A 60,948-nucleotide genomic window follows, 5' to 3' on the forward strand; every position below is an offset into this window, starting at 1 on the left:
CAGGTCTCACCTCTTCCTCTGAGGCCACACAGCCTCTAAGGCGAGATGTCCCTCTGTCCAGATTCTTCCTCCTCCTCTTTCTCCCGGCTCCTTGGCTTCCTTTGCTCTGTTGGGTCTGCCCCGCGATGGCTGGGACCAGAGTGAGAGGTACAATGTATGGCCACACAAGTCCCAGAAGGAGAAGACAAAATAGGGCAAAGGCTACATCTGAAGGGAAAATGGCTGAGGATTTTTCTGAGCTGATGACAGACATCACTCCACAGGTTCAGGCATCCGAAAGAATCCAGTGTAGGGTGAATGAAAAGAAATCCATACTTGGAGATATCATAGTGAAACTACACAATCCCAAAGAGGAAGATATTTTAAAATGGGATTTTGTTTTAATCAGGTGTGTTAAAATGACTGCCACAGAGGAGCTTCTTTGAAAGAAGAATTTATACTTAAGTTCCCAAAGAGGAATGGATGGGGTTAGTGCACACTGTACCACTCAGGGATACGTGGGGAAGCACCAGGGCAGGGCAGGAGACAGAAGGAACAAGAGCGAGGGGAAAGCATGAGTGAGAGACTGTAGTACTGGAGGGACAGGAAGTTGCTAAGTGCAAATGTCCCCTATTGGTCAGGAAGTGAAACAAACACAGACGTCGGGGATTTTAGAGGATTGGCAATGTGATTTTCACACATTGGGAAAACACACGGAGGATATGGATACGAGTAACTTTGGCCATTAGTTTGACCCATGATTTCAAGACGCCAAATCATCAATTATGGAACATCAAGAATGATTATTACAGAAGAGACTATCTCAGAAGCAGCCAGAAAGTCAAGGTGGAACAGGAGAGACTGACAGTGAGACCTACAGCCGTCTTCTCAACAGCAAAGAGGAAGCAGACTCCGGTGGAATCACGTTCTCAGGGAGTCAGAATAAAATGACTCTCTAGACTTGTAAAGTGAACTGAAAATGTTTAAGTCAAAACTTCTGCAGAGTTTTCTTTGGGGGATATATCTATGAATACATGTGGGAACGCCTATCTTTCACTGCACGAGAAATATGCTTATTTTCCAAACTGGTGGCCCCAAGTTACACTATCAAGAGCAGTCAGTGTGTGGTGTTCCCGGCCCTTCTCATCCTCACCAACACTGGCTTTTTAAAGTTTTGCCAATCCGGTGAGTGAGAGAGGGTGTCTCATTGCAGTTTTCATTTGCATTTTTGTGTTTATTTGTCATATGCTTATTGGCATTTGGGTTTCCTCTCTTGTGAAGTTACAGTGGAGTTTTGTATAAAGTGTGAGGTAGGGGTCACCAGTTCTCCACCAAATACTTAGGGCTCTAAATATTTCAGGCATGTGGTAGAGTTGCCATCTACCAAGATCCAATCAGTTTGTTATCTGTACCTCACAACCTCCCTGAAGGGGTCGGTCTCCAAACTCCCTGGACTCGCTGCTGAGGTCCCATTGGACTTTGCCAAGTCCAGTCCATCATCCTCATTATTTGTGCATTCTACATGTGTAGATTTGCCTGCTCGCTGAAGTTTATTTGTGTCTCCCAAAATCAATATTCACGGCACCGTCCTGGTGACTCATAGACATGCGCAGAGCATGTGGTCGTTGGAGTCCAGGTTCCCGGCTGGGACGGAACTGGGTGACATGCTTCCTGTTTCAGCTTACACTGCAAACAAGGGTCCTTTCCGTGCTGTAGTTAGTGCCTGTTTTTGCATTTTTGTGCTTTTAGTTGGTGATTTTGCTGTTTAAAATGGTCCTAGGCCCAGAGCTGAGGGGCTGGCTGTCTTGTGTCTCACGGGGAAAATATGTGTTAGATGCAGCTCAGTCAGGCCTGAGGGATAGCACCGTTGGCCGTGGGTTCTAGGGGAATGAATCAAAATGTATATTCAGTCGGGTGTCTTTAAACAGAAACACACATAAAACAAAGTTGTGTATCGATCAGTCAATGAAAACGTGACCTGAGGTTCACAGGAACCCAAGCCTCGCAGGAACCCAAGCCAACATTTCCCCCGTGGGCAATGATTGTGTCTTTAGCAATCTCAGAGAACAAAATTACCACTCAGCGATGCTTGCTGAAGGAATGAGGAAAAGGGCACCTGAGCCCACACTCAGGTCCCTGAGGTCCCAGAGCCCCGGACACAGGATCTGTTGCCATGCTTTGTTTCAGGCCTGAGCACCTAATGTGCTGGGTTTGAGAACTAGTCATCCTCTTATTGAGCGTACTGCAAGGGGCTCCGTCTCTGGGCCTCAGAAGCCTAGAAAAGGGTGAGAGTGGTTTTCAGCTTTAATTGAGGATCCACTATATGCGAAACACTGTATGTATCAATGAGAGGGTATCTGACACTCTTTACAGAGGCTTAACACGTGGGCGTTAATTTTCTCTACATCGATGGGGCAGCATGCCATCGATGTCCCAATGCTTCTGACCTCGCTGTCCTGACCACGGAGCTTCAGCCTCAGGACCCAAAATGGCTGCTGCACCTCCAGCCTATAACCTAAACTCCAGGAAAAAGAAAAGAGCCCAGGAGGCAGTAAAGCTTATATCAGAAGAGCAAAAGCTTACCAGGTAATTCCCAGCAGACTTCAGTTTATATCCCTTTGGCAAGAAAGGTGACAGGTGGCCCTGGATTCTAAGGCAGCAGGGAGCTCAAGAATCCTCACTGGGCACCATTTCTATCTGTTACCTCTGGAGTTTTCTGAGGAAGAGACAAGGGAAGCCAGTAGAGGGGCGGCACCTGGCAGCACAGCCTCACCACGTTTGGAATTTTGCAGGTGGTTTCTCATTTATTCCAGTGAGACAGCTATTTTGAACAAACTCCAACACCAAAAAGTTAAGTAACTGGAATCAAGTTCCCCAGAGCTGGGATCTGAACCCACATCAGGGGTCTCCAAGCTCTTTCTCCAAACCATGGGCTCCTGCTCTGCTAACCTCTCCAAACAGGGGTTTTAATGCTGCTTTTAAATTTTCTCCTAAATTACTCTTCAAAAATGCCCATCTTCAGGGCGGCCGGATGGCTCAGGTGGTTAGAGCGTGAGCTCTGAACAACAGGGGTGCCAGTTGGATTCCCACAAGGGCCAGTGAGCTGTGCCCTCCACAACTAGACTGAAGACAATGAGCTGCTGCTGAGCTGTCAGTGGGCGGCCGGATGGCTCAGTGGTTAGAGCACAAGCTCTAAACAGCAAGGTTGCGGGTTCAATTCCCGCATGGGATGGTGGGCTGCACCCCCTGCAACTAAGATTGAAAACGGCGACTGGACTTGGAGCTGAGCTGCACCCTCCACAACTAGACTGAAGGACAACGACTTGGAGCTGATGGGCCCTGGAGGAACACACTGTTCCCCAGTATTCCCCAATTAATTTTTTTTTTAAAGATTAAAAAATAAATGCCCGTCCTGCCCCTGCATGACCTGGAGGGAGTCTGACCCACCTTCCTGACACCACTGACCTGAGAGCAGACACTTCAACTGGGTTAACTCGCTGGCCCTGGGAGAAGCTGCTTTCCTTTTCCAGCCTTGGGGTCCAGGCCTGGACCCCAGCTATGCAGGGTCCTGCGTGCCGGCGAGACACCCCAGACCTCCAGGGCTCTTCAGGACGCCCCACGCTGACTCCTTTCCCAGAAGGCACCTGTGGGGTGACTACAGGCTGATGCCGTGGGAAGACAGCTGAAATGAATAAAGCTGCAGGTACGTGCAAACCCTTTGTGAAATGATAGTCACCGTCATAGTTTGGAAACCCGGCCATCACCAGGGAGGACGCCTGCCAAGAGGAATACTGCTTTCCCGCCCCCCTCCGGCGAGCCCCCACCTCGTTTCCGACGTTGCTCACCCAGGTAATCTGAAATCACACAGCAGTCAGGCTAAGCCTGGGGGACGCCTCTAATGTTTCTGAGTAAATCGTGCACTAATGTGCTTTCCTGTGGCTACAATGGGGGCACCCCAGCCAAACCACGTTGCATAAGGCCCAAAGGATGGTTTTCCATCTATCAGGAAACGAACCCCTTTGCTCACAATGGAAAGTCTATGCGGCCCGGGGTGCTTCCGGCTCCTAAAATCTCTTTCAGTTCCTTTTTATATGTGTATACATACTGAGATTTGTTTCAGGAGCAGGAGGGGGCCAGGAGGAGGAACAAAGGATACCAGGGATTAAGATAACCCATCTCTCCCACAAGATTTCCTGTTGAGCAAACGCCTAGGTTCTGACACGGCCCTGGGCAGCTCTTCCTGAAAGTGGGCCAGCCCCAAACCCACCAAGCTCATGGCCGCCTGGGGCTGGGACTGAGGTAGAGTGGTCGGGAGGTCACAGAAGCTGCGGGAATCTGAGTGCCACTGCACCCCCAAAGCCAGTGGGGAGACCGGGAGGCATCCACAGCAGGCAGGAGCGCGTAGGGCAGAACAGTGGCCCTGTTTCCCAGCCACCTCATTGCAGGACGTGCTGGATGGGGACAAAAGCCTGGGCCTGCAGGTCCCAGCAGAGAGGTGGCAGGACCCGTTGGAGCATTTCCTGCCCCACTGAGACCCAGTCCGTTTGGCACCTCCCACACTGAGGGCCACGACTTAGGCGCAGCGTCAGTCCCTTGTCCTTCAGGCAGCTTCTTGAGAGACGCCACGCCATGAAGCCACACAGGCGGGGAGTTACTCTTACTGCCGCTGCTTTCTGCATGATGACCCAGCACGTCTGTTTCTTCTTCCTTCATCCGATCGTTGCAATCCAGGCTCCTGGTGGGTGGGTCTTTCCCCTCCGATCTTCTCTGCATGGCCTTGCCACATCCACATTAATCTTCCCAAAACACCACGCACATGAACCACCACACACACACACACACACACACACTCCAAACCTTTCAAGAATAATTCCGAGAACTTCCATTCTGTCAGGTCCTGTGACAAGCCCCTTACTTGCATGGTCACTCAGTCTCCCTGACAGTCTTGTATAGCACTGCCACCTCCATTTTTCAGATGAGAAAACAGGCTCATGAGAGAGATTAAGGAACTCCCCAAAGACCCCACTTCCCTTATCAGTGAAGCCAGGAAGAGAACGCAGGTCTGTCGGACAGCGCATAGCCACTCTGTTCCCCGGACCATAGGAGCAAACACAAACCTCTTCACCTGGCCTTTGAGGACCCCCACCATTTTATACATCATCCCTTTTTATGCAACTACATTTACGCAAACCAGGCTGCCCTCCCTCCTTTGCTCACACAGTTCCCCCACCTGGAATGCCTGTCCTGTCTTGTAGCCAATTTCCAAGATAGCCACCAACACTGCTCCCCTCCTGGTGTTCACACCCTGTGTCGTCCCCTTCCATCTGACATAGGACTGACCTGTGAACCAGTAGGATGTTGCAAAAACAATGGTGTGTGATTTCTGAGGCTCGGTCACAAAAGATATTGTGGTTTCCTCTGGGATCACTCGGGATGGGGGAAGCTGGCTGCCACGTTGTGGGGACACTTATGCAGCCCTGTGGAGAGGTCTACATGGCAAGGGACTGAGGCCTCCCAGCAACAGCCAGCTCCAGTTGGCCAAACATATGAGGACCTGCCTTGGAAGTGAATCAATTCAGCCTCAGCCGAGCCTTAAGAGGATCCAGCCCCCGCTGACAACTTGACGGCAACCTCATGAGAGCCTCTGAACCAGAACCACCCGCGAAGCCGCTCTCTAATTCCTGATCCACAGAAACTGTGAGGTAATAAATGTCTGTTGTGTTAAGCTGTGAGTTTTAGTAAGAGATAACTGATTCACTCCTCATCACCAAAGAAGAAAACCGGTTGGCGGAGAAGCAAGCAGATGGCCAATGAAAAGATACTCAGCATCGTTAAACAACACTAGACCCTTACTAAAATGGCTACATTTTTAAACTGACAATGCCAAGTGTAGACAGAGACGTGGAGCAACCGGAATGCCCATGCATTGCTGGTGGAAACGCAAAACGGTGTTGCCATGTTGGAAAAGAGTTTGGCAGTTTCTTATAAAGTTAAGTATGCACTTAACATACAGTCCAGCAATCCTACATTTAGTGTGTGCCCAAGAGAAAACATGTCCGTGTGAAGACCTGCGTCCAAGTGTTCATAGAAGCTTTATTCACATTCACCACAAATGAAAATGACTCAAACGTCCACTACCTGGAGGCTGGAAGAGAAACTGTGGTCTTTATGCAACTCCGCATTCGTGCCCTGTTTGTGTAATATTCAGCAATAAGAAGGAAGTAACTACAGACACACACACCAACACGGATGAATCTCAAATGCATTATGTTAAGTGATGGAGTGAGACACAAAAGGCTGCGTACTGCGTGATTCCACTCACGTGACAGTTTGGAAAAGGCAAAACCATAGGGACAAAAAACAGATTTGCGGTTTCCAGGAGCTGTGGTAGGGGGAGGTGTTGACTGCAAAGGGCCAGCAGAAAGGACCTTTGGGGGTGGTGGGACACCTTGATTTTGGTGGTGGTCACATGACCGTATATTTTTAGCAAAAGGCATTAAACTGTAAAAAGGGCGATTTTTCCTGCATGAAAATTATAACTCAGTAATCTCTCCCCAAAAAATCGTCGTCCTTGCCACTGAAAGCAATAAAGTTGGAGGAAGAGGACGAGACCCCGTCCTATACAGCAGATACAGTGCCAGATGATTGATGGGCAGTGTCCCCTGTGGTCAGGTGTCCAGTGGGTCCTGTGTTCTCTCCATTGTACAGATAAGCAGACTGAGGCCTGGAGGATATGATCACCAGCAAGGATATGATGGAGTCTGGACTTTTATGCAGGCCTGACTCTAGCATCCATACCCCAGACCACTAAGGTGTCCTGGGGGAGACCTCAGGGATTGCCACGCTTTCCAGAGGGAGGACGAGACCTCGGGGGAACTGACCTGCCCAAGCTCACAAGTTGAGGAACAAAAATGGGAGAAAATCAGGTTTCGTTGGTCAACACTCATCCCTCCAACAACAACCTTGATCACAGAAAAGGCCCCAAGATGTGAGCAGAAATGACTGGGGGTGGGGCAGCACAGATACCCTGAGGCAAGCCCTGCCCTCAGGAAGCTCATCTGGCCCAAGGTCACCTTCCAGACAGGGCATGTGGCTGCCCAGGCACACTTACAGGGTTCCTCCTGAGAGCTATCTTCTGGGATCTGGGATCAGTGGCGATGAAGGCCAGAGTACCCTCACCCCGGCTGGGGGGTGGGGTGGGGGAGGATGGTTCGAGGAGGGAGGGAGGGACAGAGGGGAATCATGACCTTGTCTCAGGCCTGTCCAGGAGGGATTGTATCCCCAGGAGAGGTCCGAGGAGCGGGACACTGCGTTTCCAAGCTGAAGAATCTGAGCGTCCATCCACACTGCATTTCACAGCACGGTGATGGGTCCGCAGGAAGGGGCTAAAGTTGGGGGGTGGGCTTGCTGAGGGACACTTGCACCCCTCCCCAGTTCTGATTGAAAGTCCTAGGAGTCAGGAAACTGTAGTGCTTTGCACTTCAGCCCGAGTGTCCAGCTCCGAGTTCAAAGCCTCAGGACCAGCACGTGCAGAACGCCCCACCTAGTGGCAGGAATGTCGTCCTAAGTCCCTGGGGCCACCACTGCCTAAATAACTGGGGGAGGAGAGTGGCCTGTGTCTCTCAGAATGGCCTCCTGCACAGAGTTCTCGTCCTGGCTGTGCCACCTACAGGCAAGTCTGCAGCCACTCTGTGCCTTGGTTTCCCCCTCTGTAAAGTTAGGATTGAAATCCTGTCTACACCCGTCTCTCCAAGCTGCTTAACGGTGATAATGTACACGAAGTGGGCCTGGCACTCGGCCAGCACCTGTGCCCAGGGCCCACAGCCTGGAAGTATGGCGCCTCTGGGACCTCTCCTTTGGAATGCCAAGAGGCCAACAGGTCTCAGTCTGGGGACCTTTATAAGCCACCCCTTGTGGCAGGAACACTGCTGGGGGCCTCGGCCTGCTCATGTGCGGCCTGGCCGACCTGGCCAACCCTTTGCCCGAGAGTTGCCCGAGCCCTCACACTAGGCCTGGCCTAGACACACGCCACTCTGAAGGGAAGGGGCTTCTGGGTGGGAGAAGCAGGGGCCTGGCCTCCTGGCCTCCATTTAGGCCCAGTGTGGTCCTGAACTGACCGTTAGGACGAGAACTTCCAAGCCCCGGGACTCCGAGCTGCACAGAAAGTGGAGAAGGACATCCGTTCAGACCTGCACTGATGGAAGGAGGACCGGCCCTTTTCAAACTTGGATGGAAAACTCCCCCGACAGGAATGTCCTTGTTTAAGATGCCTCCCGTTCGCCTCTGGCAGGTCTGAGTGCTAAGTGAAGGACGCATGGGTGACGAGGCAAAGCCCTTGCCACCCCTGAGCTCTGAAACCGTGTTTCCCGAAGGACACAATAATTGACCTTCGTCAATGACTCCTCAGAAGTGCTCTTGAAAGTAGGTGGCTACCAGTTAGGGAAACTGAGGCTTAGCGAGATCGTGTCTCTTCTCAAGGTCACAGAGCCAGGAGCCAAGATTCTCACTCCAGGGCCCCACTTTTCCCCTCAACCTGCCCCCTATTCTAATATCAGAGTCCATTACTCAGAAAGCCCCCAGCGCCGCCCAGCACGGCCCCCAGGCCAGGCGGTGTGTTCCTGGAAGAAGGGCAAGCTTTGTCAACTTGAATTAAGACTTTGCTGAGCTTTAGGGACTTTCGCTTTCAAGGATCCCTTCTTTCATAAAATAATAATGATTTATATTTATAACTGCATTCAAATAAAAACAAATGAACATTATATATGGTGTTACTCTCCTGGGGCTGCCTTAAGGAGTCTCACAAATCAGAAATTTATTCTCTCACAGTCTGGAGGCCGGAAGTCCAAATTCAAGGTGTCACAGGGCTACGCTGCCCCTGGAGGCTCCAGGGGAGGCTCCTTCCTGCCTCTTCCAGCTTCTGGGAGCGCCAGGCGCTCTCTAGCTTATGGTCTCATCCCTCCAACCTCTGACTCTGTCTCCATATGAACTTCTTAGAAGTACACCAGTCATTGGATTAGAACCCATCCGACTCTAGTGTAACTTGATCTTAACTGACTCCATCTACAAAGACCCTATTTCCAAAGAAGGTCCCATTCTGACATTCCAAGGAGACACGAATTTTGCAGGGACACTATTTAACCCAGCACATATATTAAAACATTTTCTTCAACATGAAAGTTTGTTTTTATTCTGATTTTTCAAGAAATTAAAACGTTTCCTGAGCCCAGACCCGGCGCGCCCGATGGAGACGGCACCCTCATCTCTGCCCGCCCCTGGGCCTGGCACGTTCACCGTGTGGATGGTAGGTGCTGGGTCAGCCCTCCAAACTGGGCCGCCTGGTCTCAGCAGCTGGTGAGGGTTCGGCCCGGCCCAAGCTTTCTGTCCTGGCTGGCTGTTTGCCTCTCCCTCCTCCCCAGCGCTGGGCGGGTGATATTCTCTGCTGTAATCTGTTCTGTCCCGGGGCACCCTCCCACTGGCCGCCCTGCACAAACAGCTTCGCTCAGGCCGCCGCCCGCCCGCTCCAGGCTTCTGATATGAATGCAAAGGTTAGATTTTCTTGACACCACTTTAATTTTTCAAATAGCAATCGAGTTACCAAGCACATTGGCACCTGGGCCCGGTTCCACCACGACTTGGCAGGACCTGTAAAAGCGGCTGGCAGTGATGGATGTGGGGCCCCTCGGCACACCCCCACCCCACGCGCCCTCCCCGATCTGCCCGGCCACCCGTGCCAGCCCGGTGACCGCACGAGCCCAGCCCCTGGCAGCTGCAAGGCCTGAGTGCCAAGACACAGAGTGAGCTTCTCCCAGTATTGGGAGCCAGCAGGGCAGCTCCCCAGCGTGGCCATTGGAGGCCATGTGCAGGGCCCATCCACCCACGGGGGCTGGGCCGTGTGATGTGGCTTCCCACCCACCGGGCCTCACCCTCCCCCAGGCCCATCACCAAAACAAAATCGCTTAGGAAATGAAATGCAAGAAGTGATGACTCTGAGAGCTGGAAGGAATGTAGCCAGCAGAAGGTCCCACCCACTCATGCAACAGTTGGGGAAACTGAGGCCAGAAGCAGGAGGCTGCAGAACGAGGATGGAACTGGGATTTTGGCGGTCAAAGGAGACAGACTCAGTGGTTCCCAGGAGGGTGGGAGCCAGCCAGGCTGGGGTCAAATCTCACCTCTTCCACGTGCTAACTCTGTAACTCGGGGCAAGTTGCTGGACCTCTCTGTGCCTTGGTCTCCCCACCCACAAAGGGGTGTGATGTAGTGCTTACTACCTGCTTCCTCGAGGCACCATCAGGATATGAGAATCAGTCCGGGAGGAGGGAGAGCAGGCCCCGTGACTGGTCAATGTCACGTGTGGGATGCAGCCCCTGGAAAGGCGGCAGGGGTCCCTGAGGAAGAGCAGACCCTGTGGCAGGGAAACAAGAAAAGCAATGCCGGGCAGCTCTACCTGGTGAGACCAGCGTCGCATTGTTCACACGCCAAACCACTACAGTAATAAGTGCTGTCTGCATGCGAGCCACAGTCTCCCAGCTGCTGAGCCTCCCAGGAAGGACCCCCGTTCCTAGTATGTAGCCATTGGCACTGGTACAGATGGAGAGAGCTTGAGGGGACTTAGAGTCCTCTGGACAGACCCAAAGAGAGGGTGCAAACAGCTCAGAGACCCAGACCCTGCCCCAGGCACGTGCGTTAACACACCTCAGGGGTCCGGTCGGGCTCCACAGAGCCAATTCCCTTCCCTGCCTGGCTCCCAGGAAGCCTGGACACCCCACTGTATCACCCCTCGAATGTCCCCAAAACTGAGCCAAGGGCCACCCGGGCCGGAGGGCAGGGCACCTGGGCAGGTAAGGGGAGAAGGACACAGAGCTGTCTAGACCACCGCCGTCAACGCGTCAGCCCCTGGCAACATGTGGCCGTTGAACCCTTGGCATATGGCTGCGGAGACCAATGAAATGCGCTTTTCAATTTTATTTCACTTCGATTAATTTAAATTTAAAATCTGAAGCAACGTAAAATGCTTTTCTGTTAAACACATTATTGCTTTGGCAAGATGTTGAAGACCTAGCATCTGACTTGAGATGTGCTGTCTGTGTAAAAATAACACCGGATTTTGGAGAATTAAGTATGTACAAAGGAATGTAAAATATAATAATTTTGCTATCGATTATATGCTGAAATAATATTTTAGATAGATTGGGTTAAATAAATTGTTATTAAAATGCATTTCACCAGTTTCTTCCTGCTCTTTTAATGAGGCTACTAAAAATTTTTAAGTTACTTACATGCGTGGTTTGTATCATATTTCTATTGAGCAGGACTGGTCTAGAGAGAAGAAAAGGGACTCGTCAGCTCCAGGGGAGACGCACATCTCCCTGCGGGGCTCAGCAACCTTGCCAGGATGTGTTCCTGTTGGGGATACCCGTGAAGTACTCATTTCGAACAATAGCAGAACCCACATCCCACGCCAGGCTCAGGGCAAGCGCTGCCGGCTCTCCCAAACACCACCAACATCCTGATGTGTCACACTGCTCCCTTCTCAGGGCCCAGAGAGATGAAGTAACTGGCCCTGGGTCACACAGCAAGCAGTAGGGACTTGTAATTCCACCTCACATGTCAGGTAGAATGCTTGCATCAGCTGGGATCCTAAAGCCAGGGTTCAAATCTCCACTGGAGCCCAACCTTGACCTTGGGCTAAATTGGGGTGCAAAAGGTCAACATGGGGAACAGCTTTGAAGATTGCGGGCAACTCTAGGGGTTTCCCACTGGCGGTAATTCAGGGGCTCCAGCTCACTCTCTCTGTGCCCCACAAATTCAACCAGAGTATCCCTTCTATGCGTGTCTAGATGGGGTGGCGCAGAGGAGTTCCTTAGCAGGCAGAGCCCTGCGGCCACCATTTCTGTAAACTACTGATGTCTCTCAAAAAAGTGACTTGATTTGCCTGGGTCACTGAACCAGCAGGAGCAGCTCGGGGTGGAATCCAGGTGTGTCGGCCCCCATGCCCTGCCCCAGCACCATGTGGATAAGATTGAAGGAGAACTTCCAGCGACGTCCAGAACACACCCAGCAGTGCTCCTGAGCTCACAGATGCGGGGAGAATGCTGTCACCATGGAGTGATGGCTGCTTCTCGGGGACCCAAACGCTTCCTGTTCAGGTACAGAACGCTGCTGCCATGTCACCCACCAACTCGGAGAGCCCCGCTGCAGCGTGAGGGTTCCGGAATGTCAGCAGGACTCATAGCAGAGCAGTGAGTCAGCTGAAGCAGCGAGCAGGCGTGGGTGGGGAGCGGGCATGAGGTCAAACCCTCCATGCAGAACGGGGCAACGGTGGCTTGAACCGGCCCTTGGGCGTCGTCCTCCAAGGTCCGGCCGTGAGCAGGGTACAGAGGAAGCATATACGCCAGGAAGGGAAGGCACTTGCCCAAGGTCACTCAGGGACTCCCCACACGGTGCCGTCTGCGGGCAACCAAGTGGCGCCCAGCATGGCTGTCTTTGCAGGTAAACTGAACTTCGTCGCTGAACAGTATTTACCTGCCCGGGAGGGCTGGCTGCTCAGAGACAATGTCACGCCGTGGATGGTGCATGTCAGACTGGGGTCAGATAAACCTGGTTCCAGACCTGGCCTGGCTCTGCCTCAACACAGCTGTGTGACCTGGGCAGCCACTTACATGTCTGAGCCTCAGTTTCCCCACCTGGAAAGAGGGACAATAATTCTACCTCTTGGAGCACATGTTCAAATCAAATGAGACAAGAATTAAAGCACCTATTGTGTGCCACCATGTAGGGCCTTCACGTGAGTTATCTGACTTGAGGTCCATGTTATGAGTGCGGAAACTGGCCCACAGAGATGCCAGCTCCCCTGAGTCACACGCTGAGGAAGTGACACAGACAGAGGCAGCAGGCTGGGCCCGTCCTGCATGCGGACCAACCTGCCCACCTGCGAGCCCTTCAGGGCCAGAGGAGGACATGGGAGGGTGGTTCTGCAGGGGACAGGTCGCACCAAGGGCTCTGTGGAGAAGGAGAGGACAGTGGAACCAGGGACCCACCTCCCGGATGGGAGGCAGACACCGAGGTGGAGCACCTGCAAAGTCTGGAGTCACAGAGACAGGAGTTCGAGTCCCAGCTAGGGCCCTCACTGGACAAGACCCTTCACCTGTCCAAACCTGTTTCCTCACCAGTAAAGTGGGGGATGGTGTCCACATCATAGGGTTGTGGTAAGACACACCTGGCCCACAGGAGTGACCACTATTGTCATTATGGCAATAATAAGTGTGACATACACCAAGGGTGGTTACAACTGAAAGGACTTTCTTAGGTGGGCAACACACACACACTTGCCACATGCACACACACACACACACACTTGCCACATGCACACACACACACACACACTTGCCACATGCACACACACGAATAGACTCAACACATGCACCTCATACCTGTACGAACTCGCACGCTAACTGACATGTGTGTGCCAGGATATGTGTGCACCACATGCCCCTTAACACTCACTCCAACACACACACACACACCCTCCCACGTAACACACACCCCTGTGTGTCAGGGACTCAGTAAGAGCTGGTGAGCCACTGAGGGAAGGGACAACAAAAGGGCCGACGCAGTTTGAGCATCGTCCTCTATTATGACCGTTAGTCCCTCTCGCGATCCTCAGCCCGTGGAGGTGGTGGGGTCCTAACCCCTGGACCCTGTGCATGTGACCTCATCTGGAAAACAGCTCTTGGCAGATACAATGAAGTTCCGGGTCCTGAGACTAGATCATCCTGGAAGGCCCTAAATCCCACGGCCAAGTGTCCCCATAAGGGACAGAAGAGAAGAGGCATGAAAAAGAGAAGGTGCGTGAAGATGGAGGCAGCGAGTGCGGTGATACGGCACAACCAGGAGCAGCTGAACCCCCGGAAGCCGGGAGAGGCAGGAAGGACTCTCTCTGGGAGCCTGCAGAGGGCACGGCCCTGCGACACCTCCATTTCCGACTTCTGGCCTGAGAACTGGGAGAGAAATTATTTCTGTTGTTTTAAGCCCCCCAGTTTGTGGCCATTTGTTCCGGCGGCCCCAGGACACTCGTATGTCTAGATCTAGATCTGGCTGGCTCATCTCGTCTACTGTTACTAAAGGAACCACAGTGTGCACACGGGCAGCCCCCTGCGCAGCATGCCCAGACTCCAGACGGCAGCTGGGGTAGAGCCCAGCGAGTCACCTGTGTGGTGGCAGGGAGCTCGCATGGTCCCTGAAGCCCCCGGCGGCTCCTGGCAGTGTGCGAGGGGAGCAGGTCTCCTCCTCCACCGCGCAGCTTCCAGGCCGCTACATATGGCCTGGCTTTGAAAACTGTAAAATGCTTTTCGGGGTTCACTGGTGGGAGTTATAAAAAGGCGCTTGGGTTCCTACCTCCCGAAAGTGATGGAGCAGCTGCGTCCCTTACTCATGCCACCTCCCCAGGTCCCTCGGCCAGAAATGACAAGTGTGCGGGCACAGAGGCAGGACCCAGGAGGTTTGGCGGGCGCCCTCGGACTGCACTGGCCTGCCCCAAGAGGAGCGGCTGTCACATGGCTGAGGTGCCAAGCTGGTGAAAGACCACCCTTCCAGCCCTGGCACTGCTGCCCACTGCAAACACCCGGCCTGAGTTGGTGCCAGCTGCTTTCGGGGCTGTCATGTGCCCAGGCTGCTGGCGGCCAGCCGGTCAGGGGGCCCTGCCCTCCCTCTCCCCTTGGCACACCTCTGATTCAGAGGAATGCATGTGTGTGTGCTTTTTATTCCTTCAAGGGGAAAAAACTCTCTCTCGGCAGAATTCTTCCCCAGACCCTGCTGCTGGCTGCTGGATGGGATCCTGGGAGGTGGGGCCTCGGCAGGGACCCCCACCCTGCAGTCTTCCCACGGCGCTCCTTGAAACCACAGGTGCCCTTTGAGGCGTCCCCTTGCTTGGGAAGGATGTGAGGGCCGAGGTTACCGGGCCAGCTGGGGAGTCACCCCCCCACCCGACTTCAGGTCCCACCTCCCAGAGCTTAAACCCTGGGAGTCAACAGGGGAGCTTACAAGTCCCGCCACCTCTGACCTTCAGGCTGTTGACCCACAAGGTGGGGTGACCTCACAGGGCTGTGCAGAGGCCCGCAGCCCAGGACCCACATTTCTGATCATCTGTACGGGGGAGGCGCTTTCAAGTTCTCAGTATCAACAATGACGTCAGGGTGACAGGCGTCCACTGGGACTTTGGGGCAGCCTAGGATGTTTGTCAGGCTCTAATTAAATAAGATAATGTACTTGGCGCGGCCGTCTAGCCCTTGATAAGCATAAACGACGACACTCCTGTTTTCTCCGATTTGCGGCTACGTGCCCAGCCGCTCCGCTGGCTGTCAAACGGGGGCCGGTCACGGCTCCTCCACTGTCACGTGGAGGTGAGCCCTGGTATGGATGGCCAGGCTTTGCACAAAGTAAGAGTCCAGTGAAGGCAGGGTTGCTTCATCCCTTCACCCTGGGGAAATCTGTTCGGGGCCCGTGTGATGTAAGACTTTGGTTTCTGGCATTTTGTCTCCTATGGAAAGTTTGGGGCCGACAAAAGGAAACCACGTTTTGGGTTCATGTCGGCCCCAGGGCTTCTTGGTGGAGACGATATTTCCAGGTGGAGTCTTCTGTAAGAGGCCGGAAGAGCTGGAGGTCATGAGTGAAACCCGCAGACCTTGCTGTGGTCACCAAGTGGCCACAGAGCAGTGGCTGGAGGACTGCCTGGCCTGGGGCCCCGGAGGCCGCACTGCATCACCAAGGGCAGCTCCTAGGGAGCCCCCCGAGTGCATGGAGGCAGCTCCCACAGGAAAAGTGGAGACAGGCCCCAGCAGGGCCAGTCCTGGGCCCCTGTCACCCAGCAGACCCGAACGGGAAGCCAGCCCCTGGCACAGGTCCCTTCCTGTCCTGGGTGAGAGTGAGGGGAGTAAGACAACCCTCTTCCCCAAATGCCCCCTCCTGGGTGCCAGGTTGGTCTTTTTACACCAAATCACCACCACCATCCAGGTCACTTGTCACCAATTCAAAACCCATACCCTGGGCAGGGTCTCCAGAAGTGCTACTGCATCTCCTGTTTCCACGATGATGAAAAAGCCGGGCACAGAGAGGTTAAGTAACCTGCTCAAAGTCACACAGCTGGTGGCATGGGCCTGAGTCCAGGTCTGGCTGCGCCCGTGCCCTTGCTCTTGGCCACCCAGCTGCCCCTGCCTGTGCAGCCTGGGCTCCCAGTGCCACTCAATGTCTTTGGAGCCATCTCCCCACGGGAAGCGGTGTGTGCGCCACCTGCACCGGGAGCCTGAGGACAGGTGTTGGCATGCCCCCCACCCAGCCCATGCCTGCGATCAGCAACAGTGCTCAGAGGCGACTCTGGCCCAAACGCACAGAAGTGGAAGGACACCCGGGAGCCCCTATGCCACAAGACGACGAGATCCACAGAAAGAGAATAAAGCGTGGTGTGCAGTGCTGCAGGGTGAGGGGCCGATCCTCGGAGCAGGCTTCCCCAAGGGGCGGTGGGGGAATGGAGATGCCCTTGCAGCCACTCTGGAGACAGGGACAGGGAAAGGAGGGGGCAGGCTGCCCAGGACCTTTTCGGCTCACACCCGGAGTTGGGACTTCTCTCTGAGACTTGTATCCTGAGGAGCCATAGAAAGTTCTAAGTTCAAGGTGAGTGATGAAATTCGCCCTGTGAAAGTGTCTCGGGGAGGCCACAGTGCCTCAGAAGAAGAAGCCAGGAGGGGAGGCCGATGGGCGGCCGAGTGGGAGGGCCGTGGGATGGAGCGCTTGTCTTCGGGAGGTAGGGTTGGTGGATCAAGCTGGAGGTGGCTCAGGGAGCTCACACGCTGGAGGTACTTTTTTAATGGCTCACGATTTGCCTTTGGATTCTGCCAGAAAAGCATGTTTCAGAAATCTTGGTCGAAAACTCACTCAGTGAACGCCAAAAACGAGCATCTATTTATGAGCGTGGCCCCCTCCACTCCCACCCCAGCTGAGCTGCCCGACTCTGATATTCACAAAGCCCCTTGGGGGTGGCTTTCAACCCGACCTAAAGCTGCTCTTTGTCAGGAATCTTTCTTAGAAAGAGAATGTCGAAAACACCGGCTTATGAGGAAGCCGGAGCAGTATCTGGGGCCAGGCCTGGAGGCTGCACCAGGGAGAAGGGGGTCCCCTGCCCCCTGGGTCCAGGTCCCAATGTGCACACGGGAGGAGGACCAGAGTCAGCTCCCCTGTGGCTTCTCTGTGGGCTTCTCAGGCCCACGGCCTTGGGAAGACCGTGCTGGGGAGGATGGTCCATGGGACAGAGCAGCCCGAGGGAGCTGGGAAGGCCACGAGGGCCCGAGCGCCTGGCATCAGGGGAATTTGCCCGGCCCGCTGCAGGAAGGCAGGCAGCCCAGCCATGGCCCAATGGGTAGGCGGAATCAGCACGCTGGACTGAGCTATTTGGGCCGGGATTTGGAATGCCACACGTAGCAAACAGTTAATGATCAACCGATCAGCCCTATCCAACAGACCGAGAGCTAATAGGGCAATAAAATGTGCAAAATATCTACCCCCGACCGGACTAGACATGACAACTAGGGAGTCAACATCTCTTAGTTTCCCCTTTTGATAACCTTGCTCTAGAAGGCAGGCCTGTGACAGCCATCTCCGTGGGAAAACTCTCCCTCAGCGAGCCATTATCCAGAACAGATTCCCACGAGCTTGGCTCCCACCGACCCCCCAGCCCTCCACCCCCCCTCCCACACACACACACACGGGCCAAGACCCCTCATGGCCACTGCTGAGGGGACACATTTTCTTTCCCAAGTTGCATATTTGTGAAGAAAGCCTGGAGTATTTTAAACGGAGCATGTCTTTGCCCCTTGAAGGAAAGCGGAAGGGGCCGGAGACTGGATGCCGGATTCATCCTCAAGGGCCTCCAGCCGTCCTGCCAACACCTGGAAAAAGTGCTTTCTGCAAGAGCTGCTGACTTTTGCCAATTTATATGCTAATTCCAGAAATGATTCTTCCTACATTAAATAAAAGCCGAGGAATGTTCCAAAGGTCTGAACAGATTGTACCATGAACAGACAGGGGAAAGCTGTGCGAATTCTGCCCACAGGAGTTTTGAGCGTGTGAACTCGTTCTCAGCACACACGCTCGTCTAATTTTAGGCCCACGTGCTCCTTCAGCTGACTTGGCCAAAAGAAAACTGCACTGGCATCTAAAGCCTCCAAGTGCCCATCTTGACCTTGAGGTCCCCTTTCAAGTAACCTTTTGAGAAAGCAAAGATGGCAAAAAAAGAAAAGAAAAAATTCGAGGGGTCTGCATTGAGCCTGTGACCCCAAAGTGATCAACTGACTCCGAGTATGTCCGTGTCGTCAGATTGGTCCCCTGATTCTCGGCCAAGGACCCCAGCCTCCTCGACAGCTTCCTCACAAACCCCCACCCAGACACACATGCATTTTCTTTCGCTTCCCACCTCACCAAGAACTTTCTGCTTCAGGGGCTTTGCACGCTCTGCACCCCCTGCCACGATCACTCTTCTCCACTCTCTTGACCAGGTGACCTCAGCTCATCTCAGCTTAGAGAAGCCCACCCTGACCATCAGACGAGGCGAGACCCCAGTTCCCCACCCAGTGGGCACGACATCTGCCCTCCAGGGGCTCCTCACAATTCTAGTGGTATTATTATTTATGTAATAATTTCTTCAGTGTCTGTGGCGACCACACAACGGTGAGAGCAGGGACCAGGTCTGCCCTATATGCCCAGGGTCTGGAAGAACGCTTGCCATAAAATGCAGCGAGGGAGGCAGAGAAGGAGGAAGGGAAGGAAGAGACGTTTGGATGCAGGGAAGGAAGGAAGGAAGGAAGGAAGGAAGGAAGGAAGGAAGGAAGGAAGGAAGGAAGGAAGGAAGGAAGGAAGGAAGGAAGGAAGGAAGGGAGGGAGGAAAGGAGGGAGCGGAGGAGGGAGGACATTTGGATGGATGGATGGATGGATGGATGTTTGAATGAACAGAGAGAAGAAGGAAGGGAAAAAGGGAAGGATGGGAGTCCAGATGGACAGATAGAAAACTGGTCATCTTCCAAAAAGACAATTGTCTTGGTAGAATCATTTGCATTTCCTGCCTTTTTCTGCCTGGAGCTGAGCAAGGCTCTCAGTGAGTGGACCCCCATTGGCCGTGTCTCCCACCCCTAGCCCTGGAGGCAGAGTCCCCACCAGGCCACCCTCTTGTCCGTATTTTTCATTGCCAGGCATTTCTCACATATTTCCCTGCTAGGGTGCCTGCACCCCCATTTCCCACAGTCAAATCCCACCTCCAGCTCAAAGCCCTCTTGCCCAGAGATACTAACCTCTTCTCCCATCTAGGGTGATCACATCTTGCAATCCCTTAACTGGATTCCATCTGCAAAGACCCTTTTCTCCAAACAAGGTCACAGTCACAGGTTCCAGGAGTTGGGATGTGGACATGTCATTTTGGGGCCACTACGAATGTCCTGGGCAAAGCCCTGATGTGGAAGCTGACCAGTATGAGGCTTCCACAGTGCTGGAACGTGGGGGCCGTGGGAACCCGGCGTCACAGGTGCTAGCCAAAGGGGGAGGATGCTGAGTTGTCCAAAGCAGCATTCAGACAGGGTCTGCACCAGCCACCGTCACCACAGCATCCCTGGCTCGGTGCAGTGCTCAGCAAACCCCGGTCTCAGCAAACCCTGGTGCTCAGCAAACACAGGCAGCATAAGTGTCTGGACATCAGGGCCTTCCTTGGTGTTCCCAGCATGGGGACCCTTCCCAAATGAACTCTTAGTGTGGGAGCCAAGGGTCTTCTCCCACTGGTGCAGCCTGGGCTGCTCCCTGCCTCCTGGGGTCTTGGTTCACCCAGCTTGAGGGGCTCCGACATGAAGGTCTCTGCAGGCCCTTCCTGCTTTAAAGTTTTCGAGTTCCAAGGATGTGAGGGACTCACCCATCCAGAAACACTCACTTACCCATGTGGTCATTAGCTCACTGAGCGGGCAGCGTGTTCCCTGGGCAGCTCCACCACTGCCCCCCACCCAGCCACTGGCGCACACACACACACTCCAGACCCCCTTCTTCCTCTCCCTCAGACACACCCTTTGTACCTTCTACACTCAGGATCCTCTTTCTCCCACCCAGAGGCTGTGGTCCCTGAAATCCCCAACGCTGCCACTTGCTATCCCCACCTGCCTTTTCTGTGGCTGAGAGCTCACGGAGCCACACGGAGCCTGACCACTCAGCGGGCAAGGGTGGCCAGGAGCTGTGGCCTCTGTGTGGCCCCAAGAGGGAAGACAGTGAGAGGAAACCGGGCCCCACTGGGGGCAGGAGGCTTGACAGGCTCAGAGAATCGCCCAGAGGCACCTTCCCACAGAGGCCTCCCTAAGCGGCCAGACCTGGGAAGCAGGGCCAGCAAGCCTCGGGGACTGGCCAGTGTGGTTTTGCTTTGTGTATCTGGATGAACTGGAAATGCAAAGGTCTACACTGGGTGTACCGAGCCAAGCAAACTGGAAGTGCTTCAAAAAGCTGGAGCAGGTCCCCATGGCCGAGCCCAGCACCGTCACTCATGCCAGGCACCCTGCTGCCGGCCACCAGGCCCCCAGACCCGGCACACAGAGCAGGACCTGCGACCACCAGTCCCTGGTCGGCGGGAACGTCCAGACAACCCAGCCAGGCCTCTTTCGATGTCAGATATTAATCAAACGCATCCTGATAGCAATCAATGGAGGCGACTTGGCAGCACGGGCTGGCGGGCCTCCAGGCCCACCTCCAGCTACAGGAAAGACGAGGGTGGCAAAGTGAGCTTGGCGGGGGACAGCTGTGGGAAACTGCTCGGTGTGCAAACATTTCCTTAAAACGAGTTTACAAGGAAACGTTCGCGATCATCAGCCCAGCTGAACGGGACAAAAATAACTTAAGGCCCCATCCCCTTCCCAAATTCTGAGGCCCAGATAAGTGGCCCCGTGGGCAGGGGTGGCAGCTCGGTGGCATTTGCTGTCGGATCACCACTTGCGCACGGTTCCCAGTTGGCCAGGGGTGGGATCCCATGCCCCCTCCCACCTCAAGTGCACGGAAAGCTCATGAGGCTCCGGCTGGCAGAGCTGGGCGTGGGCCTCAGGCAGCAGGGGCCTCCAGGGCCACCACACAGGAATGCCGGGGCCTGGCTCCCTTTCTGAACCTGCCATATGGCCCTGCATCCTGAGACCCAGGCTGGTAGCCAAGCAGGAGCCCGGGGCTGGGTCCACAGCCCTCCAGCCTCCCACATAAAGCCATTTGTCAAAGGTGCTTCCCAAAGGCTTCTTGAAGGAGCTGCCTTTGGAGAATCTGGCTTGGGATGGAGCCAGGCCGAGATGTCTGGGGGCTCTTGGCAAAAGCGCCAGCCATCCTGAGATCAAAAGTCCTCCCTTGACTGTCCCTGCTTCTCTGTGCCAGGTGAGCCAGCCACAGGGCACCAGGAGCTGGGCACGGCCAGGGTTGTCCTACCCAGACGACGACATAGGGGTGGGAGGCTGACCACAGGTGTGCCCAGCTGATCTGTGAAAGCCCCACTTCGCAAAAAACCCATGGCGGGGCCCCTCAGACAGGAGCTCCCCCAGGACACCACTCTGTTTTTTCAGGGATCATTAGCTATTTGACAGAGAGGCTGGAGCAAGGAGATGGGAAGCCAGAGGGACAGGAGGTCCTGCCCGCTGACATGGCGTCAGCATCTAAAAGGAAAAACGGTCAATGTGGGCACAAGGGAATCCCATGAAACTGACAAAAAGTCAATTCCTCCTCCATGGGACCGCCTTTCTGGAACGAGAAGGGCTGGGTGCAAGTAGATTCACCGTGTGGCATGGTCACTAGGGACCTGGCTGTCATACTGCCCATGTTTGTCTTCTTGCTGCAAACAAATTTGCTGGTGACTCTGTGGGCACATGGCCGGAGCAGCCAACACTCGAGAGAAAGTTTGGATGTCACTTACGCTGGAAGCCCAGCATTTCACGCTCTGATTTCACCCTGCTGCCCATCGATGGCCAATTCCATCTCTAGATGCGGATAATTATTTACCCAGGTCTGTCCTGATGGCACCCACCACGAACAATGCCAGTGGCGCCTTCATTGGAACCAGTCTCCGGGGGCAGGAACAAGATTGGCCAGCCTGTCCTTAACCGTCTCCAAAGGGCCTGGGGGCCTGGACCCAGAGCCACACGTGTGCTGGGGGCTGATGGCTGATCCGTGCTGAGAGCCAGCTCTGAGACCAGGCACCAGCTGATTTGTCCCTTGTCACCCTGCACGCCGGCCAGAGTGGGGGGACGGTCGCTGTCACATCGTGCAGATGAAGCAGCTGAGCGCAGGGCTCCTGGTCGTACACTAACGGTCTGCCACCATCCCCTCCACTTGCTCCAGAGAATCAGCGCCTGGTGCCAGTGCTGTGAAGGGCACAGCAGACTCATCTTACAGGTGCAGACACAGAGGCCCAAGTGGGTTCAACAACCCAAGCCCAAACCACTACCAAATGGCAAGGTCAGGAGTGAACCCCAAATTGGACACCACAGACCACTCTGCCACCAACCCCTGGTTCTCGCACCCGCTCCATCCGCTGTCCCCTGCCCCCCGTTTAGCACGTGGCCACTGGAAGCCTGTGGGGTTCAGGCGCTCCCCACATAAAGCAAGAAGAGCTGCCCACTTACAGATGCTCATAAGAGAGGAAAATACCAGGGTGATCATGTTCCCCCAAACTCAGGTCCACCCGGAACCTCAGAGTGTGACCTTATTTGGAAATAAGGTCTTCACAGGTGTAATTAGGATGAGGTCACACTGGGTTAGGCTAAGTCTGATGACTGGTGTCCTTATAAGAAGAGAGGACGCACGCAGGGGAGGAGGCCGTGTGAAGGAGAGACAGACACAGACACAGGAGCCAAGGGTGCGGGGCGCCCCCAGAACTGGAGGTGACAGGAAAGAGCCTCCCCAGAGCTTTCGGAGGGAGCACGGCCCTGCGACACCTTGACCTCGGACTTTCGGCCTCCAGACTGTGAGGAAATAACTCTGCTGTTTAAGGCCAGTCTGCGGTGGTTTGTTACAGTGGACCCCAGGAAACTGGTACGACACCCCAGCCCCTGTGTTTTGTGGGGAGGCGTCGTGCCGGTCAGCTGCCAGCCTGGCACGTGAACTTCTTGCTCCTGCCACATTATTGGTCAGTTGGGGATGTGGTTGAAATTTGTTCTGGACAAAAAAGGAGAAAAATAGGTGCCAGAACGCTTCACCATCGCTTTGTGAGGGGTATAAATGTCTAAACAGTATGTTGTTTTGTACACCTGAAACTAATATAATAATAACAATAATAAAAGAATGCTCCACCGAGGAACACGGGTCCCAGAGCCCAGAAGGATGGCCCTCTGGGGCACACTCACTGCCTGCTCGCAGCTCGCCAGGGGGAGCACTTCTTATCCTGGGCCAGTTCCACTCCCCCACAGCCGGACCCTCCACCTCCCCAAGTGCCGCCTGGAGTTCCCCTCCCCTGGCCACTGTCCACTGAGACAGGCCAGAGCCCAGCGCCCGTCCCACATACCTTCGCGGCCGGCCGGCCGTGTGGTCAAGCAGAGTCACTGCCTTTCAGTTATGCAGCAAAACTATGTAGCACTGGAAAGCAGGACCATCCGGTCCCAAGGGCCCAAACACATTCTTTGCATCTCAAAAAAAATGCCGAAGGCATCTGATCAGAGTGAGATTGTTTCGGGGGGTGGGGGAAAGAGGGGGGACTCTGCCTGAGAAATCTTTCTCAAGCCCAAGACAGCAATGGTTTCTCCCAGGAGCCCCGATGTCAGGCCATCGTCAGACACCTGTCCTCCCTGGGGTGACTCTCAACCCTGGACAGGCCCCAAATCAGTGCAATTCCCTTTGTCCACTACAGTAGCCACCACGTGGGCTTCTGGAAGCAGCCAGCCCACACCTGCACCATGGGTGAGCGTGTTAATGTTCCCGGGGGGGATTCCAGAATGTTCTGAGCCTCAGTCCCCTCCTCTGTAAGACAGAAATGAGAACGCATGGGTGAACATGGGCACCCTGACACACAGGAAAAGCATGGGAGCCGGGGCCCCTCTGATTCTGGCCCCGCATCCAGAGGTTTATTTGACCATCTTTCCAAGGATGTGGGTTTAGGGGTCCCCCATAGCCCGAGAGGGCCCCATCACCACGGCCCACTGCTTAGGTGGGAGAGGGCAGCCCACCAAGCTACGCACTGTCACACTGTCTCCCCCTAACAAGTCAACGTGCCCTCCGTCCCACAGCCTACAATTCAGCAAATGTTTTTTGTGGGCCCAGCACAGGTGCCCCAGAATCCATTAGGCCGGTTAAAATACTGATGAGTGAGCACAAATGGAGGTAGCAAAGGCTGTACACATGAGAAGTGCCCAGCGCAGGACTTGCGGTCAAGGAAGGCGTGGAGGAGGAGACACCTTTATAGGTAAAAGAGGGAAGAAAGTTCCAGACTGGGGTAACTAACCCTGCCCTCCGCCGGTCTGGAGCTGGGGCTGGGGCTGGGGCTGGGGCTGGGGCTGGGGCCGGGAAGCAGAGAGGGTCCAGGCGGGACCTCTGGGCACACCTGCTGCTGGGGCTCTGCTGCCCTCCGCTGGCCATCCGCGGTATTGCATGTACACCAGGCAGCGTCTCTCCAGGTGTGTGCTTCCTACCTGTCCCTGCCTCTGGACGCCCAGGGCCTCTGTGGCAGAGCCCTCACCTGTATGCAAATCACCTCCGAGGCCCCCAGCCCACTGCCCAGAGGGGCAGCATAAAGAACCTGCATTTCCTGTCATGGAAGCTGGCTCTGCAGGTGTCTGGCAGATTGACAAGGAACCCCAACCAGGCCAGTGCGGGCAGCGAAGTTCACCCTCAGGTGCTGGGTCTGTACACAGGTGCTGCATCTCTGGCGCACACCGCCTCTAGGTGGGGGTGGGGTGCTCAGCACCCTCTTGGGGCTTTCCCAGAAGGTGCCCACTCACCTTTGAAACAAGGGGAATATCAGGGCCCCAGAGCCTGTGTGCAAACCCAGAGTGGAGGGTGCCCAGTGGGGAGCGAGGCCGACCGCACCTTAACACTGCCTGTCAGGGTGCCAGGGAAGGAGGGCAGCACACAGGGGCTGTCACAGCATTAGCAGGGAGCTGGTCAGGAACACCCACTCTTCCCTCTGCCCCCCATTGTCCAGATTCGGGGGACAGCAGCATCGTTAGGAAATGGAGGTGCTGCACAGGTTACTTGCCTAGACCCCCCTTTATGTCCCAAGAATCCCATGAGGTCACTTCCATCCCTTCTTAATCCCCAGGAAACTAAGGCCAGTGGAGAGAAGAGGCCCCGTCACAGGGCCGGTTCCCGAAGAGCAGGACCCATCTACAAGCACCTCCATGACTGAGCCTCATGTCTGCAGTGGGAACACCACATTGGGGGGGCACACGGGCTTTCTCAGCATCACTCTTCCAGCCACCCACCCACCTCCTTTTCCAAAGGCGGAACGAGCTAAGTGCATGTCAAGGTCACAGAATGTGGCAGGTGGGGACCAGACTCCACCGAGGACGGAGTGCCCAGGGCCACTTTGGACAGTGGCTAAGATGGGAGAAAGGCACAAGGAGCCCAGGTTGCCCCGAAGCACACCTCATCGTGCCTGTCACCTACCACTTTCTGTGGTGACACACGGAGCCCACCAGGACTGTAATGACCCTCCCATGTGCGGGGACGAGCAGCCCTGCAAGTCCTCTGAGCCTGCGGCATTTGCTCTGCAAATATGTATCTCAGGCGCGTGGAGCTTACATGCTCGTGCTGGTGCACAGACCGATGAAACGAGAGAGAAAAGACTGGATCAGGAGGAAGAGACACTGCCGGTCCCAGCTGTGTGCCTTGAGCAAGTTACCCAACCTCTCTGTGCCTCAATTCCTCCACCTGTCCATGCTGTCACTGCCAGTGACTTTTGTAGGATTAAACAAGTCGATATCCCACAGAGAGCAAGCACTCCAAACTGAGTTTTGCTACCGTGTTTCCCCCAAAATACGACCTAGTCGGACAACCGGCTCTAATGTGTCTTGTAGAGCAAAAATTAATATAAGACCCGGTCTTATTTTACTATAAGACTGGGAATATAATATAATATAATATACCGGGTCTTATATTAATTTTTGCTCCCAAAGATGTATTAGAGCTGATTGTCCGGCTAGGTCTTATTTTCGGAGAAACACGGTGTGGGGACAGAGCCCCAAAAAGCAGTTTCCAGGCTCTCGGCCTCACATAGAAAGGTGCTGGCTCAGGTAGTAAATGGCCATCGACTGTGATCAAATGGCCAGCAGCTGTGGCTAGTTGGCCGTCAGCTGTAACCAGTGAGCCATTGGGCACTAATATAACTGCCGTGGCTAGGCTAGCAGAAAAAGGGGGAGCTAGCAGGAAGATGGTGGCTGAGTCTGCAAGCGGCACAGTGAGGGTTGAGAATTGTGTTGCTCCTGGTTCCTGTGTCTCCAACCCAGCCACCAGCGAGAGTATAGAGATATGACTCCCCTACTTATGGCTCCGTGGGTGTTCCTTTTTGGCCTAGCCATATCCTGAGTTATGTGGGGAGCAGGACCAGAGACCCCACCGGACGCCCCGCACGACACACGGTATTACCAGAGACCCTTTACAAGAAATAAAATGCCAACAACTTGTGTGTTTGCTGCTACACAGATTAGAAGGTGTTATCACATCCGTCACCTCGTGGGGCCCCCATGATGAGCCTTCCAAACCTGCCGATGACAAAACTGAGGCTGGAGAGAGTATTGTGGAACCGGCCCACTTCCCGGGAGACGTGTCCCAGCATGGAGCTGGAAGTTCACGGACACTGCGCAGTTCCCGCTGCCCAGGCCAAGCCCTGCCCAGCATGTCTCCACAGAAAGCCCGCCAGGCTCCCCAGGGCTTGGTGCGGGACACAGCTCACCAACAAAAAGCCTACTGCCTCCTCCAGCAGAAAGCTATTCCCTCTTCCCAGAGGCTGCCGGGAAGCTCCGAGCTGGCGAATGTGCAGCCCCTTCCTCCTCCTGCTGGCCCCAGCCTTTCTGTCTCCATCCCACTTCACGTCTGTGCCTGGCGTGTAGCAACCCCAATACACATCTGGAGAGTGAGTGCTCGTGTCTGACGTTCTTTCCGGCATTTGGTGGCATGAATGGCTAGACTCTCACTCACCAACTTCTCACCAACCACGCCAGGCCCTGGGGCAGAGGACTGGACGGAAACACGCCATTGCCGCACAGGGCCAGTAGAGGGGATCAGCAAAGAGAAGAGGGAATTGCAGAGCTGGGGTTGGGGGGGGAGGTGGCCCAGACCCCAAGGAGGCTGGGGCCCCCTGTCTGCCCTTTCTTGCCCTTGTGGGTGTCCTTGCCCACCCCACCCCTACCCGAGACCGGACCCGGTCTTGCTCTTCTCATAGCCCTCAGGGTCCAGCCAGGTTCTCTATGTCCAGTCGTGCGGTTTGCACACAAACTCTGAGCCAAGGTGACAAGGGGGAGGGAGGGTCAAGGTCCTGGCTGGACCCTGCCAGCTACCTGGTGCCTCTGCCAGCAGGGATGGTTCTGACACCCAGGGGCAGTCCTTTCTGGAACTGTCCCTCCCAAAGGGTTGCCTTTTTAAAGTTCCCCGACCACAGCTGTGGGCACTCAGTACATACTTGCTGAGGAAAGCAAACAAAGGGAGGGAGGGAGAGAAGTTCTGTAAGTGTGGTCTCTGGATCTGCAGCAGTGGCACCTGGAAACTTACAAAAATGCAGATTTCCAGGCCCGGCCCAGACCATCTAAAGTGGAGTCTGGGGCAGGGCCCAGGGCTCTGCGTGTTAACAGATCCCCCTCCAGCAGCTTCTGAGAGCCGCCGGCCCAAGGCCATAACATGGTCCCCTCACTACAGATCCTGGTGTCGGAGGCTCCCGTCCACCTGATGAGTCCATGTGCCCATAGCTACGAGGAAAGAGTAGGCCAGGGAGGCAGGTCAGGCCAGGCCCGCTCACCTGGCGACAGGTGTTGCCGGGGCCCAGGATCGGATTAGCCAACTGCTGTGGGATCCAGGGCAGCAGCGGGTGCCCAGTCCCTGCAGGTGTGGGCCTGCCACCCTGGTCGGGCTCCACTGTTCACAGAAGAATAGCTCGGTCCCCATCGTGATCAGAGGGCTGCCCGCAGAGTCTGCTGACCACTTTCGTGCGAGGGGCGTGATCGAGCCCCACGCCCCCTTCTGTAATTTTTAAGAGCTGTGCGGTGTGCCTGCCTTCCACTCTTTTTTTTAAAGCAAGGAATTGTTCTAACCTTTTAATAAGAACCACCAATTATCTCCAAGGCAGGAAGCCAAACCCTGGCTGTTCTGGTGAAACACAAGACTTCTCCCTGCTGTGCCGAGCAGAGGCGACCACATGAAAGGCCCAAACCCGCTCCTGGGACTCGCTCTGAGGTTCCAGCGACAGATTGGGCCTGGGTCCTGGCGCCCATCCAGCTGCCTGGGTCTGGGAGCGCGTGTGGGAGGGAGCCCGGGAGAGGACCACGTTGACACTGGGCGTGTGGGGCTGGCAGCTCTGAACCCCGGGGGTGCAGAGAACCCCCCAACCCACCCAAGCCCCTCGCCTCTGGCCACCGGCCACCGCCCTCGCCCACTCACAGCCAAGGCTGCAGCCACTTCTCACTCCCACCTGCCATGGGCTCAGTGCATCCTGGGTCTCCCTGGCAGCCCACATGGCTTCTCCCTCATACGTAGATAACGAAAACTCTCCCAAGCCCACATCCTTTCCAACTGTCACCCGTTTCGTCACTGCTGTGTTGCAAAATTCCTTGGAGCAGCCCACACTCCTTATCTGCAATTCCCTCCTCCTGGTCTCTTCCTTTATTCTATTTTAGCATTTGGCACGTGCAGAAGAATACAGGCGGCACACATCCACGTTATCGAGTTCTTAACACCATGGCCGTGAACCCTGCCCAGCCCAAGAATGAGAACATCACACAGAACTTACACACGCCCCTGTCACCCATAGGGCCCTGGTCACTCTGTCCGCCTCCCCAAGGGGGGAGCACTCTGGGACGGCTCTCTAAGCCCTTGCATTTTACGCATCCCCACTGCTGATACGGTATCCTGTTTAACTGTGGTGTTCGAGTTTATATAAATAGTAGTGTGCTGTATGGAGTCTTCTGGAACTTTCTCTGTTCACTCAACACTGTTTCTCGAGGCTTCTTTCCTGCAGTTCTTTGGGGCTAGAGTTCGTCCACGTTCACACCTGTGTAATATCCCATTGCGTGGATAAACCGCAATGGCACACGCACTGCGTCGACGGCATTTAAGTTACGTCTAGCTTTTGGCTGGTACTCGCATTGCTCTTCGAACACCCGAGACCAGCTGGCACACACAGGCAGGCGTTTCTCGAGTGCGTACCTAGCAGAGTAAGGGGTATCCTACTCAGCTACAGTAAACGAGGCCAAGGTGTTTTCTGAAGGGGTGGTGGCCGTCTAAATTTTCTCCAAGTAGAGCTGAACGTTCCAACCAGTCAAATGGTCAGGCTTGTGCCGGTCTGACCATCTGGACACAGTGGAGTGCATTGCACCGCGGTCCCACTTTGCATGTCGTGAATTCCTACTGCGATGGAGCATCTTCACATAACTCCAGGGCTCAGCTCTTTGCTTTTCTGTGAAAAACCAGTCTAAGCCCATTTTTTCCTACTAGTTTGTCTCGTTCTTGTTAATACGTAGGAGCTCTTGGTCCAGGTGTGGCTTCCCGTCTACTTCACAGCATTTTGTAAAGAAAGGTCTTGACGTACGTATATTGAGTTTCTCGGTCTTTTCTTCTCTATATTGTCTTTCAGGTGTTTTCAAGTTTGCCTTTTACACTTCACACAGCGAGCACGAGCTTCTGCGTCAGGGATGAGACTGGGCCTGATTGCGTTCTTTTTCCACATGGATCGGAACTTCCGACAGCATTTAGTGGGTAATCCAGGCCTTTCCCCACCGACACTCAGCTTCCACATATGTGCGGGGCCGTCTCTGGGCTCTCTGTTCCACGCCATGGCCCATCTGTCCCTGCACCAGTGTCACACTGTCTTGGTTACCATGTCATCACAGTAAGCAGGAATGAATGAATGCTGGTGGAGAAAGGTCCTCCACCATATTCGTCTATAGAAGTGATGTAGGTGTTTTTGTACGTAAGTTTCCTGTAAATTTTCCAATCAGCTTATCAAATTTTCTGGGGGAAATTAGCATTGTTTAGAATTATAACAAATCTATGGATTAATTTGGGGGAGATTTTAATTTCTATACCAACTCTCTCTACCCTTGAAGACAGGAAAGCTCCGCCGTGGGCAGAATCCTAAGATGACACCAATGACCCTCGGCCTTGTTTGTGAGGTGTGGGCAGGACCTGTGACTGACGCGAGTCACCCCGGGGCTGGGGGAGTCCATGGCACCAATGACTTTAAGAAAGAGATTACCCTGGTGGGCCTGACCCTATCAGGTGAACCTGTGAAAGGCCGGGGCTCTTCCTGAAGGAGAGATTCAAAGAGTGACAGAGACTCGATTCAATTGGCAGTGGTTCTGGAGGTTTTGGTATAATCTCAGTTATATATTAGATTAGATTGGTGATAGACAGAGGGGATAGATAATGATTGATAGAAATAGATAGCTAGACAGATAGAGATGATAGATAATACATAATGACAGAGATATAGATGACAGATAGGTGATAATGATATAGATGAGAGATGGTAGACAGAAATGATGGACAGATACATAGATACATAGATAGATACATAGATAGATAGATACATAGATACATAGATACATAGATACATAGATACATAGATACATAGATACATAGATAGATACATAGATAGACAGACTCCCTAGCTCTGTCCACCGAGAGAACCTGGGGGCAGCAACACCCCAGTAGCAGTGAGCACACCTCACCCCCACATCTTGGTTCCTAGATACTAATCTCCGAAAGGGACAGGGGGTCCTTGGGGAAATGGCTCATTCCAAGACTGAGCCAGAGAAGGTTCAGGATGAGCCTAGAACATCTTTTCATGCCAGAAAGCAAAGAAATATTCAGAGGATGGAAGGTACAAAGCAAAGGGACACAAAAGTTAACCAAACGGGTGCCCCTGGCAAATGAGGACAATTTGAACATCAAATTAAATACAGTAACAGACCCACTGAATGAAAGAAACCACAATCCACACAGAGGAAAGCAAGAATGGGAGAAGGACTATTCGGGGCAGCCTGGTGGCACCAGCTTAACCGAGCGATCACAGTGGACACCAGCCATGGGACAAACTGCAATTGCAAGCCACCTGCTAGGATGCATTTTCATGATATTCTTGCAAAAAAACACCAAACCTAAAACTCATGAGGAAAGCTCACATAAACCCAATTTGGGGGCCATCCTACACCATCACTGGCTGATCTCTAAAAGTAATTCTGAAAATCAAGGACGACAGCGCCTGTCCGGGGAGATTGCAGACGTGACCAGAGACCCACGGGGCTGGAACTGGAGGCCGGAACCAGGGGAGCCGTGAACGGGGTGAGCAGAAGGCACTCATGGGGACGACACCCGGCCTTCCCAGTGCCTGGGGTCCTTTAAAAGGAGCTCCCTGTTTGTTGGAGACCCTCCCCAAAGCATGGAGGGAGAGGGAATCAGAACCACAACTTCTCAGCAGGAAAGAAGTTATTTTTACTGTTCTTGCCACTTTTCTCTAAGTTTGCAGTTAATTCCACGTTATCACTAACATTAAGAAACAAGCAAAAACCACCTCGTGGCCTCACCCTGCACCCGCTCCTCCCCGTCTCTCCAACCTCTCAGACAACCCTGCCCACTGGGGGCGGGGCCTCAGAACCTCACAGGTGGGACCACTGTGCATGCCCAGTGTAGTGCAGGGGATCCTGCCGACTTCGCCATGTGTCATGCGGGGAGTCTTGCGGGGTCTCTGGTCCCGCTCCCCACATAAGAACGCAGGACATGGTGAGGCCAAAAAGGAACACCCACGGAGCCATAGGTAGGGGAGTCACACCACTATACTCTCACTGGTGGCTGGGTTGGAGACACAGGAACCAGGAGCAACACAATTCTCAACCCTCACTGCGCCGCTTGCAGGCTCAGCCACCATCTTCTTGCTAGCTCCCCCCTTTTCTTCTGCTAGCCTAGCCACGGCAGTTATATTATTGCCCAATGGCTCACTGGTTACAGCTGACGGCCAACTAGCCACAGCTGATGGCCATTTGATCACAGTCTACAGCCATTTACTACCTGAGCCAGCACCTTTCTATGTGAGGCTGAGAGCCTGGAAACTGCTTTTTGGGGCTCTGTCCCCACACCCAGTCATGGTGACGCCGAGAACGGGCAGACAGGATACCAAGGGAGAAGCTCACCTGCGGCTCCAGGCAGCTGGTGGCCTCGAGCCGGGTGGGATTGGAAGTGAGGACTTCCCACATCGGGGCTGCAAACGCCAGCTGGACAGGATGCTGGCCTCCCAGGTGGGTGGCGGGCTTGGGTGCCCATCAGGTGCCTCCCTCCCCCGCACACCCAGCTCCTGGCCCAGCAGTGACTCTCACCCAAGCCCCTGCTTCTCCACGGTGAATAGAGCCCCAAGCCCAAGGTTCAGGCCACAAGCACCCAAACCACCCTGGCCCACCCATGGCCCCTCTGCTGCCCACTCGTCACCCACCACGTGGGCACCAACCCCCTTCCCCTCATCTCCTGGGCCTGCCTCCCCCATAGGGCTAGCTGACCCCATCCAGGTCAGGGCTCCCTGGGCCATGGAGACACAGGCCCTTCCTCGGACCCCGAGCCAGGTCACAGGGATCCTCCTGCCAACTCCGCAATAGGGCAGCGGTGCCAGTCCCAGGTGTCCTCAACTCCTGCCATGCACTGGTGACAACAGGGTCCACAGGGTCCAGCTGAGCCCCTGTATCTCATGCCCAGCCAGAGGCTGAGGGCGACCAGAGCCACCACAGCCACAGAAAACCACAGGAGCCCCCAGCAGAGCTGCAAGGGTGGAGATGGGGGCACACGTTCTCCTCTAGTGCAGCACGGCGGCCCCGAGCTGTCACCGCAGCTGGCAGGGCGACCCCCACGGCCCTGCCCCCTTACCCAGCAGCCGTGCCCAAGCCCAGCCTTGTGGGGTTCAGCCCTAGTTCTCGTTGGGACAAAGTCGTAGACACAAACACCTTTGGAAACTGACAGAGGGAATGTGAGCTGCGGGAGCCGGCGGACACCGCCCCCCTCCACCACCAGAGCACCCGCGAGACCCCAGCTCATGGTCAGAAGGCAGCAGTGTGATTACACCAGCTTGTTACCCTCCCGAGGGCAGAGCCAGCCTGTGCCCAGCACTGTGTCCCTGAGCCAGTGCAGATCGTCCAGAATTCTCTGCCTCAGGACAGTGAAAATCAGAGGGGCCTCTCTGCCCGCAAGCCATGAAATGGGCAGGGGTGGCCCTGTGATATCAGATCTGGGACATGCACAGCACGTCCCACCCAGCGAGTGACCGCTGCAACCAGGCTGTGCGGTAGAACAAGCCTGCAGCCAAGACAGTGAGGCAGGGTCACAGCAACAGAGAGAAGCCAGCCTCCGGCTGGCCTAGGAAAAAGCCATGAGCCGTCCCTGGGGGCACCGGTTCCAGCTTGTATTAACAATAAGGGCACCAGAACCGGATCCCGCCACTAGATGGCACTCAGACCTGCGGGTGGAAAAACTGCAGCCGGCACAGCAGCTGTCCAGGTGGGCCCTCGCCCTTGTGTCCAGACACCAAGCGGTCCCCGTGAAGCGAGTCGGGTGTACACTGCTAACCCACTGCTCCATGAGGTCCTCTCCACCCAAAACCTACCTTCCAGACAGCCTGCCGAGGGGGCAGGTCTGGGGGTGTCCTTCCAACCCCCAAAGTTCCCCCAAACCTGAGGGATACCAGGTAAATGCCCGGGATTTCAGATAAAGTCCAGGACCAGGAACTGCAATGTGCGTGGACATATGAAGCATCGCCAGGGCTTACAAACCCGAGCACTGTGCTTTCATGACATTTTAGAAGTTACTTTTTAAAACTTGCCTCTGATCCCATTTCCCAGACAGAGAGACTGAGGAGCTCCCTTCCCAGGGCAGGGTCAGCACCCGTGCCCATGGCAGACATCACTAATCGATCCCAGCGTTCTTCTCCATGAGGGTCCCAATCTTCCTCAACAGAGACCTCCAGGAGCTGTCGCTAGTCACTCGAGTTGGCACTTGACATGAGAAAACCGTCTGTCATCTGTATCAAGTGGCAGTGTGGCCTGCCACGCCCTGCTCACTTTCCCCTCCTCCCGATCCCAGCCCGCTCTGCCACACATCCTGGGGACACACCCAGGAGGGCCACCACTGGCTTATACGTGCCTTCATGCAAATTAGAAAAAGGTGCCCCTGGCCTCGGGTAGACAGCTCTATGCTGGAATACACCCTTGCAGCCAGGTGCCCCTTGTGCAGTACACAACCTAAACAGCCTTACCCGGCAGCCCTGCTCCCGAGAAGCAGACTAGAGCTGTGTTCAAAGTAAGGATGAGAATCTCATTCTTAGCAAGACTTACTGATATTGGCATTCTGACCCATAAAGAAACACACCCAACCACATTCATCCAAGCCATACAACAGTAAAAACACCCAAGATGCACTTCATATAAAACCACCAGGATCCCGAACTTAGAGGCGGGAAAGCCGCCAATAGCCTGTGTGGGCCCCATGGGGGCCTCTGGTCCCTGACGGCTGCCAGCAGCCAAGGCACCGGGAACATCGCAGGGCACATGGGGGAGCCGCTGCTTCTTGCTTTTCAGACTGTCTGAAGGTCCCTGGGGAGTCACCCTCTCTCCGTCCTTAGAAAAGTGAAAGCTCACAGAGGAGTGTGGTGTGGATGCCGCCGCCAGTGCTGGTGGCTGTCCCAACGCTGCAGAGAAGCTGCAGGGGGTCCCAGTCCAGCGCCCAGGGGCCTTGCTCAGGGATGCCCCAGCCTCAGGTGGGCGGGGTGCTTCTGTCCCAGGGAAAGTCTCTGCCTCCGGGCCGCGACGGGCATCAGTGCCCAGGCCGCTACACCATCCGCGGCCCCAGCCAGGAAGGTACACCTGGGGGTCACCTGCACAGCTGCACGTGCGGGTGACGTTTCAGCTTCTCCACCAGCTCTTCCTCTGCTGGCTCCTCCAGGATGTCCCTGCAAAGTGGGGAGAAGGTGCACAGGGCTGTCTGGAGAGAAGGACCCCGGGCCCTTCCAGAAGAGCGAGCGAGCAGAGCATGTGGGGCCGTCTCGTACGAGCTCCCTGTGGGGGGAGCCATCAGACATGCACAGGGAATGTGGCAGGGCTGGGGACGCGGGACTCAGATCCATCTTCAGGGTGTTTACATAGCGCTCTCAAAAGCCTGGGGGAACGCCCCTCCACGCTGACTGCTGGCGCTGCACGGATATCGCCTGCGAGAGCACAGCCAACGCCAGGAGGGAGATCGGGCTGCCCGGAGCTGGGCTGTCCCTGGGACGACCAGCACCGTTCAGTACCAGAGAGGAAGTTTCCACGTCCACCAATGGGGTCGCCCGGAGACTAAGGGGACCTGAAGGATGCTTCCTTCAATATGCCCGATTGGAGAACACGTGAGAATCCATGACTCGGGTAGCACGAGCAAAGAAAACACAGGACCCTGACCCCAGACCCCAACCCCAGCTTGGAGCGCTGCAAGAGGCAGGCAAGGTGCCTGGGACATGTGGGCGTGTCACCATCACAAAAGACACCTGCCCCCACCCCCCTGCCTCTCTCTGCCTCCCTCCTGGCCCAGGAGCCAAGCGGAACGCCCTCCCATCCACACACCTGAACAAGAGTTCCACAGTACTCATCTCATAGGTAGTCTCCAGGTCCCCAGAGACGGAGTGCAGGTGACTGCGGCGGTCCCACTTGTGAAGGAAATTCTGGTGAGCGAGGGGGTGGAGGGAGGCCGGTGAGTGTGGGTCCTGCATGGAAGCAGCCTCAGCCCCCCGAGCCCCAGTGTCAGCCTGGCGCCCACTGCAGGGAGCCGGGAAGCTCATCCCAGATGCCCGGGGCCACGGCCAGCAAGGCTGCCAGCCACATGCCCCAGCCCCTCTCTGACGGCCCTCCTCTGACAGATCAAGGTCAGGGCCGCCCCAGGAACCTCCCAGCAGCCAGGTGAGCTGCACTGAGCCCCAAGGGAAGGACACAGCCTGCACTCAGGGCCGCCCCAGGACTCTCCCATCCGAGTTCCAGGTGGGCCGGCCAGCGGCTTCATGCCCACCATCAGCAGGTTAGAAAACCCCATGGAACAGCCCCGGCGGGGGTCTCTGATACCTCCAGAATCAGAGCCAGAAACAGGTTGACCCAGATGACAGATGACACCAGCCACCACAACACAAAATAGATCTTCGACCACCTGTGGAGGACAAGAAGGCCCGCCCACGGCCCACCGTGAGCAGAGCGAGGTCATTCAAGGGACGCCAACAGCCCCGTGAGTCTGACAGCGCCCACTGAAGCCTGCCCGGCCATTCTGTGATGTTATTATTCCCGTTTTAGAGATAACCAAATCTAGAAACAGTCCATGAGTTGCCCAAGGGAGCAGGGCCACAAGAGGTGGAGGCGGGATTGGAACCCAGGACCGTCCCCTGGGCTGGTCTGAGCTCTCCAGGATCCAGGCTGAACTCCTGCACTTAGCCCCGCCCCTCAGGGCTCCCCGATCCCAGGAGCTGAGGAGCCCCGCTGTCGCTGTCGTGGGGTGCCCCAGAGCCATATGCTCCTCCCACACACCCCCAGGGTTGCCCAGCTGTAACCCAGTCACGGGCAGGGGCGCAGGACATGTGCCTCGCACTGTGACAAAAGGGGAGGGGAACCCCCAGGACAGCATCACTCACGGGCCCGAGTAGCGCTGATAGGCGTCCAGGAACACCTGCCAGTTGTTCACCACCATCACGTTCCACAGCGTGACCAGGGCAGCCTGTGGGCAGCACACGTGAGGTCCAGGGTGTGGACAGCAGGGAGGGGCGGGCTCACAGGGAGCAGGGGGGAGGGGGGAAGGGGGAGGGGCGAGGAGGGAGGGGCTAGGGGCTCACCGCAAAGTCGTCGAAGTTGTTGGCCCAGTACTCCAGCTGCTCGTAGCTCCCACAGGCCACCGAGCCGTTGTCCGGGGCCAGGCTGCGGGACACAAGGGGGTCAGGGTGGGCTGGGACACGCACGCCAGAGACGCCCCAGTGCAGCATGGAACCCTCTCTGGGCCCCTGAGAAATGGGGGAAAAGAAATGCCCCCGACCTCCAGAGGTTCCGTGAGGGCAGCATGGCGCGGGGAGCTGAGGGCACAGGAGAAACTGAACTGCACAGAGTGGCCCGCGGGAGGAGCCCTCCCAGAGCTGCTTTCAGCTCTCCGTGGCACCCCCCCCCTGCCAGGGCACGACCTTGTCTTGAGGCCCAAAGGAGGGTGCTGCACGGAGCCACAGGAAACACTCAGTGCAGACTCCAGTCAGCGGCGTCTAAGACAGCGGCTGGGAGGGCAGGGGAGTGGAGGAGGAAGCGAAGGGAGGAAAGGAAGGAACGGAGGCTCCCTCGGGGAGCTGCCCGAGGCCTCACACCTGTCCCGGCCCAGTCCCCCACCCCTTAGCACCTGCAGTCCCCACCTCACCTGCCGTTTCCAGGAGGCACCACAATGACACCATGGAACAGGTTAATGCCTATGATGGCAAAGACATAGTACACCACCTGGGGGGGGCAGGGCCGCTGGTCAGTGCCACCCACAGGTGGACCGCACAGCCAGGCTGGCCTGAAGGTTCCCAGCCCCGGCCACGGCCCCCAAACATGGGTGCTGCCAACCTGCCACGGGGAGTGCTGGGGTTCTGCCCCCCCCCGCCGGACACCACCCTGCACCAGAGGCACAGGAGGGTGGGCCAAGGGGAAAAGGGAGGAGTCACCACCAAGGAAGCCCCAAAGATAAACTGGGGTCCAAGGGGGAAGGCCAAGGAGGACCAGGCTGCCTGCCCCTCCTCCAGGACAAGTGTGACAGAGACAGGGGTGAGGACTCCACTGACACCAGGGCAGGAGGGCCTGAAGATGGTCCCAGGAGGTGGCCCCATGGAGGGGTGGGAACTGGCCAGGCCTCTCCAGGAGGAAGTGCCACTGTGGTCCCCACATCCACGGGGGGCGTCCAAGGAGCACCACCAGGCAGCCTCTAACCAGTGGCCTGCTCCTAACATGCGGGTCACTGCACAGCCTGGGCTAACCCAGCCCCCTTCGGGGCCTCAGTTTCCAATGCTGCACGACTAGAGGTGCGGGGAGAGGGCAGTGCCCCGTGCAAGAGTCTATTTCTAGCATCCTGTGACAAGCCCTGAGTGCCTGGGGCTCCCCTCCCAGCTGGCTCATCCCACACGGTGTTCAAAATAAAGGCCGAAAAGGCCATAAGCAGCAGCAACCACATAGCAGGGCTCTCTGCAGCTCATCGTCCCTTGGTCACTGTCTCTCCTGTCCACTGGGCCGTGTGACTAGAGCAGCACCAGGGCCCCCCACCTGTCAGGACCCCTGCCTGAGCTGGACCATGGGGCGGAGCCAACACCCCTCCCTCAGGGGAAGTCCTGTGAGTTCCTGAAACCACCCCCCGCCAGAAAGGAGAACTGACCAAAACCTAATCTGGGGTGTGTGGACTTTGGGGGTCCCCAGTACCTCATATACTTTTTTTCATCAGACCCATGACCCAGAAAGCCGGGGGTATCTGAAAGTGACCGAAAGGCTCTGGCATGAAGGGGAACGCGGTCAGGCTGCGCTTCCAGCCAGACCTGCGCTGAGGTCCACTCTGGCCTCCTGCCCAGCCCTATGCTGCCCTCACACAGGGACCACGCCAGACAGAGCCTCCTCGGTCAGCGTCCCGCAGAGCCCGCTTCACACAACCCAACAGCCGGCTGGAGTGCCCCCATCGCCCCCCGCGCGGGGGGCCAGACTCACCACCAGGATCCCGCCGAAAGCCCGCATGTTTTTGATCAGGTCCAGGATGGTGCTGGCGACCACGGCCATTAGCTAAGCACAGGGACAAAGCGGAGCCTTATTCCTCCTGGTGCCACTGAGGTGGCACTGACCACCCTCCCCCTGGAAAGGCAGGTGGATTACCGCCCACCCACACAGCTGCGCACACCCCCCCCAGCCACCCCTATACACACACACACACCCCTGTCCACACACCCCACAGACACCCTCACACACCCCGACACACTCATACACTTGTACACAGCTACACACACCTGTACACACACAGCCATACACACACCCCACAGCCACCTCTACACACCCCACACACACACACCTGTACACAGCTGTACACACACACCTGTATACACTCACACTGTACGGACGTGCTCATTCACCCCCACACATCCAGGCACCTCCGCCCCCAGCCTTAGGTGGGTCTGGGTTCCAAGTCCCTGTGGTGAAGCCCCAGCACACGACAGACCCCACTATCCGCCGACCCGCTGAGGCTGGGCTAGGTCCTCTCTGGTCTGGAGGCCTCCAGGTCAGCCCCTCGTGATGGAGTCTGAGGAAGGGGGCCGCAGAGATGCAGCCAGGAGCCCTGGCTACCGGGCTGCTCCCCTGCATGCAAACCTGACCCAAGAAAGCCTTTCCAATCAGCCTATTTACCCCAGGGGTGTGTTAGAACACCGTAATGCTGGATGCTGGCAGGTGGAAACCGCTGTGGATGTGTGCGAGTGTGCATATGTCTGCATATATATGCATCGTGTGTGCACACGTGCATGCGTGTGGACTGTATGTGTATGCAATTTGTGTGGATGCACGTATAGTTGTGTATATGTGTATACTGTGTGCATGTGTGTAATTACATGCAATGTGCTGGATGACTTAGTTACATGTATATACATATGTTGGGTGTGTATGTGCATATAATTATGTGTGTGGTGGTATGTGTACAATCATACGAGTGTGTGATGATGTGCATGTGTTTATGAGTGTGTTCACGTGCACGTATGGCTGTACATGTATGCACGATCACACTGCATGTGTGTGGCGTACACAACGGCTTCTGCACTCAGGACCCCCTGCCTTCAGATGGGTACCACCGCTGGGTAACAGGTGGCCACAGATGGGACAGAGGACAGCTAGGTAGGAAGAATAGGTGTGCACAGGGGAAGGCCCTGGACACTCAAAGAGGCCTGATGTCCTCGATGTCCTTTTCTCCTGAAAAGTTCTTAGGAAAACAGAGAGGAGCAGTGAACTCCACCTCCAAGCTGGGCGGGGCTGGGCCTCAACTCCCTGAAGACTACCTGCCCTCCCCTCAAAGGTGGTGTCACTCCCAAAGGGGACATTGAGAGAAACCAAGGCTCAGACATGGTCACGAGCCACCCGGTTCCTGCACTGGGGGTCCTGGAAGTGAGCGCCCAGCCTACTGTGAACCCCACTCCTGCACTGGGGATCCTAGAAGTGAGTGCCCCAGACGATCCTACCTCTCCCCTGGTTACTGGTGGCCACCAGAAGCCCATGCCTAAGGCTTTTCAGAAACCTCAGGACACTCGGGAACATGCAAGGGCTCCACCCTGCCCCTCACAAATGCCATGGGCCCCAAGGAGCTTGAAGCTCCCCCCCACCCACCCCCACAAGTGGCCAAGGGCCTCACACCAGTCCCGGCGTGGGGGCCTGGCCCTCCTCATCCATAAGCCTAAGCCGGGCTGGACTGCTCTCATACTTCTAAGTGCACCCCATCCCCCCAGAATCACTCAGCTGCACTGCAGGGCTGGGCGCGCACCCAGAGGGTCTTGATCCCTCCCGGGGGCTCACCCTCCCTAGAAGAATGAGCAGTGGGAGCGGATGGCTGGCGGGAGGGGAGGGGCGGGCAGGGGAGGGGAGGGGCGGGGCGGGCAGGGGCGAGGTCAGACCTTCATGCTGGGCACGATGCGCAGGAAACGGAAGACGATGAGCATGTTCACCAGCCGGAGCATGTCCCACAGCGACAGCAGGCCCTGCATCTCCGGCTTCCTGGAGACACACGGGCGACAGGTTGGGAAAGGCCCAGGACTCGGGCAAGGAGACAAGGACGCACGTGGTCAGTAGAGAGAAAGACAGATGCAGAGAGCGCTTGGGGCGCAATGGGAACGCGCCCTGCAGCGGACATCAGCCAGAAGCACTCCCTCAGCGTGAATCACGCAGCGGCACAGCCCCTTGCGGTGGTGCAGGACTAGCTGAGCCTCCGCCTTCCACAGGACACCCCCGAGGTTCCAGGCACTGGACGCCCCAGCTCAGGTCCCAGCAGAACGGGGACAGACTTGGCCCTGACCCCGTCCCTTGCCCCCCACCCCCGATTCACATATCCTGTGCCCGACCCCCATCTCCTGACCCCTCCTGTCCCTGTCTCCTGACCTGACCCCTAACCACATGTCCTAGCCCAACCTCTTCCTCTAACCCCACCTTCCAACCCTCGATCCTGTCCCATCCCATCTCTCGCCCTCTGAACCTGGGTGAGGATGGGCTGACATGTAAATAGAAATGAGAGCACGGCCTTCCCATGCTCTCATTTCTATTTACATGTAAACCCATGCTCACCCAGAATGTCACCTCCATGGTCCTCGGACAAGAGCACTGTAGACGCGAGGTGAGCCAGCCCCGCAGAAGCCAGGCAGTGCAGTATCACCGCTCCCAAGGCTGGGCCCCAGCTGGGCCTCCAGAACGGCCCAGCCCTGCTGTCTTCCCCGAGACAAGAGACAAACCCTCCCCAGCCGGCTCCCGTGGAGCTGACGCAAGAGTCTTTCAGGCCCACTCCCCATCTGAAGCAATTTCCAGCTGTTCCGCTAAGACGAGCGCAGCCCAGCAGAGGTTCCCTCCACCAGGGCTGCCAAGGGCCTGAGTCCTGTGTTCTGGGCAGCACGACCCAATGGCTGCCACAAGCTACACCACAAGGCGCCCTGGGACCCCTGCCCAGACGTCAGTTCCTCTGTGTGGCCAGAACTGGAGGTGCTAGGGCTCAAACAGCAGCGTGAGAGCAGCGAGCCCCAGGCCCCACCCCTGCCGTCGTACAGGGACATAGTAAACTGACGCCCAGAAGTAGGAAATGAGGACCCAAAGTCCTCCAGTGTCCAGCTGGAGGCGGGCCCCCGCCCAACTCCGGTGCTCAGCAGTCACCCAGCCCTGAGCTACCTACCGCCCGCAGTACACCTGGGGTGGGACTGGGCCCACTGCACCTAGCGGGGCTCCTTGACAGCCTCCTGCCACAACTCGGGGAACACTACGTTCTGAAGGCGACTTAGGAATGTTAGAGGAGTCCTGAGAGCAAGAAGGGGTCTGCTCCCACAGCCCTCAGGGGCAGGGGTGGTGCAGAGCTCCCCATCAGCCCACTTTCCTAACAATCGGGTGTTTTGCCCTCAACTCCCAGCAGCCGGCCGCGGGACGGTGGGGCACCCTTCCCTGGGGCGCTAGCCACTGGGCACTGGTTGCTGTAACCTCCCTCGGTTCTTCAGTCACATACCAGCCTGGGTGTGGGAATCGGTACACAGCCAGAGTTGAGAGCTCCAAACCCTTTAATTACAAAAGAAAAGAAGGCATGCTACAGCAACAGTAATCTGGGGGGCTTTTTAACGAGTTATAAAAGCTCAGTCTAACACACAGTCTAAACCCCCAAAAGGGGGTTCGGGAAGAAATCAGAGCTCGGTCCAGTCCCCATGGGTTGGTTCCAAACGTCAGGACTTCCTGAAGCTGAGAAAGACACTCTGGTCTCAGGAATTGGGGAGCCTGCACCCATGAAGGGCGGGACGAGGGAAAGGCCGGCGGAGCCCCCGGGACAGGAGAAGCCAGTTGCTCAGACTGAAAGGCCCTTCTCAGACGACCTTCGCTCCTGTCCCGAGGGGCCCACAGTTCTCATTAAATAGGAAGAAATGTCGCACTGCTATCGCTGCTGTGACACACACATCGGGCGTGACCCCGCTCCCACCCACCATCTCCAAGGAAGGGAGGGGACATTTCCAGGGACATCCAGGTGCCTGAGACGCCCCTGCCCTCCCTCCACCCACACCAAGGTCCCACTGTCCTTAGTGGCGTTACAGGCTGTGCCCAGGGCTGGGGTGGCCGGTGAGGGTTCCATCCTTGTCCTTCAGGGGTCGAGAGGCAGCCTGACCCCACCACGCTCACATGCAGCGGAAACCCAGGCTCTCTAGCGCCCGTCGGCCACCCGCCAAGCAGCTCAGTAGGGGAAAGCCAGCCCCTTTGTCACTGGAGGCAGGAGCCCAAATCCCTACGGCCCTCAGGTCCTCAGGGGCAGCGGGAGATGGCGCAAAGCTGGGTGTAGAGGGCACCGCCGACAGAGAGGCTGGCGCCTCGGCCACCTCAGACTTTACCAGCAGGATGATGGTGACGAGTCCGTCGAACATGTTGCTGGGGTAGGACAGGTACCCCGACAGGCCCAGTGCGAACACCTTGAGCAGCATCTCCACCAGGTAGTACAGGACGAAGACACAGTTGAGGATCTGAAAGGGGCAAACAGGGACCCTGCCTTCGGTCCCAGCGCTGCTGGCCTCCCCGACCTCACCCGCCAGCCGCAGGGCCCCTGGGGCCATGCAGCCATTTGGCTCAGCCCAAAGGAGACCTGGGGCCTCACTGTCCCCTCACGCCTCTGTCTCCTCGACCCTCCCTCCATGGTCCTCTGCCTGCACCAGCCTTCCCCAGCCTCTCCCACGGCCTGGCACCCCTCCTCTGGGGACCCCAAGACAGAACAAGTCTCTCAGCACTTGAACGGCCCTGCCTCCCACCAGACCCGGAACCCCAGGCTCCGGCCTCATTCTTTCTGATTCCCTGTCACCCCAGCAAAGGCCTGACAGCTGAGTGGCCTTGGAGCTCACCCCCAGGACGAAGTCGTCACGGTTACGGGGCACCACGTCTGCATCTATCACCAGGAACACCTGCAACGCCAGAGCGGAAGGGGGCTCACCAGCCCGGCCCAGTGCTGGGGAGATGCGGCAAGCCGCAGCGGGGAGTCACGAGGAAGGACAGGTGAGAGTGACGGGGCGGGAAACGAGGCGCCTCCCACGTCAGCACAAGGGCACACCCGCACTCACACAAATGGACACGAGGTTCGCAAGGACGATCAAGTTCCCCAGGTAGTCAAAGTAGAGGTGGCCGAAGAGGAACTGGGCACTCTGCAGAAACGGGGACTGGTACTGGGGCCGCGGCGGGTGCTGCTGAGGGAACGCACGCTCAGGAACGTGGGCCCGCCGGCGGCCGAGGCCATGGCGAGCCCAACAACGCCCGTACCCCCCGATTCTAGGATTCGATTTTTCCCTCCCTGCTCTCCTCTGTCCCAGCCTACCCAGCCTGAGGAAATCATTGCAAACACAGAAGTGGTTTTATACACAAAGACGTCCCTCACGGCCGTCTTTACAACCCCAGGACAGAGGTGGACGTAACCTAGCACCACTGCTACCGTAAGGAAACCAGGCTGGAATGTGCCAGTCATCGTAAGTGTACGCAAAGCGCTCGCTCTGATGTGAGAAGTGCTACATGACAGAATATAAACTGTCTGCTGATAACTTCGAAAAGTTAGCACAGAACGGAACACTGGACAGACAGAAGTGGAAAGAGACGGAGACTAATTTGGCCATCACTGCTAACATGAAAACATTCCTAAGAGGCACAGGACATCCCCTGCAGCACTGAGCATGACGACAAACAGGAAAGCCACCCAAAGGTGCCTCAGGAGTGGACGCCGACGCAGCCGTGACAGCGTGACTGGTGCCCATGCCTGCGCTGGCCACACAGGGGCCACTGATGGCACAGGGCTCTTTACATCCAGTCAAATTAAACACTCAGTTCCCTGTCACAATAGTCACGTTTCAAGGGCTCAACAGCCAAATGTGACCGGTGGCTACCGTATCAGGCAGGCAGATAAAGAACATTTCATCCTCACGAAAAGTTCCACACGAACACAGAAAGATCTAGAAGACCTTGCTGAGTGAAAAAGAGGAAGCTGCAGAGTGAAAATTATGACAGCTCAAAAAAAAAGAAAAAAGCGATTCTTCAGGCACATAATTGTATGGGGGCGAGTCTGGCAGGAAAACACTGAGACAGCAGGTTGAACACGGTGGCTCTTCTGAGGGAACCCCAACTGGCTGTGCTAGGTCTTGACCTGCAGGCTCTGGGCTCCGTGTTCACCATGCAGCCCTTTCAGCACCTCTCGCCTGTGGGAGCGAGGCTAAGCTTTCTCAGTAGATAGCACTGGGGGGGACAGTCAGCGATGTGGGGTGTGGGACCAGGTCATCCGGTGGAGGACATCAGTGGAGCTCCGTCCCAGTCACACACCCAAGCATCTGACTGCCCCCCTGCAATCAGCATTTTGGGGAAGAGTGTGTCATGAAACCAAGGACATCACTGCTCCCCAAACCTCTAAGGATCCAAATTCCCACCTCGGTCCATATTCTGGACTCTAGACCCAGGGCACCGTGGGAAGATGGAACATCCACGGGCCACAGGAGAAAAACGTTGGATGTGCGTTAACATACAGTGTCTACCTCCAGTACCCCACTGAAGAACACTGCTGGGAAGGGACGCCCCAAATGAGGACGGGCCGAGGACGGGCGCCCTCACGCACTAAAGGTCGAGCAGGGCCTGGCTCAGGTGACCTGGAAAGACTCTGGGAAAACCCGTCCTAAGGAAACCACATCTGACAGGAGCCCAAGGCCACAGGGACAGACAAGGGATACTAAAAGTTGACTATCATCGTGGGCTGAATTGTGTCCCCCCAAAATTCATATGTTGGAGTCCTAACCCCCAGCACCTCAGAATGGGACTGTATTTAGAAACAGAGTCTTTAAAGAAGTAATAGGTTTGAAGGAGGTCACTAGGACGGGCCCTAATCCAATACGACCAGTGTCCTTATAAGGAGATCAGGACACAGACACACACAGAGGGACGACCGTGTGGGGACACAGGGAGGAGACGGCCGTCTACACGCCGAGGAGAGAGGCCTCAGAACCAGCCCTGCCGACACCTGGCTCTCGGACTCCAGCCTCCAGGACTGGGGACAATAAATCCTGTTGTTTAAGTTGTGCCATTTGTCATAGCAGCTGAGCTAACTGACACAACAGTGACAGAGCTGTTAGGAGTCTGGCCAGCAGATGCCTGACTCCACCCCTTTGCCCCCGTCCCCCTTCTCAAGAACGAGCAGCCCCTCCCCTGCCCCACAGACTTCCTGTCTCCCAGCACCTCTGCCCACCCCCCAGAAACCCACTGTATAAAATGTAGGAAGTGGGGTCCTCAGACACAGTGCTGAGGTGGGTGTCAAGGCCATCTGGTAACTTTACAAATCAGTGTCAAGGACAAAAGACAAGGCTTTACACCAACTCAGGGGTCTCCCGGGAAGGTCACACAGGAAGAGGACAAGAGATTGTCATGGAGACAGAGAAACCGGTCAGAGGGGTCCCCTGGGTCAGGCTTGGAGCAGGCCAGAGCCTGCAGTCTGTGGCTTTTGTGAGGTCAACCAAACCTCCCCAGTTTCCAGGAGCCGTTTATCATCCGAGGGCCAGGATCCCTGGGCAGGCCAGTCCTGGCACTGGTCACTAAGCTGCCCAGGTGATCAACGCCCCAGACACCACAGCCCTGGGCAGCCCCGGGCCTAGCAGGGGACTCCAGCCTGGCCCCGGTTACCTCTTTCGTCATCCTTTTGTCAAGCTCGTTGAAGATTTTCTGAAACTCGTCAGCTGACAGCAGGCTGCCACCGTAGGATCGCACTTTCTGCAAAGCAGGGCAGCCAGCTCAGTCAGGGTGGCCTGGCCGAGGGCACCACCCAGAGCAGGAGGGTGAGCCGCCCCCGCCCCCCCAGACTGGGCCAGCCCCGGCTACTCGGAAATGGTACCCCTGTCCTGAAAAGGGGCCGCTGGCCCTCGTGACCCTGGGAGGAGTCCAGAAATACATGCCGGGGAGGCCGGGGAAAGCGGGGAGCGCGGGGAGCGTGGGGACTGATACCTCCATGATGGCCTGTTTATAGGTACTGTCCACCTGCACTTTCTGAAGCACCTGCAGGAGGTCCTGGGGCTTCACCCCAATTCTGTGGGGAAAAACACACCCACGCCCCAGTGAGCCCACCAGCTCAGTGCCTGAGGGCGCTGGTGAATCGACTGTGCAGCCTGGAAACACGGTCGCTTCACGGCCATCCTGTCTTCTGCGACCCCGAGACACTATTGGCCACCTTACGGAGGCTCAGGAGCAGCTAGGACTGGAGCCTTCCGTGCCGACGCCGCCTCGAAAAAGGCCCAGGTCCCTCTGCTCCTGACACCCACGTAACAGCACAGGGGTGTGGGAGGGGCGCAGGGGGCATAAGCAGGCCGAGCGCTCGGCCCCTCCCAGCCCAGGATCGCAGGGGTCATGAGGACAAACGAGTCCGCTCACACACAGGAAGCATGGGGACAGGACGTCTTCGAGACTCCAGGGGCCTAACCCAGTCCGGCTGGGCGCTCGGCACAGAGTGCTGTTTGGGAAGCAGCCCCATGAACAGCAGCAGCAGCCCCCACGTCCTCGGGGTGGGGGGGGCCCCCGGAGCCCCGGCACTCACCCCCGAGGCTGGCCGTCTCCCTCTGCAGTGCTGGAGAGGACCTCATAGGCAGCCCGGGTCCCCAGCCGCTTCCGGAACAGTGAGGCCTGGAGCGATTTCTGCAAGGAGCGATTTCTAAGGGGCCCGCCCGGCTCAGCTCTCTCCAGGGCCGCACGTCCCCTCTTCCCCTCGCACGTCCCGTCGTCCCCTCGTCCGCAGGAGCCTCTGAGAGCAGCCCCTCCCCCCTCGGCATCAGACCGCCAGTCACAGACTCCGGCCGGAGCCCAGCAGCCTCATGCTGTGCCATTCACGGGGGTGTCTGTGCCTTCTTAGTGTCCTTGGGGTCCCCGCTCCCCGCACAGTGGGTTTGGGGTCATTGCCCTGGGAGCTTCTTGCAGCTTCCCTCTAGAGAAGGGGGGGCAGGGGAGGAACCTCTGGGTGGCCGTGGGGACAGCACCTGACAGGTAGGGTGGGGGAAGGAGCAGGATGTGACACAGTTCCTGCTCATCCACCAGAGGGAGCCAGAGGGCAGTGCAGGGACCACTGTGAACCCCCAGGGCACCTGGCCGCCGCCCTCCCACACAAGGCTGCTCAGCCCAGGCCACGCCCTGAGTGGACTTCAGGGACAGCAACGTGGCTCACCATCAGGTAGCCCCGGAACTGATTATAGATGATGGCCGTCAGCAGGTTCATCAAAAACAAGCTTCCTTCAAGAAGAAAACGCCACAGTCAGTGGGGACCACCACGGGCTGTGGACCCAGAGGGTCACACAGGCACAGCAAACCTGGGGGTGCCAGCAAGAAGGGCCAGGACAATCGAGGGGCAGGGAGTAGGGCCTGGGGCACATCACTCAACACCCCGGCCTTCCTGTCCTTGTCTATACAATAGAAGTGCCACCTGCTGTGCCCAGCCACACACACTAAGGACAGAGGGCATCAGCGGTCACAGACTACAAACCATTAGGCGGGTCACACTGAGGTGAAGTCAGAAGGTGGGAAAGGTCGCACTGAGATGACACCATGGGGTCAGGGCAGCACAGGCACCCTTGAGTGTTTGGGATGCTGTCACAGGGGCAGTAGCTGGTCCCTACGTCCCCTACAGTCCCTCCTGCACTCACCTATCAGGGTGAAGATTATGAAGAAGATGGCGTAGGCCCGGTTCTTGGAATACGCAGGAACCATCACTGAGAGAACACAAATGGAGGAACTGAGACGTGCCCACAACTTCAGCACGTGCTCTGACTCTGTCATGACCTATACCGTTTGCCTTCTCCACAGAGATGGCTCTGCTTGGGAAGGGCTGGGAGGCCTTCCGATGCAAACTGCAATACCCTCGGTAACGGGGCGCTCACTATCCGTCGGGATGCTGAGCTGATATCTGCCTCCCTGCGACCACACCCCACAGGAAGTTCGGCTCTCCCTTGGGGGACTCCCTAGGACTCTCAGGACATGGGGTCCCACTGCACGGCTCTGGGTGTGGAAGCTAAGGGCTGCCGTCCTGGGAAGGACCCTATGGCCGGTGACCGTCCCCGAGCCCCAGATGAAAGGTACCAGCTGGGTGGCCGGGCCACAGGAGAGGCCCAGAGGACTACAGCCACCCCATCCTGGCCACGCCCCCGGCCCGAGCGCACAGAGGCCCCACCAACAACCCCAAAGGGAGCGTCATGGCCACCTCAGACCCCAGGGCCTCTCACACACACTGCTGCTGAGCCACACCCCACCGCTGGGCCCAGTGGCAACAGGGACATGGTTGGGCCTCAAAGAGGAGGCCACGGGGGGGACCACACTGAACACACTGCCGTTGGTCACCATGCAAACACCGTTCCTTTTTAGCTCTTCAGAGGAGAGAAGAGGAAAGAGACAGAGGGAACAGAGGAAAAAGGAGGGAGCAAGAAAGTAAGATGGAAAGAAAAGGGAAGAAAAGAAAAAAAGTAGAAAAGGAAAAAAAGGGGAAAGGGCAGGCTGGAGGGAATCCAACGCCCTTTTGTATCCTCCACCTGCTGACAGGATAAAGACACCCCCACTTCCAACAGCCGGGCTCTCCGGCTCAGCAGGGACAAAACCTTCCCCCCACGCTCGCGCCCCACGCACCGTCGGGGTTGTTGGCAGTGGTCAGCAGCACGAGGAGGGACGTCAGAGCCTCGGGCAGGTTGCGGAAGTACGTCAGCCTCTCCCTGTCCTGTCCGTCATCCTGCTGAGAGGAGATATGGCAGCTCTGAGCAGCCACGCGGGCCTCCTCCCCACCAGCGCAGGCCTTGGGCCGGCAGAGCTGCAGGCTCCGTACCCAACCAGACGGAACAATCCACCGTGGGCTCAGTCACCTCCCACCTGCATCTCCCATCACTTCCCAGCAGGCTCTGAGCTCAAGGCCGGACAGGACTGAACTCAAGGCCTCCAGGCCCAGGAGCCAGCGTCCAGGGAGGCCGCACACCGGCATGGATGCCAGCCACCGATGCAGACCTGCTTGGAACCATGGTGAAAAGCTCTGGGCCTGCCTGGCTGAGAGCGTCAGGGCCCAGTGACCAAGAGCCCACACGCAGGTGCCAGCCAGCCTGCTTCCAGCCCGACTCTGCCACGCACTGTACTGCATGTGCTGTGAGGCCAAAGGTCAGGGGCAGAAGGAAGAGAGGGGCCAAGCTTCGGGAGAGCCCTCCACAGCAGGCTGCCACAGTGGGGAGAGAAGCTGGAATTGGAGTGGCCCTCCTGGGAGAGCCGCTCTGCTTCCACTCAGGGGCCTCCCACACAAGGCTGCTGCTGCCCTGTGGTCTGTGTGTTCGGGGAGTCACAGGGACTCACAGGACGCAGGGGGGCACTCACGGCTGTGATTTTTCACAGCCACTGGCAGGGAACATTCATACCCGGGCTCCCCACCCTCTCCCTCCTGGGATGAGGGTCCCACTCACTCCTGACATGTTCCCCCGGTCAGGCCAGAGGGGGCCGGAGGGGGCTGAGGACCAGGAACCCACATGGGTGGGTCACTGTCACTCTCCTCTGAACTTGCACAGTAGGCAGGGAACTGGACCCTCACCAAGACCCACACGCACGACCCTCTTGCCCCACAAACACACACCACTTTCGTCGGCCAAGTCCCCTCCATGGGGCAGAACTCAAACCCGGCAAAGGAGCCAACTCTCCCGGGCACCTTGGGACACTCAGCGTTCCTGACCACCCCGCGCCCACGCCCACTCTGCCCACCCCACCCCTCCTGGGCCATGCGAGACAGCAGCAACAGCAGTGGCACTGGACAGTCAGTGGGGGCCTGAGCTCTGTCGGCTGGTCCCACCTCACAGCCCAGCTCACCTGCCACTGCACAAACACACAGACACACACACACAGCTGGCTCAGTCCTTGGTCTTCCCTCATGGGCGGCACAGCCCCAACCCCCTAAACATTGAAGACCAGCCCTGGCCGAGCGTAGGCCACATTCCCAGGACAGAGATGCAGGACAGTTCCAGCCCCGAGGAGGACAGTGCCCTGGCCAGGACACAAGGACAGATACACGGGACCACAGATGTGCAGGGTGGGGGGCACGGCTGAGACCGAGGGCCTGGTGGCCGGTGGCAGGCCCCTCCACACAGCAACAGCTGCTGGGGGCCAGGAAGCAGGAGGGGCTGGAAGGGAGGGGACCCACAGCTAGAGAAGAGGGAAGTGTGAGAGGTACCTGTCCGGACAGAAGAACAGGTGAGAGGGGGACAGGTGGTGACCCCAGGTGCCAATCTGAGAGGGCCTATCTAGGAGGGGTGCAGAGAAAGCCTGGTCAGTGAACGGCCTGGGAGAGCGGAGGAGGGAGGGAGGGAGAGAGGGCGGAAGGGAAGGAGCAGGGACAGCCCGGCAGAGGCAGCGCTAGCCCTGAGCCCAGGAGGCCCGGGGCAGACAGGTGCCCTGACAGGGAGCAGTGGGAGGCTATGGCTGCTTGAAGGAAGACACGTGGACACCTGGTCGGTAAGCCACCCTGCCTATGAGGTGGGCAGACGGCCTCCCCGGGTCCTCGTGTCTGCTGGCCCAACACCCACCCAGCAGAGCTCCTCCCCGGCACTTCACGGAGGCGCGGGCCCCAGCGGGAGGAGCACGGGCCATACCTTCTCCCCGGTAAACAGCAGCATGCCGAGCATGGTGAACACACACAGGTGGAGCGCCAGCAGCAGCACGACACTGGAAGGGTGGGTGCAGGTGCTCAGTACCGGGCCCACGTGCCCGACAGGACGGGGACCCAGGGACCAGCCGCCCAGGGAGCTCCGTGCAGCTGGCCTCTGGGGCACACACAGCCTCTGCCCCACAGCCTGCCACGCGCTCAGGAGCCCTCTCCTGGGGCAGGGACAATCCACACTCAGAGGGGAGAGCGCACTTCCATCCACCGGGGCTGGACGGTGAGGAGTCAGCCACGGGAGCCCCTGGGGGAGGCGACTGGAGGCAGGGAGGTCTGGCGTGCCCCTCGGAGCAGGACTGGGGGGCAGGTGGACAATTAGGGGTGGCATGGAAGGAGAGCAGGAGGGAGGCGAGGGGCCGCAGCCTTGTGGGGACAGAAGGGGAAGCAGCAGCCGTGGAGCAGTGCAAGTCCACCAGGGGCTGCCAGGAACATGGCCTGAGTGCCTGACGGCAGAGTCCCAGGCCGGGGACAGAGCCAGAGCAGACAAAGCACCCAGCGGCCCCCAGACTTCATGCACGGCTGCCAGGATGGGAGCCCGGGCGCCCTAACTGCACTGCAGGGAGCAGAAGCGCCACCCCGACCCTGCAAGCCGGCACAAGAGCCCACCTGGCCATTTCCGGCAGTGACCAGCGAATACATTTCAGTGTCTTCTTCATCATGGAGGAGTTCTGCAGCAGGAAGAAGGGCCGGAAGAGCCGGCGGATACGCAGGGGCTGCAAGAGACCAGGGCACTGAATGCCAGGCCACACCGCAAGGGGAGGCGGGCAAAGGGCAGAGACCCCGGCTCTCAGCCCCTCCCAGTCCACACGCCACCGAGGCCCTGGCTTCAGACTCAGACGTCCTCCTCGCCGTCCCAGCTTGCCCAAATCTGCAGGCCCGGGAGGTCCCTGGGGGTGGCCCGCATACCTCTCAGGGAAGCCCCAACTCAGCCCTCCCCGTGGCAGGTAGTGTCTGTTAGGAAGCTGGCTACCCCTCCGGGGGCGGCTGGCTGCCTCCTCTCCTCAGCCCCACCCTCTCTGCTCTGGGCCTCACCCTCCCTCACTGAGAAGCAAACTGGCAGGAAGTCTGCACCCTCCAGACACGTGCACACACGCAACGCACCCTACACACACACACACACACGTGCACGTGCGCACCGTTTCCCAGCCCTATTCTACCGAATCACAGAGCGTTGCTGCTGGGTGTTCTAAGACAAAAAACAAAGGTGCTGCAGGTAGAGGCTTGGGGCTAGGGGCCTGCCAGCTCACGTAGGTTTCCTACTGTCGGGGCTCACAGAGCTTTGGGCACGTGGCCGGGGTGAGGCCCTGGGGTGGTGCTGTCCTGGGGGCCCAGGCAGTGGAAGGATCAGCTGGACCATGGGAGGCAGGAAGCAGGAGCCCTGGCACTTGCCCCCAGGCCTCGTGCCTCCTCTCCACCTCAGTGACTTCATCTGCAAAATGGGAACAAAGCTCCCAGGCAGTGGTGACTGACGTGCTACGGGAGGCAGGCAGTGGGGCCGGGGGGCAGGTGGTTGCAGGGCCTTGAGACCCCTGCCTTCAGTCACCTGGGCAGCTGTACCCTGCAGCCCGCCCAGAGCCCCCACTCCCACCTGAGCCCCCTGACCCTCTACCTCCTGACAGACGAGGCTCAGTGACACCATCCAGTCCATGAGAGACACGATCAGCACCAAAAGGTAACCCAGCAGCCAGAGGTTCTTCCGGAACTGGACCCACGCAACCAGGTAGCTCTGCAAGAGAGACGGTGGGTGAGCAGGCCAGCAGACACCGGCCCTGCAGCAAGTCGGCCCATCGGGCACACGGGCGAGGCTGGCACGGCCAGAGCACAGAGCTCCTGGGCAGGCAGTGTGGTCTCCACGTGACTTGGGGAGCAGTGCCGAGCTCCCCGCCCAGCCCCCGAGTGACCTCAGGCAGCTAGTGACCTCGAGCTCGGCCCTTAATGGCTCCGGTTTGGTTTCCTCATCCAGAACATGGTCCCTGCCTTCTCTGCCCATCCAACCATTAGCTTAGCTTGTGTGGCAAATGCAGAGGCACAGGACTCAGTCTAGAAAAGACTAGGAGACAGAAAGCAGCCGCGGGCGGGCGTTCTGCACCGCAGTGGGGGGTCCGGGAGGGTGGGATTTTGTCGCCGGCCCTGTCCTTACCTAACTGCTATTTTCCAGCATCACTAACGCCTTCAGAGATCACAGCTTGCAAATAAAAATGTGCACTCTCTCGCTTTTTAAGACTTCCCCAACATACCAACCATTCAAAAAACACTAACAAGAACTCAGTAGTTTCAGTTCCAGTTTAAAAACCCCCAAGACCTCCTAACCTCATAATGGGCTACAAAAGAAGAAATAAGAAACTGACTGGGGCCCTCAGTCACCCACGCCCCTCATGGTCTGCACCCAGAGGCTGACCCACCCTTCCCACAGCAAGACAGTCTCCAGTCGGGCCAAGGCACCCCGTGACCCAGGGCCTGCAGGCAGCCGGAGGACGCAGACGGGAGCACTGGAATTCTGGTTGTTGGACAAACTGACAGAGTGTGGCCTGCAGCAAGACCCAATCCCTCTGAGCCTCCCAGGAAGTCCCTAAGGCTCTGACACGGATCAGAAACTCAAGTGAGCAAGGCAGGGCCTGCCTGCAGCTTCTGCAGGGACTCGGGTCACAGACAGAATCCAGAGTCGGACACACAGCAGTAGCCCCGTGAAGAACAGACCCCATCCAGCCTCGCCCCGCTCCTCTCCTGTGTTTCTCTATCTCAGGGTTGGGAGGGAGGGGAGAGACCCCCAGTCCTCGCTCGTTGGGTCCGGGTCTCCTGCCAGCGACACTGCCAGACCCTCAGCCACTCCCGGAGGTCCTGCAAGGCTGTGTACCCTCGATGGCTCCACCCAGACTCAGCTTACACGCTGGAAATGGGCAAGAGCCTCTGCTCCCAGGCCCCGACATCTCTGAGAAAGTGAGGGCTCTGCTGAGCAGCTCACAGCGCACAGTGAGGAATAAAGGCGGCCCGCTGCAGGGGCGTCAGAGTTAAGTCAGAAAGGCAGCAGAGGGGCTGCGAGGCGCTGAGGGCCGGGCCTCGGGCCCTGTCGGTGCCCGTCTCACCTTCACGGAGAGGTCAGCCACGAAGACCAGCAGGCAAAGCACCTCGATGGCCTCCGTGAGGCCGCAGGGCGGGTTCCAGGGGGCCATGCGGTAGCGGACATCCGAGGTGCTAGTGAACGAGGAAGGGGTCTCAATGAAAGCCAGAGACAGGATCAAGAAAATGATGAAGCTCAAAATCCTGGAAAAGGGACAAAAACTGGTCAAACTGCGAGAACCAGCCACGTTCTGGGGCCAAAAAAGCCCCTCAGTAGACAGAATGTACCCAAAGGGCAGCAGGACAGACTCCACAGGCCCAAAGGGCAAAACCCCACTTCCTGCTTTGTGGTCACTGCATGTGTGGTCAGATAACACTAATCAAACCGAAACGCAATTGCCATGCCTGACCAGAATGTTCTGGAAAGAAACACTCACCAGAAGAGCCTTTCTGTTTACATACAGGCTGGGGTCCTTTCCAATAAGGAGGGTAGACAGTGCCTCCTGCTCCACCGTGGGGACAGGGAGGCTGCCGGGACCCTGAGACCACCCTCCCCGACCCAGCCAGGATGCAGGAACCCCGCGTCCCCCACGCGTGCATTCTCACCACTGGCACATGTCCGAGTAATACCATCGATAAAGCCACATCGACCGGGCGTCCATGCGGTGGTTAATGGAGCGATACTGGAAGTGGAAGTTCACACGGGAGCGTGAGTGGGAGTCCCCTCGGCGGCACCACACACGCAGCCAGCCATGTGCAGGACACCCCTCTCACCCCACAACAGGGCCCACGTGATGAGGCAGGCTGTGGATCGCAGAGGGGGGCTCCTGTTCAGCACGTGGACACAGAGTTCCCTGGTGACCCAGCAAGGTCACACCGTCCCAAGCAGACAGAGAGCCTCCTGAGGGCCAGACCTGGGGCAGGCAGTGTCCCCACTGAAGGGACCCTCCTTTTCTGAATGACAGCTGTGCCCTCCGTGCGAGGCCCCCACTCTACCCCCGCCCTCCAGGATGCCCCCAGCCTAATTCCGAATGTGGGGCACTGCTCAGTTCCATTTGCCACTTCCCTAACTGAGCCTGTGTGTCACTTGCAGGTAGGGGATGATCTGGCCCCCTCTGGGCATCTTTCACAGGACCTGGGACGGGGCGGCGGACAACAGGCCCCCAGGAGGTGGAAAACCAATGATGCGCGTGACTGGGGACTCAAAAGAACAGCGCCCAGCGGGGGCCCCCCTGCTTCAGGGAGGACTCGAGGAAACCACGCCCGAGGCCGGGCCATCACGGTTACGGTGGCCACCTGGCCTGCCAACCCCAGCCTTAGCCTCAGGACCACAGGGAGTAAAGGGGTCATCAGGGTACCATCACCCAGTCCTCACAGCCCTGGAGATAAACCCTGGCCCCGCCACGGGCAGCAGGCACCGCCCACCTGGATCGCGTCTTCGATGAAGACCACAGCCTGGTCAAAGCACAGATCCCGCCCGGCCTTGGCACCTGTGGGCAGAGAGAACCCACTTGGTGAAGGGGGATCACATGACACTCACCGGCTACAGGACGACTGAGATCAAGGAAAGCCCCGACTTCGTTCTTTCCCAAGGCTCCAGAACGAGATGCCTTTCACCCTGCAACGGGTCTACACCCCGCTCACGCATGCGGTGCCCCGTGCGGGACAGGGTCTTAAGAGGTAAAGGGTCTTTTCATCGTGCGCACAGTGCTCCAGGCCCACGGCTCCCCCCGGGGGCAGAGCGAGGCCTGGAACCAGACCCAGAGGGCTCATACCCCAGCTCCCTACACCACTGGCTCAGCGGCCACAGGCCAAGGGCGTAAACTCTCTCACCCATCACCCCTCCGTCAAATGGGGGTGTTAGTGGGCACCCAGCTCAGCCCCCAGAAGGGCAATGTGGGCACAGGAGCCCCAGGCTCAGCCTGGCACACAGAATGCTCAGTACACCAGTGGCTGTGGCTGCCCCCTTGCCCACCCCACCACCGGCCTCCACGCAGCATTTGTCAGGACCCCGCACCCCACTTTCCTCGACTGTAAGGTGGGGTGGCACTACCTGCCCACCCTCCATCAAAGGAGATCACAGATTTAACACTGACACATAAAATGGATAGCCAGAGGTGCTACGTGCCTCTCCGTCAAATACTGAGAACGAGGAAGGAACTCGGACGTTATCAGGTCCCATCTCACAGGAGGACGGGAGGGGGCCTCTGTGGGCCAGGCGGCTCCCGACTATCAGGGGCCTTCAGGACAAGTCAGGTGGCTCCAAAGCCTTGGCCAGCATCCCAGCCCCTAGCTGGTCAAGGAGCCACAAGCGACACACATGGCCTTCCGGCCTGCCTCTGTGTCTTCGTGGCAGAAGCTGCTAGGTGACAGAGGAATCGCAGGGCCCAAGGCCACAAGAGAGAGCAGCCCAGGCAGCCAAGCCCTTCTGCCCTGTCTCACCACCGGCCTCGAGATGGGACATGGAAATGCGGTGGACAGCTCTGTCACCACTGCCCTTTTCCATCTGGTCCCTCAGAGCCAACAGCTGCCAAAACTGCCCTTCACAGCACCGAGAGAACACAGAGCTATGCACGGACCCAGAGCAGAGGCCCCAAAGCCAGAGGCCAGGGGGCAGCGGACCACTATCCATTTGGCCCACCATCCCCAGGGAGGCAGCTGCCCCGTCCTCGGGGCTCATGCAGCAGGCCCGGGGACCAACTGGGGACGGGGAGAGCCCTGGACAGAGGTAGGAGACGACCCCGTCCTGGCACTGCATCAACTTGCTGCATCACCCAGAGCAAGAACCTTCCTTTCTGGGCCTCAGTTTCCCCACCTATACAACCTGCATGCTCACCCTGAGGCCCCTAAAAGTTCTTCCAGGGAGACTGAGGGTGGTGACGGCCTGCTTGCCCGGAGAGCGACCTGGAACACTGGTCAGAAAGCAGTTTTGTTCCCCGCTGCACCCGCAGGGCCAGGCAGCATGGGCTCAGCACCCAGCAGTCCCCAAAGCTTACTAATCGAGCGAACGAGTGAACAGCCCTGAGGGGCGCATGGGAGTGGGAATAGAGTACAGGCCTGCACGACGCCCCACGGTACCACATCCTCTGGGAAGAGATGGCATCTTCTTAGACAAGAAGCGACAGGTGGTCAGAGGCCCCAGGCTCACTCTAGGCCCAGGACTGGGGAGCAGGTGACGGGGCTCCATCCTGGACAAGCCAGGCCAAGGGCATCGGGCACCCCGGGAACTGTCCAGCACTCATCCGACACTCTCTCCTGGGTTTTGGTTGCTGGCTTGTAAAATTCTGGGTGTGGCCCCCTGAGCTCCCCAGGCCCTCGGCCCTGGGGCACCAAACCTCAGAGAAGCCCACCCCACTCTGCTGTGCAGTCCCTACGCCAGCCTCCCTTTCTCATCCTGCAGCAACCAGAAAGATCTCGTCACAAACCCTCATGAGCACATCTCGGCTTCCTGTGCGTCCCCACTGCTCCAGCCGAAAGGCTCCACCCCCAGCCTGGCATCGCGGGCGCACACCTCTGCCCACCGGCCTCCTCTCCTGTTGCTTCCTCCACCCTGTGCCCTCCAGGCCACTCACCCTGAGCGTGGCTTCCTCAAGGCCAAGCTCTCCAAGGCCTCCAAGCCCTTGCCCCGGCAGTGAGCCCCACCAGAAGCACTGTCTTCTACCTTGGTGGTCCAGGAAATCATCACCCTGGGTGGCAAGCACCTGTGGGCACCCCTGGTACCCCACAGACCACAGCAGGTGGGAGCGTCAAGGCGGACAGTGCAGAGGACAACAGGGGCCCAAACACTGCACCCCACATCAGCCCTGGACCAGTCTCCCTGCCCCAAGCTTCCCGTCCCCAACATCCGGGTCTAAAGCCCCCTCTCCGTCTTGCTCCAGGGTCCACACTGCACAGCCTGGGTGGAGCCCCGATCAGCTCACTGTGTGACCCTGGGCAAGCCTCTTAACCTCTCTGTGCCTCAGTTCTTCGAAGACCCGATGCCACAGGACTGATGTGCAGCTTGAATGGGTTCCTGCAGCTAAAGTGCTGTGCACAGTAACTTTATAACATTTGTTATTGTTATCATTAAAAGGCCTGTCTTACAGCACAGCAATCCCGTGTCCCTCGACTTTTTCACTGCCAGTCAGAGGAAGGAAAAGAGAAAACGACTATCCTCACCCTGTGGCAATGGCTGAGTCAGAAGGACCTGACCGCAGGGTCCACTGAGACCCACGGGGCACCCATCAGTGGCACCCACCCTGGCTGGTAGGAGAATCCGACTTCGGGACATGCAAACCCTGAGCACAGGGCCCCATCCAGGAGCCCGGTAAGGAGAGCTGGGCCGTAAGGAGAGCAGGGCCAAGGCTGAAGGAGCCATTCTCAGGCCCCGCAGCCCCCTGGTCTGTGGAGCCTCAGGCCCCATCTGCCCGCTGCAGAGATGTTCACATGCTCAGAAGCTCTCCCTGAGGCCATGGCATCAGGACAAAGAGCCCTGCCCCCACCCTGACCCTGTGGGTACAGTACTGGTCTCATCCGTTCTGCCAGGGCTGGGACCTGCTGTAATCTTGGTCCTCCTCCCAGAACATCCATCAGCACCATCGCACCGACTTCGCGGGCATGCCGGCCCTGTGCTGAGGGTGTTCCCCGGATCCTCTCGGAATCCTCAGTGCCCCTCAGGGCAGCATCGATATCTATGCCCCTTTCACTGAGACTCAGAAAGGTCAGGCAACCTGCTGAGGTCACACAGCCAGAAAGTGACAGCCCCAGAAAGGCTCCCAGACCTCCAGACACAAAGTCCGTGGCCCCTGAATGCCACCAGAGGTCCCTGTCCAGGGCTCTTCGGGGCCTGGCAAGAGCTGGATGGAGAACTTTCCAAGGACAGTCTCTAAGATGGGCAGGCTCGTGGCCACCTCAGCCTCCAGTTTTCTCATCTCCTGTCAGGACCCGCCACTGATATTTCACTCCTGGACAAGGGAAAGTGGCCCCAGAAGAAGCGTCCGGCGTGTGCTAGCAGCCGCAGCACCAGATCCCAGGGCTGTGACCTTGGATGGGTCCAGAGACTCCCTGGGCCTCAGTTTCCTCTCTGCAAAATGAGGCTTAGTCCCTTCAGTCCTTAAGCCAGCACCCAGTCCCTTTGGTGTCTGCCAGGGAGGGATGGACTCCACCCTCCCAACCTCCTCGGATTCAGCAATCTGTCTGTCTGTCTGCGGGTAAACAGGAAGGGCAGGAGGGAGCTGCAGAAGGCAAAGGGAGGAAGCGGCCCTGGTCTGGGGAAGCCTGCCCCAACCCCACGCTGACGGGGCTAGCCTCTGGGGAACCTCCTGGGACTAGGAATGAGAAGGCAGAGCAAAAGTCACTCCCACCTCGGTTAGAATTCTTGGCTGTGTGACCTTGCATAGGGGAACGCCCCTCTCTGTGCCTCTGTTTTCCCCGTAAGAACCGGGAAAAATGCAACCGCTGCCTCCCTAGGAGTCACCAAGTCGAACCACAGAAAGCAAGTGCTGTGGGTCCGCCCCGGGCACTCCGAGGGGGCGGCAGAGGTCTGGCGGTCCCCGGGCTGCTTGGCTCCGGGCTGGGCGAGGCCCAAGAAGTACTCTCCGCCCGGCTTGTCCCGGGACAGGCAAGCCTCCGCCACGCCGAGCGCTGCCGCGTCCCCAAGTCCGCGCCAGGGCCGGGGTCCGCGGGCGCAGCGTCCCGCCCTCCGGGCGGCGGCTCGCCTCGCACCCCCACCGTCTGGCGCCGCGGGGACTCCGGCCGGATGGGGCGCGCCCGCAGTGACAGCAGGACGCGGCGCGGGCCGGCAGGACCCCCACGCACCACCCCCACGCGGCTCGGTCCCCTCTCACCAGGGCCGACTAGGACGCTGCGGCAAGCGGGTAAGCCGACCCGGCAGTCGCGGCCGCTGCCGCCGCGGGCACGGCTCAAAAGCGGGTCCGACTCCGCCATGGGGTCGCCGCGCGCCGCCGGGACCCTCACAGAAACTCCGGGCAAGAGCGCCGGGCTCCACTGCGCAGGCGCACTGTCCCCGCCCCTGAAGTTCGGGAGGAGGAGCGAACAGCACTGTGACGCAAGGGATGCCCTTCGCTACCAACCAATGAGGACGGAGGGCTCGCGGGTGGAGGCGGGGCCTCAAGGGCCCTGCCGCTCAGTTTTATTCCACCCGGGAAGAGCTCCAAGGACCAATGGAGCTGGGAGGAAACCGTTCTCAGAGCCAGACCCTGCAGCGGGCCCTGCAGCCGTGGCACCACCGGGGCACTGGTTAGGAATGCAAATTCCTAGGCCCTCCCATACCTG

The 60,948-nt window shown here is 57.6% G+C and overlaps 1 protein-coding gene across 3 annotated transcripts; it reads right to left on the bottom strand.

Annotated features, from left to right (window-relative positions):
* Nucleotides 1–32,747: 32,747 nt before the first annotated feature.
* TPCN2 (two pore segment channel 2) lies at nt 32,748–60,674 on the bottom strand. 3 transcript variants are annotated; one of them, XM_033121698.1, is made up of 25 exons: nt 60,501–60,674; nt 56,101–56,165; nt 55,282–55,358; nt 54,702–54,879; nt 53,228–53,344; nt 52,225–52,331; nt 51,551–51,623; nt 49,563–49,662; nt 48,590–48,655; nt 48,115–48,179; nt 47,494–47,591; nt 46,908–46,989; nt 46,590–46,676; nt 44,006–44,128; nt 43,790–43,849; nt 43,289–43,417; nt 42,424–42,473; nt 40,841–40,940; nt 38,904–38,975; nt 37,594–37,670; nt 37,031–37,112; nt 36,833–36,915; nt 36,276–36,357; nt 35,784–35,881; nt 32,748–35,137 (listed from the first exon to the last, which is right to left on the bottom strand). In XM_033121698.1, exons 1-25 carry the CDS (start codon nt 60,598–60,600, stop codon nt 35,059–35,061), a joined length of 2,250 nt encoding a protein of 749 aa, XP_032977589.1. In that variant the 5' UTR covers nt 60,601–60,674; the 3' UTR covers nt 32,748–35,058. The 3 variants fall into 3 exon arrangements, with proteins under 3 accessions (XP_032977589.1, XP_032977588.1, XP_032977587.1); XM_033121697.1 differs by having other exon boundaries at nt 44,006–44,125; nt 49,563–49,665; XM_033121696.1 differs by having other exon boundaries at nt 49,563–49,665.
* Nucleotides 60,675–60,948: the final 274 nt, after the last annotated feature.

The sequence above is a fragment of the Rhinolophus ferrumequinum genome, chromosome 11 (genome assembly GCF_004115265.2).
Source record: "Rhinolophus ferrumequinum isolate MPI-CBG mRhiFer1 chromosome 11, mRhiFer1_v1.p, whole genome shotgun sequence".
Taxonomy (NCBI): Eukaryota; Metazoa; Chordata; class Mammalia; order Chiroptera; family Rhinolophidae; genus Rhinolophus; species Rhinolophus ferrumequinum.

Bases quoted from the DNA above. Each gene is read 5' to 3' on its own strand.
- TPCN2 (XM_033121696.1), bottom strand. From the start codon at position 60,600: ATGGCGGAGTCGGACCCGCTTTTGAGCCGTGCCCGCGGCGGCAGCGGC. The intron at 54,880-55,281 runs GTGAGAATGCAC...TCCCTTTTCCAG, and splicing joins TACTCGGACATGTGCCAGTG to GATTTTGAGCTTCATCATTT. The intron at 37,113-37,593 runs GTGAGGTGGGGA...TGTGTCCCGCAG, and splicing joins GTGCCTCCTGGAAACGGCAG to CCTGGCCCCGGACAACGGCT.